At 45.4% G+C, this 55000-nt stretch overlaps 3 protein-coding genes and 1 long non-coding RNA gene across 5 annotated transcripts in view; 3 read left to right on the top strand and 1 right to left on the bottom strand.

Moving 5' to 3' along the window:
• Positions 1-4671: 4671 nt before the first annotated feature.
• LOC143483209 (uncharacterized) lies at positions 4672-24656 on the top strand. 2 transcript variants are annotated; one of them, XM_076982022.1, is made up of 33 exons: positions 4672-4844; positions 4937-5216; positions 5896-6451; positions 7110-7306; positions 7615-7995; positions 8802-9088; positions 9197-9462; positions 9673-9729; positions 9837-9974; positions 10138-10391; positions 12382-12499; positions 12790-12927; positions 13130-13386; positions 14498-14582; positions 15048-15338; positions 15541-15797; positions 16050-16134; positions 16600-16890; positions 17093-17349; positions 17602-17686; positions 18152-18442; positions 18645-18901; positions 19154-19238; positions 19704-19994; positions 20197-20453; positions 20829-20913; positions 21065-21570; positions 21679-21775; positions 22158-22366; positions 22473-22626; positions 23029-23384; positions 23835-23964; positions 24061-24656. In XM_076982022.1, exons 1-33 carry the CDS (start codon positions 4768-4770, stop codon positions 24201-24203), a joined length of 7218 nt encoding a protein of 2405 aa, XP_076838137.1. In that variant the 5' UTR covers positions 4672-4767; the 3' UTR covers positions 24204-24656. The 2 variants fall into 2 exon arrangements, with proteins under 2 accessions (XP_076838137.1, XP_076838136.1); XM_076982021.1 differs by having other exon boundaries at positions 21065-21775.
• Positions 24657-30824: 6168 nt separating this feature from the next.
• LOC143483321 (uncharacterized) lies at positions 30825-36336 on the top strand. Its single transcript, XM_076982164.1, has 6 exons — positions 30825-31157; positions 32502-32633; positions 33743-34273; positions 34844-34918; positions 35964-36234; positions 36318-36336. Exons 1-6 carry the CDS (start codon positions 31019-31021, stop codon positions 36334-36336), a joined length of 1167 nt encoding a protein of 388 aa, XP_076838279.1. The 5' UTR covers positions 30825-31018.
• Positions 36337-37438: 1102 nt separating this feature from the next.
• LOC143483252 (uncharacterized) lies at positions 37439-39193 on the top strand. Its single transcript, XR_013122451.1, has 4 exons — positions 37439-37549; positions 37999-38160; positions 38243-38325; positions 38625-39193. It is a non-coding gene; the product is annotated as an uncharacterized LOC143483252 (long non-coding RNA).
• A 6182-nt stretch (positions 39194-45375) lies between these two features.
• The window catches only part of LOC143483320 (paired box protein Pax-3-like), a 27682-nt gene continuing 18057 nt past the window's right edge, over positions 45376-55000 (bottom strand). The window contains exons 6-9 of the mRNA XM_076982163.1: positions 54699-54849; positions 53686-53909; positions 48559-48822; positions 45376-46863 (exon numbers count right to left, since the gene is read on the bottom strand). Coding sequence (XP_076838278.1) covers positions 46846-46863; positions 48559-48822; positions 53686-53909; positions 54699-54849 — 657 coding nt within the window. The 3' untranslated portion in view covers positions 45376-46845. The remainder of the gene's footprint in view (positions 46864-48558; positions 48823-53685; positions 53910-54698; positions 54850-55000) is intronic.

The raw sequence follows: 55000 nt of genomic DNA, 5'->3' as shown, positions 1-55000 counted from the left end.
ACACACACACACACACACACACACTGCCTTGTCTCTCTTTTTTCCTCCATCTTCCTCTCATTGTAAATTCTCTTCCATCCTCTTCTATTCATCATGTAGTCTAGTCAGTGGTGCATCGAGCTAATGTATTCAATTAATCACATAACTGCACTCAGAAGCATTTATACGCACCACCTTCCCAAATATTCTGTGTGTGTGTGTGTGTGTTTGTTTGTTTAAGAGTTCCTGAACATCTTCAACATCTCTTTCTCTAACTTTGGACTGAACCTCGGTCACACCTCACCTTTGTCCTTTGTGATGTCTGCACTCTGTGTGTGTGTGTGTGTGTGTGAGAAAGAGAGAGGGGGAGGGAGAGAGAAAAAGAGGAGCGTGAGAGAAAATGAATAAGAGAATGTGTGTGATTGACTTGAGGCAGAAAGTTTTTGAAACTGTGCAAAAGAGATGATGTGTGTGTGTGTTTGTGTCAGTGTGTGTGTGTGTGTGTGTGTGTGTGTGTGTGTGTGTGTGTGTGTGCATGTGTGTGTGTGTGTGTGTGTGTGTGTGTGTGTGTGTGTGTGTGTATGTGTGTGTGTGTGTGTGTGTGTGTGTGTGTGTGTGTGTGTGTGTGTGTGTGAGAGAGAGGTTAGCACAGCAGGGTGCCGTTCTTCTTTCAGATCTCCTAAATCCAGCCCGGGTCTTCCCTCCTTTCAAGAGCTGATCTCCTTCTCCTTCCCACCGTCACCTTCGTCATCTCCTCCTCTCCGAGGGGGAGGAGCAGGGGGAGGGGCCTGGGGGGGAGTGGGGGGGGGGGGGGGGGGGGCAGGGGTAGGAGCCCTGCTTTGATCTGAACCCACCCCCTCCTGCTTTGGCCATCCACAAAGATCCCACCACGAGATCATCAGCCCTCTGAAGTTTGGCAGCTTGATGAGGACCAGAGGAGGAAGAGGAGGATGAGGAGGAAGAGGCACTTCACCCCCTCGCTCCTTCTCTCTTTCCCTTTTCTCTCTGTTCTTGAGTTCAGATAGGGGGGAGGGGCGCTTGCTCAGGTGGTGTGGCACAGATCAGCAGTGTGTGTTATCATCTAGGCCAGGGATGTACACACACAAGGGCGTCTTCACGGTAATCATCTATCTTATGGCTTTATCAGAAAAACTACATGGTGTGCTTTTATGCAGTTTAACATTAACCTTATTAATGCCTTTGTGGAGGTCTTTTTTTTTTATTTGCCCGTCCCTCAGTGAACAAACAAGAAATGAACCACGATGAACCTCCCTCTGCTGGACAAATCTGGAATTACACATAAATCCTTCTGACCTTATTAAACATGAACTGTACGTGAGTTGTGATACGTCAGCCTGGATACTGAGATATTTATCAAAGTCTTTCAGAACTTCAAATAACAAATGCGTTTTTGTTCGTAACAAAAGGCACCTACTGTCTACCGTCACCGACGGGATTCATCCATTGTGAGGCATTAGCAGTATGAGAGAGCCTCGGTTTGGGTCGGCCCACCCTGACCTCCCATTTAGTCTCTCTCTTCATGACTGGCAGAAACTCCTCAGTCACCACATGAGGGTCAGAGCGACTGGACAAATCTACAATCAGTCCAGAGGGTCAGTCTGATGCTGCCCCATACGTGTACTGCCCGGGTAATCAAGACCTCGGGGTTTTTCCGAATTCAGTCTGGAAAATCATGAGAAAATCACTTCTATGTTGTCAATGACACACACACACACACACACGTCGGGATAGAAAACAGCTCAGTGCTGTATTATTTTTCTACGTTGGTTTTTATCCTTTCGGACTTGCTGCAAATGAAGACGATGAAAATGTGGTGAAATCAGCGTGCCAAGGAATCTCTGAAAAACAAATCTGATTATAGTTCCTGATTGTGATCCACTTTCTTAACCTGCTGACTACTCTGCCAAACACCACTGTGTTTTACTACAGTTGCCTCTATCAAAACATTTTTAACAAGATCTTAAAGCCGTGCTTTTAGCCTAGCCACAACACAACCCAACACTTACCGTAAGTCTTAAAGGCGCTTGTATAACAAATGTTACAGGCTTTGCCATTTTATGACTTCATTCTTCTTATCAGACCAAGTCAGAATGCCTCAAACGGACACTTCTGATAATCTGGGGTGAACGACACTGTTGTACAGTAATGATAACACACACTGCAGGTCACCTCCGCTCACACGCACCACCATGGGAAGAGAGACAGTGAGGAGGGTGGAGGGGTGGGGGTGAAAGAGTGCAGGGATCCCCCACTCACACCCCACCCACACCCACACCTGTCCCTGACACTCCCTCCCCAAAAGCAAAATAAATATAGCAACAAAATCAATATCTGTAGTCGTCTGTGTTACATTGACACTTACACCAGTCAGCTTACACTATAACATTAATATGTTAATATATTGCTGTATATTGATACGTTATTGATCTAAGCACAGACATCTAATCTTAGCAGTAGTTAGGCACATTCCAAAACACTTTGTGTGAAAAGCCCACGTGTGTATACAGGCGAGTCTTACATGTCGATGTACAGAGATGTGTCTCAGCTACGGCGCGAGATGCAGGGAGTAGGTTGGTTTAAAGGGACATAAGTTGAGTAACTTAGTGAACAGAAGATACCATAACAATACCCCAGTGCAGAGTATCAAAAAGCGATCATTTTATTTGTAACCAGTGCAGCATCGTTCAGGGGAGATCGGTTCTGACATACAGGGACCCAGAGTTAACAAAGACCCACGGCACATGGTACACGGCCGTGAGTCCAGGAGGTCACGAGCTTCCTTGACTCGGTAAGGCTGGCATGACTTCAGAGGTTGTGTGCGTCTCAGTGAGCGGAAGATTATAGTTTATCATGAACAACATTAACCCAGAGTTCTAAAAATAACACACTTAAATGTGCTGATTACAACACCAATAACACGTCTGCTGCCCTAAACAATATCACAGCAAATATGGCACATCGCTTAGCATATATGCAAATTATTTATGCATCTGATGAATATATTTGATATTAAGCTGCCAGTTTGACAAACAGAATTGCACATTGTTTTTTCACATATTAAATATAACTCGTTTCTTTTTCCTACTACCACACCAAAACAAATTAGCGGTCATATTTTAGGACGATAGAGAGGAGTGGTAGATAAAGACGTAAAGATTTCTAATTATCGTAATTTTCTTAATCAATACTTGTCTCGGGTTCAAGAGATCGCTGGTTTCCCTGACACTGGCCACAAACAACATCACCAGAGTGTCACCTCCGAGCCTCCTGTGTGTAATGGAGTGGCAGGACTCCTCTCTGACTCCCCTGAGCTCGCCTCACCGAGGACTCCTCTCTGAATCCCTGAGCTCCCCTCACCGAGGACTCCTCTCTGACTCCCCTGAGCTCCCCTCACAGAGGACTCCTCTCTGACTCCCCTGAGCTCCCCTCACAGAGGACTCCTCTCTGACTCCCCTGAGCTCCCCTCACAGAGGACTCCTCTCTGACTCCCCTGAGCTCCCTTCACCGAGGACTCCTCTCTGAATCCCTGAGCTCCCCTCACCGAGGACTCCTCTCTGACTCCCCTGAGCTCCCCTCACAGAGGACTCCTCTCTGACTCCCCTGAGCTCCCCTCACAGAGGACTCCTCTCTGACTCCCCTCTGCCCATTCTGATTCTTTGACTTTAAACTGGTCCTGTGAAGCTCCGCACCTTTCACGTTAACAGTCACAGGAAAGGGTGTAGCACCCGCTGTCTGTCTGGAAGGGTGTAGCACCCCCTGTCTTGTGGTGTGCTGTATGTGTATTATAAACATGTGCTGTGTGCCCTGACTGTAATGCTGTATCTCTCAACCTTCTCCATGATTGATCTGCTTCTCTGCATGGTTTTCTGTACCACGTCAGTCAGACATTCACCAACGGAAACATTAATGATTCACAAAGCCAGCACTAACGGTTCTCCATCCTGCAGGGTCTGCACGTCCTGCACGGACACCTCCGCTGATCACGCTGCTTCAAGGTGAACTTCGGAGAGCATAATCAGGAACCCAAATGGAAGAACTTCTCCCTGATGTCCTTCAAAATCTGCAATCTATTAAAAAATGCTGCATGTGCTTCCGTTTAGAATAATCCAGCACATCGTAGTTCTAGATTAGGATTAATCTGTGTGCTGGACACCAGGGGAGTTAAGCATTACACATTACATTTTATTGTCTTGGTTTAAAAACCAATCTTTAGTAACTGATTTCTTTCCATGAAGAGGCTCGGCCGACATGTTTCCGGTGCTGTGTCATGAATCACCAGGAGGACTTTGGTAACATGCGCTTAGTCACTGCCAGTAAAACAAATTCATGTCAGTGAATCTCAAGAAAACACCATAATCTTTAGCATGAAAGTAAAAGCCAAGCAGGTGGAGTAATTTAATGTGGGCCAACGTCTGATAAGGACATGACAACACAATCATTACCACACATGCAATAAAGCCCCTTTCACTGCTGTAGGCATGTCTCCATGTCCAAGACAGACGCCGAATGCGCTGATAAGACATCAGTGCTAATCAATCCCTTTTACCGTAACTATGACCCAACTGGTGTTGTCAAGACCCTCCCGGTTTACTGCGGGCCGCCCCTTATAGACTCCTCCCACTGTTACTGGGCCAACCGTGATCTTTGCTACGTTACAAAAGACTCAATACATCAAACCATCTCACAATCTCCTGGAGGACAAGAGAAGAGGAAGGACAGGAGCTGAAGTTCAGGGTTGAAGGCGTCGTTCACTGATCAGGAACAACGATGGACTCACCCAGACGCTCCAGTCTGCTCCGGCTAGCAGTCTGGCTGTGTGTCTTATACGCAGAGACATATTCAAGGTGCCTGTTGTCGTACATATGGACAGAGTATTTGTGTAACCATTGGCTGTGTTCAGTCCTAACGGTTTCGGTGTTGTGGATGTTCTGTGCAGTCGTGCGGTGGAGCTCGGCGAGGTGCCGACGGTGGCCACGTGCCGGGTGAGCAGCCGGGCGCGATACACCACCTTCGACGGGGTCGGCTTCCATTTCACGGCTCCCTGCACGTACGTGCTGGCTAAAGCATGCGACGCAGCCGGGCACCTGCCGGACTTCGTGGTGGAGGTGCACAACGCCGCTGGGAGCGACTCGCTCAGCCCGCAGGTCCAGCAGGTGACCGTGGATGTGCGGGGCGTGAGGATGACCCTGCTGAGAGGAGTCAGGCACAGGGTCATGGTGAGTCTGCTCTCTTCACACGTCTCACTAGTGCACACGACAGCACTCCATCTCGTTCAGAGGGCCGCGCTGTCGTCTGTGGTGCTGGGTCTGTGGTGGCCCAGCACTTCTAAATTTAAATCCTAAATCTAAAATAGAGCTACTTTTATTCTTATGTATTCTTCATTTTATAATGAGGAAGAATGAAGATACACCATTAGGAGCTACACAAGCTGTAAGGAGTGCACATAGAGATGAGTGCCCTAGCTCTAGTGCACATAGAGATGAGTGCCCTAGCTCTAGTGCACATAGAGATGAGTGCCCTAGCTCCAGTGCACATAAAGATGAAGTGCCCTAGCTCCAGTGCACATAGAGATGGTAGAAATTGCATGACTTAGTCTGTACTGATCTGGCAACACTCACTGAACTTCAACTATCCTTTCAAAACACTACATTGCTCCAACATATTAAACAAACTGACATTTAAACAATCAATTCCTGTAATCTCGCATATGCAAACAAATATATAAACTCTAGAGTCTATTAACTTTATTTAAGAAGTATGATGTGTTAAGTTATAAATCAGTAGGTGTGCTACAACACAGGCTGCATTCCTGCCAGTCATCCTGGATCGTGGAGATTTCAGGCTAACATCGTCTCCTTATCTGTGATTGAGTCAGAGTTCTCATGTCTTTATTAGGTTAATGGGATTTGGATGGACCTCCCTCTGTCTCTGGACGGAGACTTGGTGAAGATCAGTGCCCAGAGCCCCGTGGTGCTGCTCCAAACACACTTCAACCTCTCCGTCTCCTACGCCACTTCAGGTGTGGTCCAGGTAACCGTGCCGGCGCTGTACTCCGGACATCTCTGCGGCCTGTGCGGAAACTTCAACCAGTCGCCGGGAGACGATGGCGTCGTGCCGGACCGCTCCCCGACCGCAGACCCCTGGGCACTGGGGTGGAGCTTGAGGGGCCTGACCCGGCCGTGCGAGGACCACCCTCTGCCCGTGGTCTGTTCGGAGGAGGAGGAGGTGGCGTACGGAGGCGGGGCGTTCTGTGGCCTCCTGCTAGCCCGGTCCGGCCCCTTCTCCCACTGCTCGGCCTCCCTGGGCTCCGCCCTCTTCCGGAGCTGCGTGTCCGAGATGTGCGCTACTCACGGGGACCCAGACGCATTCTGCAACGTCCTGCAGGATTTCGCCAGCACCTGCTCTGATGTCGGCCTCCCTGTGACCTCCTGGAGGAACAACACCTCCTGTAGTACGTGTGTCTTCTAGCAGCATCTAGTTAAGCGGAACAATTTTGTTCGTTTGTTGAAGTACACCCTGCAGTATTCCTGAACAGCTACTGTAGAGTTTAGTTCCCCTCAGAATCCCCCTCGTTAGAAAAGCACAGGATATTAGACAGGGAGCCCGCCAGGGCGGAGCTGGCCAATCAGGCTTCAGAACAGCCCTCTCATTTACATCCTTCTAATTTCTGTATCACTCCTTTGTGAACAGAACCACAGTGATATTATATTACCCTGGCCACTACGGATAAACACGCTTATCTCTTCCACTTACGAATAAGTTACGACCGATCATGGCCCAGCTCAGCGCTGTCAGGAGTAAATTACTGATAAACACATCACTCACGCTGCCATAATTAGCGTAGTGTATGATACTGCCAAACGAGTCATCCTGTATTACACAACCCCGTCCCTTATTAAAACACCTCCGGGTGCTGCGAGAAACAAAATCTAACAACCGAGGAGTACAAGACGTGATTCACACATGATCCTTAGCCGGTCACGTGTGCCAAAGTAGGGAGAAAACCTTGAAGGGTAGAAGGTCATGACCCCGGGGGGGCACGACCCTGTCTCTAGAGCACCGGCCCCAGACCCTCCCCCCCTCACCCACCCTCGATGTGTCTTTTACAGCTCCGGTCTGCGGTGCTCACAGCCATCTCAGCGTGTGTGCTGGCGCCTGCCCGGCCACGTGCTCCCACCTGGACGCCCCAGAGGATTGTGGGAGCTGTGAGGAGAGATGTGATTGTGACCAGGACTTCCTCCTGAGCGGAGGGAGGTGTGTGCCGGCCGAAGACTGCGGCTGCTGGGCTGACGGACGACACTACGAGGTACAGCGGGACACACGCGGGACGCCCGAGCACACGGGACACGCAAGCACACTGACATTACAGGCTGAGATGTTCTCAAAGCAGCTGGATCTACACATCTACACAGACCCCGTGTTTCTTAACACACACTATTATATCCCAATATACACCAATACATGTCATACCTACACCATTAGCAGAAAAGATCTCATTAAAAAGCAGCTAAAAATGTTGTTTATGACAGCAATAAAATGTGGAACGTCAGCAGGACTCTGCCTAAAACACTGCCTGGCTAAAACTCTTGTTTCGTCTTATTTTGACCCTCTCAGAAAGGGCAGACTTTTATGGAGACTGACTGTGGGAGAGAGTGCATGTGCGTCGGCCATGACACCCTGCGGTGCTCGGCCACGTCCTGCCCTGACGGCGAGGTCTGTGGCGTCAAGGACGGGGTCACGGGCTGCTTGCCCTCCAGCCCGGCGACCTGCAGCGTCTACGGCGACCCCCACTACATCACGTTCGATGGCAAGGCGTACTCCTTCCAGGGCACCTGCAACTACACCATCGCCAAAACGTGCGGCAGCAGCAAAACGTCGTTCACGCTGACGGCCCGCAACCAGAGGGAGGAGGCCACGGGCTCGTCGCTCCTGAACTCTGTGGCCCTGGACGTGGACGACCTTCACCTGGTCATCAGGAAGGACAAGCTGGTTTACGTGAGTGCCACGCTTACAACACACGCCCGTCTGTCGCCTGGGAGACCAGCTGGGCGGAGATTCTACTGCAACTGAGTAACATGCATAAATCGGACTGCCATGAGCTCGGATGCAGTAAAATTATATAATGTGTGTCCATTTTGGTCTTTAAGACTGACGAATTAATTAAGACTAATTAATGCCAAAATGACATTAACGAGAGTTCAGAGAATCATGTGTAACTAAGGGATGTGCTGTGGTTTGGAGGATTCAGGACATTTATAACATTGTCATACGCTGTTATGCTAGATATGCTAGTCCACACAATACCCAGAGATGTCGTAGAAGTCAGCTACAAAATGTCAAAACAAATGCTACAGTAAAAAAGACTCCACTGTACATTATTTCTGCAGACTAACCCAAACCACCCCATATTCACAACAACACAGACTGATTGATCTATGTGCAGTTCAAAGGCGTTTGATCATTAGTGTACATACGGCTACTACTGTAACAAAGTGGTAACAAACTGCTTGATGAGATCACAACCTCCACATATTGATTATGAAGAATAGATCTTGAGTAACTCATCCTGATTGAGTATTGATTGTATATTGATGTTGAACAGTAAGTGCTACCCACCACGGTACATGAGGTCAAAGGTCAGCACCCTATCAGCTTGTTTTAACAGAGGGTATTGTTTCCGCATATTTAGGCTGCTGATACTACAGAACCCTTTGCAAATATGTGATTCAGGGTCCTAAAGGTCGCCAGGTTACCGGGCAGTTGCGTAGCTCACTGAAGCATCCTGTGTTCTTATTCTGCAGGCAAACGGAGGTCAAGTTTCTCTTCCTTATTCACACAGCCCATCAGTTAACGTGTCCCAGAAGGACCCGTACGTGCAGGTGGACACGACCTTTGGCCTGCGCGTCCTGTTAGATGGGAGCGAGCGGATTTTTGTGCAGGTGGACGAGAGACACAGGGGCAGGACGTGCGGACTCTGCGGGACGTACTCCGGAAGTCAGTTTGACGATTTCCTGACTCCCAACGGCACCATAGTCCCGTACCCTCACGATTTTGCGAGCAGCTGGAACACTCATGACGAGGACTGGACGTAAGCAACCATCGACCCGAATGTCCCCTAAACATCCCGAAGGTCATAGGGCACAGGTCTTCAACTCGAGTCCGAGGCTGAATTGTGTAATCACTCCGTCCTCCACAGGTGTAGCGATGGCTCTCCTGGTGATGCCTTCTGCCCACCGGAGCTGGACAGAGAGGGCTACAGGGAGTGCAGTAGGCTGTTTGGGGAGGCCTTCATGGCCTGCCACTGGTTCGTACCGCCTCAGATCTTCGTGAACAGCTGCGTGCTGGACTACTGTTCCACGGCCGGGGACCAGGCCCGTCTCTGTGCCTCCCTGCAGAGTTATGTGAGAGCCTGTGAAGTTGCTGAGGTGTCTCTGGGTGACTGGTGGCTGGACACGGCCTGCGGTGAGTGGAGACTCGAGGGTTTATGCGTTCTAGAGTTTTAAAGGGCCACAGAGAGAACCATCGAGCATACAAACATTAAGAACCAATGCAACAGAAACATTTCAGGAAACTTTTACATTGTTTACAAGACTGGATGTTATTTACTGTCAGTTTTTTTTCTCCTTTGGACCAACACCCGAGAAGTTCTGAACTGTGTGTCCTCTCTTCCAGCCAGTGTCCCCACCCCAGCACCAACATCAGAGCCCAACACATCGGGCCCCACGGCAGGTGAGCAGGGTGTCGTCATCACCTCAGAGGTTGATTGCTCAGGCGTTGATTGCTCGGAGGTTGATTGCTCGTAGGTTGATTGCTTTCTTTGTGATTTCACCGTGCAGGCTGTTCCTGGAGCTGCAACTTTGACCAGGGCGAATGTGGTTGGGAGCAGATAATCCAGGACAGTTTTAATTGGACGAGGTGGTCCGGGCCGACGCCCACAGAATTCACCGGCCCAACCAATGACCACACAACAGGAAGTAAGAGGGCGGGAAGACATTGTTTCTGCTTAGAAGCCAAACTAAGCTGTGGGGTTTATAATGATCAGATCAAATGTTCTGCAATCATGCTGACATACGGTGTCTCCCGTCTCCTGTCTCCCGTCTCCTGTCCCCCGTCTCCTGTCTCCCGTCATTTTTTCAGGTGGATTTTACATGTATATAGAGGGAGACGCTGTCTCTCGTGGGGACTCGGCACGCATGCTGAGTCCAGAGTGCCGGCGTTCGGGCTCCCAGTGTCTTCGCTTTTGGTATCACATGTATGGAGCTCCTGCAATGGCACTCAACATCTACCAGCTGGAAAGTAACAACGCTACCAAAATCTGGTCCAGGGCCAGTAACCAGGGCAACCAGTGGCATAATGCCCAGGTGGAGATCAACTCAGGGGGAGCCTTTCAGGTGAGCAAAGATCACTTGTAAAGGATTTGGTCAGCTCATACTTTAGAAACCCTGTTGTCTCCCATTGGTTAGAACAATAGGTATGGGGTTCTGATAAGGATAGTTAGTACTATCAGCAAAAACGACGTACAGATGAAGAAACAGTGAACTTCTCCTCTGATGGTTCAGTCAGTAGGTTAGAGCAGGATACACAGGGGTTTGACGTGTAAAAGGTTGTAGATCCCCCCCGGTTATGTCACTGCTGTCATAATTTGCTTGCTTACCAACCTTGATTGTAATAATTTTCTTGTATGAAGCAAGGTTTTTTCTTAAATAAGGGCATCTGTTTAAAATAAAATTAAATGAAAACAAAGGCTTACATGGTCCTAGTCTGAGTTAACCCCATGTTCTCAGCCGTGGTCCTAGTCGGAGTTAACCCCATGTTCTCAGCCGTGGTCCTAGTCGGAGTTAACCCCATGTTCTCTGCCGTGGTCCTAGTCTGAGTTAACCCCATGCTCTCTGCCATGGTCCTAGTCTGAGTTAACCCCATGTTCTCTGCTGTGGTCCTAGTCTGAGTTAACCCCATGTTCTCTGCCATGGTCCTAGTCTGAGTTAACCCCATGTTCTCTGCTGTGGTCGTAGTCTGAGTTAACCCCATGTTCTCTTCTGTGGTCCTAGTCTGAGTTAACCCCATGTTCTCTGCTGTGGTCGTAGTCTGAGTTAACCCCATGTTCTCTGCTGTGGTCCTAGACTGAGTTAACCCCATGTTCTCTTCTGTGGTCCTAGTCATAGTTAACCCTGTGGTCCTAGTCTGAGTTAACCCCATGTTCTCTGCTGTGGTCCTAGTCTGAGTTAACCCCATGTTCTCTGCTGTGGTCCTAGTCTGAGTTAACCCCATGTTCTCTGCTGTGGTCCTAGTCTGAGTTAACCCCATGTTCTCTGCTGTGGTCCTAGTCTGAGTTAACCCCATGTTCTCTGCTGTGGTCGTAGTCTGAGTTAACCCCATGTTCTCTGCTGTGGTCCTAGTCTGAGTTAACCCCATGTTCTCTGCTGTGGTCCTAGTCTGAGTTAACCCCATGTTCTCTGCTGTGGTCCTAGACTGAGTTAACCCCATGTTCTCTGCTGTGGTCCTAGTCTGAGTTAACCCCATGTTCTCTGCCGTGGTCCTAGTCTGAGTGAACCCCATGTTCTCTGCCGTGGTCCTAGTCTGAGTTAACCCCATGTTCTCTGCCATGGTCCTAGACTGAGTTAACCCCATGTTCTCTGCTGTGGTCGTAGTCTGAGTTAACCCCATGTTCTCTGCTGTGGTCCTAGTCTGAGTTAACCCCATGTTCTCTGCTGTGGTCCTAGTCGGAGTTAACCCCATGTTCTCTGCTGTGGTCCTAGTCTGAGTTAACCCCATGTTCTCTGCTGTGGTCCTAGTCTGAGTTAACCCCATGTTCTCTGCTGTGGTCCTAGACTGAGTTAACCCCATGTTTTCTGCTGTAGTCCTAGTCTGAGTTAACCCCATGTTCTCAGCTGTGGTCGTAGTTTGAGTTAACCCCATGTTCTCTGCTGTGGTCCTAGACTGAGTTAACCCCATGTTCTCTGCTGTGGTCCTAGTTTGAGTTAATCCCATGTTCTCTGCTGTGGTCCTAGACTCAGTTAACCCCATGTTCTCTGCTGTGGTCCTAGACTGAGTTAACCCCATGTTCTCTGCTGTGGTCGTAGTTTGAGTTAACCCCATGTTCTCTGCTGTGGTCCTAGACTGAGTTAACCCCATGCTCTCTGCTGTGGTCCTAGTCTGAGTTAACCCCATGTTCTCTGCCGTGGTCCTAGTCTGAGTTAACCCCATGTTCTCTGCTGTGGTCCTAGTTTGAGTTAACCCCATGTTCTCTGCTGTGGTCCTAGTCTGAGTTAATCCCATGTTCTCTGCTGTGGTCCTAGACTGAGTTAACCCCATGTTCTCCGCACTACATATGGGTCCAGGATGCGTGGGTAGGCTGACCCAGCTGGTACTGTGTTCTTCTAGGTTATTGTGGAAGGCATTAGGGGTTCGACTCTGATGTCAGATGTGGCGCTGGATGACATTACAATAACGACAGGAGCGTGTGAAACGGGCAGCTTTAGCCTTGAACCTCAACAACCAGGTACAGCCCAGCGCAAACCCATCACTAAACACAGCCAAGCAGGCCACTCACGTGACAGCAGGCGGCTCACGTGACATGTTCATGTTATTTCAGAACACCAACAGGCTTGCAAATGTCAAATGACAACTAGAAATTCTAAACATATTTTAATTGATGCAGTTAAATTATTTTATTAACAGCTCAATAATGGTTTAATAATTTTGTCATCTGCTTGGTCATTTGCCCTGGTAAATCAGATCTGAAGTTGATGTGTTTAATTCAATTTTTTTTTCTTATTAAATATTTGACAGCGTGCACAATCAACTGCAATTTTGACAGCGACCTCTGCTCTTGGAGTCAGCAAGAAACTGATGTTTTTGATTGGACGAGACAAAGTGGCTCCACCCCTACAGCGATGACCGGCCCCTCCTCTGATCACACAACAGGAAGTTAGTATGCTGGTTAACTCTGGATGTGGAACAAGTTAAATTATAAATGAATTACAGAGATGACTGTTCCAGAATCAAATGGCACATTGATTTTTTTAAGTCAATAGTTTTGTTTGTCTACAACGTAACATGACATTAAACTCATTATCTCTCTCTCCACCCCATCTGTCCTCCACCTCTGTCTCCACCTCTCCATCTCCAGGTGGTCACTACCTGTACATCGAGGGTGACACCGCCTCCCACGGTGACACGGCCCGTCTCCTTAGCGACGAGTGCTCCAGTGTCCAGCCCCAGTGTCTCCGGTTCTGGTACCACATGTACGGGTCCAGTTGGACCATGGGCCTGACCGTCTACCTGCTGCACGGCAACGAGGCCCAGGAGATCTGGAGAAGGAGAGAAGACCAGGGGAACACCTGGCATCGGGCCCTAGTTGACTTCACCCCCCACGCCAACTTTAAGGTGAGTGACGGCTTTGCTGGAGTGACACACAGAATCTCACCATCACACACACTCCAACAATGTCACTTTTTACATTTGGTCATAATCAGTGTTGCGAATAACCTAACCTATTTAACGTTATTTTTAATGGCGTTAGGTAACGGCGTCTTTTTGTCAGTAACGGGATAATATAATTAATTACTTTTCCTGTCGTTACAGCGCCGTTGACGTTACTGGTCATTAAAAGCGGTGCGTTACTATATATTGATATACTAACAGTAATCCGAGCGGACCGCTGCCCAGGCTAGTGACGAGTAACAGATCTCGATAGGTCACAGTTCTCGGTGTAACACCTGTTTAACTTAACAAGTCAATAAGAGATTGGCTAAGGCAGCGTTATGGTAGCCAATCAGAGCCAGTGTTTTTACACGCGTGCCGAAGCACACCAGTGACACACGACACAAACGGAGAAGAGGCAGAAATGGCGAGTCAGGAGCAAGCCGAAGAAAAATTTGCATTTTTAACATTATTTACATAAACATTATTTAAGAAAATACTTGAAGTTCCTGAATGTCTACCAGACTGGGTATTTGATTTATTTAATTAAGGATAGAGGTTTTATTATTAAGTTTACTTCTGTTGTGAACAAACCAGTTGTATCAGGTTGAGAGAATTTAATTTAATTTGATAGATGTAAATGCACTTTATATAGTGTAACTGTTTACCTTTGCTTTTTTGTTTTTTTTTTTGTTTTTTTTTACAATGATGTGGGATTTTAAAGGATTTTATCCTGCACTGGTCTGTGGATGTGCAATAAATATCAAAAGTTAAACACCTTTCTGATCTACTCATTTCAACTGAAATCTTTATTCATTGGCATATAACTTTCTTTTAACTGTAATGCAAATAGTTACTTTCCCTAGTAACGAGTTACTTTTATTATAGAGTAATTCAGTTACTAACTCAGTTACTTTTTTGAATAAGTAGTGAGTAACTATAACTAATTACTTTTTTAAAGTAACGTTCCCAACACTGAAACTCTTCCAGGTACACACACTCTAGACATAATGAATCTGTGTGTGTGTGTGTGTGTGTGTGTGTGTGTGTGTGTGTGTGTGTGTGTGTGTGTTAGATCATCTTTGAAGGGCGTAGAGGTCACAGTGCCATGTCTGATGTTGCCGTGGACGACGTCTCTCTACACAGAGGACACTGTACAGGTCCGTTTGCTCCATCACAAACCACAGTACAGTTTCAGATTAGGACCAGAACCAGGACTTGGTCTAGATCACAATAACTGGGTCTGTGTGTATGGATCAGCGCCATATGAAACATATGCTGCTTAAACTTTTGAATTTAAACGAAACAAGTTATTAGGTGCATACAATCTTGTATTTAGTTTCTGAACAGATGTTAACATAATAAAATTGGAAACACTATTTATTTATATGTTTGTTTGCGTTTGCTGTTTTAACTTGCAGTGTGATTTTAATAATTGACTTTATGCCTGTTCTGTGTCTTAAACTACATGACATTGTATCCAAAGCACATAACCTGTTTATAATAATAATAATAATAATAGAATAAACTTGATAAAACACTATTGTTTTTTAAACAATATCACCAATTGTTGTAATATTTCTTGATTGTGTTTTTTTTCTCTGTTTGTTTGTTTTTCCATCTAGATTTGATAACTGACGGTACAAATGCCCCCACTCCTGAAAGGTGGTCAGGAACGACCCCAGTCAAAGCACAACCTACAGTCACACCTGTGTGGACCCACAATGCACCTGCACAAACTGCATCACCTGAGCCAGTGAACACAGCGCCCTCATCTGGGTGCAGAATCAACTGCAATTTTGACAGCAACCTCTGCTATTGGTCTCAGCTAGAGACTGATGTTTTTGATTGGACGAGACAAAGTGGCTCCACCCCTACAGCGATGACCGGCCCGTCCTCTGATCACACAACAGGAAGTTAGTATGCTGGTTAACTCTGGATGTGGAACAAGTTAATTTATAAATGAATTACAGAGATGAACTGTTCCAGAATCAAATGGCACATTGATTTTTTAGGTCAATAGTTTGGTTTGTCTACAACGTAACATGACATTAAACTCGTTATCTCTCTCTCCACCCCATCTGTCCTCCACCTCTGTCTCCACCTCTCCATCTCCAGGTGGTCACTACCTGTACATCGAGGGTGACACCGCCTCCCACGGTGACACGGCCCGTCTCCTTAGCGACGAGTGCTCCAGTGTCCAGCCCCAGTGTCTCCGGTTCTGGTACCACATGTACGGGTCCAGTTGGACCATGGGCCTGACCGTCTACCTGCTGCACGGCAACGAGGCCCAGGAGATCTGGAGAAGGAGAGAAGACCAGGGGAACACCTGGCATCGGGCCCTAGTTGACTTCACCCCCCACGCCAACTTCAAGGTGAGTGACGGCTTTGCTGGAGTGACACAAAGAATCTCTCACCATCACACACACTCCAACAATGTCACTTTCTACATCTGGTCATAATAAATATAAATTTATGTGTTTCTCTGAGTTTTTAACTTTAGAAAAGGGATATTTTGAAATGGATGTTTCCTGAGAAACTCTACCAGGTACACACACTCTAGACATAATGAATTTGTGCGTGTGTGTGTGTGTGTGTGTGTGTGTGTGTGTGTGTATGTGTATTAGATCATCTTTGAAGGGCGTAGAGGTCACAGTGCCATGTCTGATGTTGCCGTGGACGACGTCTCTCTACACAGAGGACACTGTACAGGTCCGTTTGCTCCATCACAAACCACAGTACAGTTTCAGATTAGGACCAGAACCAGGACTTGGTCTAGATCACAATAACTGGGTCTGTGTGTATGGATCAGCGCCATATGAAACATATGCTGCTTAAACTTTTGAATTCAAATGAAACAAGTTATTAGGTGCATAAAATCTTGTATTTAGTTTCTGAACAGATGTTAACATAATAAAATTGCAAACACTGTTTATTTATTTATTTGTTTGTTTGCATTTGCTGTTTTAACTTGCAGTGTGATTTTAATAATTGACTTTACGCCTGTTCTGTGTCTTAAACTACATGACATTGTATCCAAAGCACATAACCTGTCTATAATAATAATAAAAATAGAATAAACTTGATAAAACACTATTGTTTTTAAACAATATCACCAATTGTTGTAATATTTCTTGATTGTGTTTTTTTTCTCTGTTTGTTTGTTTTTCCATCTAGATTTGATAACTGACGGTACAAATGCCCCCACCCCTGACTGGTGGTCAGGAACGACCCCAGTCAAAGCACGACCTACAGTCACACCTGTGTGGACCCACAATGCACCTGCACAAACTGCATCACCTGAGCCAGTGAACACAGCGCCCCCATCTGGGTGCAGAATCAACTGCGATTTTGACAGCAACCTCTGCTATTGGTCTCAGCTAGAGACTGATGTTTTTGATTGGACGAGACAAAGTGGCTCCACCCCTACAGCGATGACCGGCCCCTCCTCTGATCACACAACAGGAAGTTAGTATGCTGGTTAACTCTGGATATGAAACAAGTTAAATTATAAATGAATTACAGAGATGACTGTTCCAGAATCAAATGTCACATTGATTTTTTTAAGTCAATAGTTTGGTTTGTCTACAACGTAACATGACATTAAACTCGTTATCTCTCTCTCCACCCCATCTGTCCTCCACCTCTGTCTCCACCTCTCCATCTCCAGGTGGTCACTACCTGTACATCGAGGGTGACACCGCCTCCCACGGTGACACGGCCCGTCTCCTTAGCGACGAGTGCTCCAGTGTCCAGCCCCAGTGTCTCCGGTTCTGGTACCACATGTACGGGTCCAGTTGGACCATGGGCCTGACCGTCTACCTGCTGCACGGCAACGAGGTCCAGGAGATCTGGAGAAGGAGAGAAGACCAGGGGAACACCTGGCATCGGGCCCTAGTTGACTTCACCCCCCACGCCAACTTCAAGGTGAGTGACGGCTTTGCTGGAGTGACACAAAGAATCTCTCACCATCACACACACTCCAACAATGTCACTTTCTACATCTGGTCATAATAAATATAAATTTATGTGTTTCTCTGAGTTTTTAACTTTAGAAAAGGGATATTTTGAAATGGATGTTTCCTGAGAAACTCTACCAGGTACACACACTCTAGACATAATGAATTTGTGCGTGTGTGTGTGTGTGTGTGTGTGTGTGTGTGTGTGTATGTGTATTAGATCATCTTTGAAGGGCGTAGAGGTCACAGTGCCATGTCTGATGTTGCCGTGGACGACGTCTCTCTACACAGAGGACACTGTACAGGTCCGTTTGCTCCATCACAAACCACAGTACAGTTTCAGATTAGGACCAGAACCAGGACTTGGTCTAGATCACAATAACTGGGTCTGTGTGTATGGATCAGCGCCATATGAAACATATGCTGCTTAAACTTTTGAATTCAAATGAAACAAGTTATTAGGTGCATAAAATCTTGTATTTAGTTTCTGAACAGATGTTAACATAATAAAATTGCAAACACTGTTTATTTATTTATTTGTTTGTTTGCATTTGCTGTTTTAACTTGCAGTGTGATTTTAATAATTGACTTTACGCCTGTTCTGTGTCTTAAACTACATGACATTGTATCCAAAGCACATAACCTGTCTATAATAATAATAAAAATAGAATAAACTTGATAAAACACTATTGTTTTTAAACAATATCACCAATTGTTGTAATATTTCTTGATTGTGTTTTTTTTCTCTGTTTGTTTGTTTTTCCATCTAGATTTGATAACTGACGGTACAAATGCCCCCACCCCTGACTGGTGGTCAGGAACGACCCCAGTCAAAGCACGACCTACAGTCACACCTGTGTGGACCCACAATGCACCTGCACAAACTGCATCACCTGAGCCAGTGAACACAGCGCCCCCATCTGGGTGCAGAATCAACTGCGATTTTGACAGCAACCTCTGCTATTGGTCTCAGCTAGAGACTGATGTTTTTGATTGGACGAGACAAAGTGGCTCCACCCCTACAGCGATGACCGGCCCGTCCTCTGATCACACAACAGGAAGTTAGTATGCTGGTTAACTCTGGATGTGGAACAAGTTAAATTATAAATGAATTACAGAGATGAACTGTTCCAGAATCAAATGGCACATTGATTTTTTAGGTCAATAGTTTGGTTTGTCTACAACGTAACATGACATTAAACTCGTTATCTCTCTCTCCACCCCATCTGTCCTCCACCTCTGTCTCCACCTCTCCATCTCCAGGTGGTCACTACCTGTACATCGAGGGTGACACCGCCTCCCACGGTGACACGGCCCGTCTCCTTAGCGACGAGTGCTCCAGTGTCCAGCCCCAGTGTCTCCGGTTCTGGTACCACATGTACGGGTCCAGTTGGACCATGGGCCTGACCGTCTACCTGCTGCACGGCAACGAGGTCCAGGAGATCTGGAGAAGGAGAGAAGACCAGGGGAACACCTGGCATCGGGCCCTAGTTGACTTCACCCCCCACGCCAACTTCAAGGTGAGTGACGGCTTTGCTGGAGTGACACAAAGAATCTCTCACCATCACACACACTCCAACAATGTCACTTTCTACATCTGGTCATAATAAATATAAATTTATGTGTTTCTCTGAGTTTTTAACTTTAGAAAAGGGATATTTTGAAATGGATGTTTCCTGAGAAACTCTACCAGGTACACACACTCTAGACATAATGAATTTGTGCGTGTGTGTGTGTGTGTGTGTGTGTGTGTGTGTGTGTATGTGTATTAGATCATCTTTGAAGGGCGTAGAGGTCACAGTGCCATGTCTGATGTTGCCGTGGACGACGTCTCTCTACACAGAGGACACTGTACAGGTCCGTTTGCTCCATCACAAACCACAGTACAGTTTCAGATTAGGACCAGAACCAGGACTTGGTCTAGATCACAATAACTGGGTCTGTGTGTATGGATCAGCGCCATATGAAACATATGCTGCTTAAACTTTTGAATTCAAATGAAACAAGTTATTAGGTGCATAAAATCTTGTATTTAGTTTCTGAACAGATGTTAACATAATAAAATTGCAAACACTGTTTATTTATTTATTTGTTTGTTTGCATTTGCTGTTTTAACTTGCAGTGTGATTTTAATAATTGACTTTACGCCTGTTCTGTGTCTTAAACTACATGACATTGTATCCAAAGCACATAACCTGTCTATAATAATAATAAAAATAGAATAAACTTGATAAAACACTATTGTTTTTAAACAATATCACCAATTGTTGTAATATTTCTTGATTGTGTTTTTTTTCTCTGTTTGTTTGTTTTTCCATCTAGATTTGATAACTGACAGTACAAATGCCCCCACCCCTGACTGGTGGTCAGGAACGACCCCAGTCAAAGCACGACCTACAGTCACACCTGTGTGGACCCACAATGCACCTGCACAAACTGCATCACCTGAGCCAGTGAACACAGCGCCCCCATCTGGGTGCAGAATCAACTGCGATTTTGACAGCAACCTCTGCTATTGGTCTCAGCTAGAGACTGATGTTTTTGATTGGACGAGACAAAGTGGCTCCACCCCTACAGCGATGACCGGCCCCTCCTCTGATCACACAACAGGAAGTTAGTATGCTGGTTAACTCTGGATATGAAACAAGTTAAATTATAAATGAATTACAGAGATGACTGTTCCAGAATCAAATGTCACATTGATTTTTTTAAGTCAATAGTTTGGTTTGTCTACAACGTAACATGACATTAAACTCGTTATCTCTCTCTCCACCCCATCTGTCCTCCACCTCTGTCTCCACCTCTCCATCTCCAGGTGGTCACTACCTGTACATCGAGGGTGACACCGCCTCCCACGGTGACACGGCCCGTCTCCTTAGCGACGAGTGCTCCAGTGTCCAGCCCCAGTGTCTCCGGTTCTGGTACCACATGTACGGGTCCAGTTGGACCATGGGCCTGACCGTCTACCTGCTGCACGGCAACGAGGCCCAGGAGATCTGGAGAAGGAGAGAAGACCAGGGGAACACCTGGCATCGGGCCCTAGTTGACTTCACCCCCCACGCCAACTTCAAGGTGAGTGCACAGGGTTAACAATGGAGTGAATTATTAATTACTGCTCACACACCCAATCACACACAACCCCAATCACAGACCCACACCCAATCACACAAACCCTTTGAAATCTGTGGGAAAATATGACAGCAATTTTACAATTGGTCATTAATAGTTAATTTTACTTCTTTCCCCCCCAATTCTATTAAACTATAAATTGAGATGTTTTTATTCTAGAGTGTATACTGATCTAGATTAGGATAGTACTGTATACTTCAAGATTTCCAGTGAGCTCATTTAAGATGAACATCAATGCTGATCTGAAAAACACAAGATAATGGGTGTGTTACATGTTTTATATGATGTGTTAAATCTTCTATTTGATGTTGTGTATAGATCATCTTTGAAGGGCGTAGAGGACACAGTGCTAAATCTGATGTCGCCATAGATGATATCTCTCTCCACAGAGGACCATGCAGAGGTACTTAAACAACTAATATGAATGATGCTAAAACCACGGGGTTATACCTTGAAGCAAGCATGAAATTTCATTATTATCATAGTTTATTATGAAGACATTGTTGAGATTACTGTTGGTGATAATGATATGGTCATTTTGGCTCATTTTCTAGATCTAATCAACCAAGTGACGGCTTTACCTACACGTGAGGGGTTAACGGACACCAACACACAGACATCAGCTGCACCTATCCAAACTACAGTCACCCCTGTTGACACTACAGCAGCACCTGTTGAAACTACAGTCACCCCTGATGACACTACAACTACACCTATCCAAACTACAGTTGCCCCTGTGGACACTACAACTACATCTATCCAAACTACAGTTGCCCCTGTGGACACTACAGCTGCACCTGTTGAAACTACAACTTTCCAAACTACAGTCGTATTTTGTGACAGTACAGGAGCACCTGTTGAAACTACAGTCACCCCTGTTGACACTACAACAGCACCTGTTGAAACTACAGTCACCCCTGTTGAAACTACAGCAGCACCTGTTGAAACTACAGTTGCCCCTGTTGACACTACAACAGCACCTATTGAAACTACAGTTGCCCCTGTTGACACTACAACAGCACCTATTGAAACTACAGTTGCCCCTGTTGACACTACAACAGCACCTATTGAAACTACAGTGGCCCCTGTTGACACTACAACAGCACCTGTTGAAACTACAGTCACCCCTGTGGACACTACAGCAGCACCTGTTGAAACTACAACAGCACCTGTTGAAACTACAGTCGCCCCTGTTGACACTACAACAGCACCTGTTGAAACTACAGTCGCCCCTGTTCAAACGTCAGCAGCACCAGAAAGAACAGGTATGCTGAACTATTATTTAGAATTATTAGAATTAGAATTTAATTATTTAAAATCTTTCCCCTTTAATTATGCATTCTTATTCTTATTTAGAGAATATAAATGAATTTAAATATCCCAGTCCAGAACAGCCACACCTCACCACACCCAGTGCAGTGTTCACTGGGTGTGTTTTTTTTTTGGGGGGGGGGGGGGGGGGGGGGGGGGGAGCACCTGTATAGTTTAGTGCAGATGTTTGTTATGCTATGAAGGGCTTTTTGAAGACGACGATGAACAACTCTTCACTAGTATATCAATTCAAGAAACATTTTTTCAGCCTACTCCACCATCTCCATTTCCGTTCATCAATGGTCACTCTCTCCATCTCTCCCCCTCTCTCCGCAGTATTCTCTTGCCCCATGAACAGCCATCACACTGACTGTTTGCCCCAGTGCCAGCCCACTTGTGAAGAACCTCACGGAGCTCCAGACTGTGGTGCCTCTGAGCTGTGTGTGCCAGGCTGTGTGTGTGAAGACGGGTTCATCCTCAAACTGCACGAGTGTGTGCCGGTCCACGAGTGCGGCTGCCAAGACGATCGTGGGGATATTCATTCAGTGAGTGATGGAAGCTCAAACCCCAGTGTATGAATTACAAACACGACATACGCGTGGTGTTCTGTTCTGATCTTAACTGTTCTGAACTCTGCTGTGGTGCCTTCAGTTTGGAGAGACGTGGTACGGTGCACACTGCCGTCAGAAGTGCGAGTGTTTGGAGGAGAACGGTGCAGGTCAACTCCTCTGCAGGACACACGCGTGTGAGGATGAACAGGTGTGTCTGGCCGACCAGCAGGGCGACTACAGCTGTGTCTCCGCAGGTGAGTCCACCGGCCGCACCATGAAAACGCTGAACCAGTTTCCAGTTCATTAAGAAAAACGACTCCATTTACAAAAGGAATCAGACAAAATCTCTGACTGCACTGGGCCACTTTCCAGAAAAATTGAGAATTTTGTAATGAATGTAATTTTTATGGATGTACAGAAATAGGTCTCTCGGGCACACATTTCTAAATATATCCAAGGCACCGATATATAAAACCCTAACCCATTATTAAACTTTAATTCAGAGACTCGGTGTAAGACACTTCTAGATTAAAAATGTATTTTTAGTGCTTGTAGATGGATTGCGTTTATTAATGATGTGAGGAATAAGGGTTGAGAGGAACTCAACTGAACTGACGGAGGTCTTCTCTCTCTCTCTGACCTCTGACCTGATGTAGATTTCAGTGAGTGCTCTATTGAAGACGACCCTGAGTACAGAACCTTCGATGACATGAAGCACAGGTTTAAAGGCACGCACTCGTACGTCCTGATCCAGACCTCCGGTCTGCCGAAGAACATTCCGGAGGTCTACGTGGTGGGCATCAACAAGAAAATTAAAAACCAGGAAGTCATGGAGGAAGAGAGTGATGATGAAGACATAAACAGCAGAGAAAGGCATCACGACGATGATGATGATGATGATGATGATGATGATGACGATAGCAGTGAAGAGGATGGTGACGGTCGTCTCCGTGCTCTCAGGATCCAAGTGTACAACCACACCGTGGAACTCTGGGATAGCAGAGGTGTTCTGGTGAGGTTCTATTATGCTACAAAAACAGACCTTACATACATCTGTTTATGTGCTGAATTATGTTTGTGAAGTTGGTCTACATTGTTATGAACATGCAGACGTACATACACAGGTGTGTGTCTGTGAATCGCCATGTTTGAACTCAATACACATGTCATAAGAGATGGTTACGGGGCTGATGGGAATAGGGCCAGGGTTGAGACAGGCTTAGGACATTTGACCAGAACTGTGTCTTCCACCTCTCCAAGCAGGAAACGTCACTGCCAACCTCAAATGTGAAATCTTGCTGTTGTGTTCAAGGAGATCCAGTGACAGTACAAACTGCTATAGAGCTGCTATGATGTCAGACACAGACAGTCAGACACACGCAGCCAGTCAAATCAGACATGACACTGAACACCACCACCACACTGAGTGAACACCACCACACTCTGTTTCTTCTTCTCACAGGTTGATGGGGTGAGGGTCAACACTCCTGTCTTCCCGGCCACAGGTTTAAAGATTCTGGAACGTTTTTCTCGGGTTTATCTGAAGACCGACTTTGGCCTGTCTGTGGAGTTCAACAGCAGAGGCAAAGCAGGTACACCGTAGCAGGTCAAGATAACGTCTGAATGAACGTTATTTGTGACCCGTTTGGTCTTCTCTAAAGCTCCCATGTATTTGTTCTTTGGTGCAGGTCTCACTCTGCCAGACGTCTATAAGAGGAAGGTCGCTGGGCTCTGTGGGAACTTTGACGGCCTGAAGAAAAATGACATGATGAAGCCGGACGGGACGCAGGCGAAGAACGTAAAAGAGTTCGGAGAGAGCTGGAGAGTCTAGACTCAAGTGTTCACTCAGAACCGCTGCTAGACAGGAGGGAAGAAATTAATGAATCCCTCTAACAAAATCATTTAGTGGAGTGTCTGCTCACACAAAGCACTATGAAACAGAGATATGATTTTACACTATAGCAAATAATATAATATGATTATTATTTCATGGCACTAAAATGCTTTGGAAATGCTCACAACCTTACTAGAGACTAAATCCTCCCTAAAAGTGCTGATTAAACCTCTTTTCTCTGTTCTTTGGTAGTTTTATAACAGTTGTAAAGTTTTTTTACTGTATACAAACGTTTGTGATCACACTGTTCTATTCAAACATCTGTTTATGCATTTGTAGAATACACTAAGCAGAAACTGCATAATTTACACAATTCCAAAAGATGCCTCTGTACACTAAAAAAAATGTAGAATACATATGTGGAAGTCATAAATATAATCGCTGTTTTGATACGATTGCATTTCTTTGTACCCAAGTTCTGTTTGGAGAACACAGAACGAACAACTCCATTACTGGACAATACACGGTCTGTTACCGCCCGGTCTAGGTCAGACGGTAACAGCGAATGAATGATGGAGTGATTGAAGGAGCGAAATAATAAAGAGGAACCAACTACTACTTAACTGAGTCATATAAATGTATTTGGACAACATGAAAATGCAAGATGTTACAAGCATGAGCTTAGCGCCGACTGACTTCAGGTAGGCCACGCTGAAAACGGGAAAAGAAAACCAAACAACAAAACAAACAGCGGCCTACCCTACCTGGTGCTAAGCGACTTCTTTTACCTTACAACAACAACAAAGAAAATAAAAGAGAACACTACATAATAAACACAACTACGCAAAAACAGAGACACAGTCCACCACACACACACAAGAAGAACAAGGGCCAGTATCACAACTCTCAATTACGGTTAGCAGATGTATATATATATCAAAAACAACCCCAAAACAGTGAGATCAAACGAGGAGAGCCTGCCACTCTCTCCTCCTGTCTTCACTTCCAGGAAGCCTTTTGTAGCTGTGGACCGGCTTGTCAGGCACCACCCAGAACCATGTGACCCCATCATCCCGGGTGCACCTGAAAGAGATTACAACACAACACATACCACAGCACATCACGCTCCCTCGGGAGAACAGCACAATCATACAGCAACAACCTAACACCTACACCTAACACGGTCCATTAAACATATCAAAGAATAAAGACATACAGCCTGTGTGTATAGGCGTTTTGCTAAACTACCCCCCTGATATCATTCAACACTCATCACTGCCATGGCAGCCTCTCCTCCCCTCCACTAGGTGGCGTCCTTCATTTTGACCCACGAATTCGCCAAACTCAACAGAACCCTACCAAAACAGATTACAAATAACCAACAAATTAAGCCAATGGAAGTGTTCACCTGGGCCAGGAAATATAATTAAACGGTGAGAAATGCCTCCTGAAAATCTCGAACATGAGGGAAACGTCAAGAAAAGAACGTTAAGCATCTTAACAAGGAAAATGAGGAGACCCATGTTGCTAACGAGTTAGCTTTTTAACGTGTAAGCTAGTAGCCAGTTAACCGCAACCCACTTTTCCAGGACTGTAAAAATGCTCTTAACCACTTACTGTATGTCAGGACAGATTACCTTACATTTATTACATATATCAAATAATCTTGGTTAACAGAGCAATTACTGAGAGGTCAGAGGAATACATACTCAGTGAGAAATCCTCCCATTAGCCATAGATACCATATAAAGTATGATTTCCCATGTAATTAATAAAATATGAACAGGATTTAAAGAGAAACCATATATTTTCATACATCTGTCACATGAACACGAGTGCAGGGTGTTTGGGCTTCTTGGGGAAAGTTGGAGTGGATTTCTAGAAAGAGTTCAGGCACTGACTCCACTGTTTTACTGGGAACTTCGATACTCATACGTGGGCACCAACTGGGAAGCCTGGAGAATAATGACTGGGAGAAGTGGGCTGTGACACCCATGGATGGTCCACACCAAACGCCGAATGAACGTCTGAATGTAGATCAGGAGGAATCTGTACAGCTCAGGAGGATGAGGAGGGAAATGGCACAAGCAAGGGTGATGAAGAATGAGAATATGGCTGAGAAAATGACCAGGTGCTGGCAGGAAGACTTTGAGCAACTCCTGGGAAACATGACACTGGGGCAGCTGGGGCAGCAGAGGGCAGAGGGCACTATAATAATAATAATAATAATCTTTATTTGTATAGCACCTTTCATACATACATGCAACTCAAAGTGCTTTACAGTATAAATAAAAGTGTCACGGTGACAGCTCCGGACCCTTCCCTGTGGGCGTGTCATGACGTCGTCTGCGTGCTGTTATGTCCATGTTTGTACTTCCGTGGGTGTGGGCTGTTTGTGAGCGTGTTCGTTTGTTACACCTGTGCCTTGTCTCGAGGTCACGTGGGTCTGTGTAACTCACTTATTTAATGTGCGTTCACGCAGTGTCGTGTGCTCGTCTTTGTCTAAGTTTCATGCCAGTGTGAGTGTCACAGTGATGTGCTTGCGCCACCGCATTGAAGCTACGTGTTCTATGTGAAGTAAAGTTCGTGTTTGCACCCAATCTGCTACGTGTCGTGTCCGTTCCTCCGCACGTCACAAAAAGAAACATAAAAAGGAGAAGACAAAAAGAAAATGTTAGAAGAAATTAAAGTAAAATAACATAAAATGTAAAAAAGTAAAGTAAACAATATAATAAAAAAGTAAAGTAAATAAAACTAATTAAGATAAGTAAATATAAGAAGATAAAAATAAAATATTAAAATTAAAGATAAAAAGAAATAATTAAATAAAGTGACAAATTATAAAATAATAGACTAGAGTTTCTTAACTAAAAGCAGATCTAAACAGGAAAGTTTTGAGACTATTCTTGAAACTATTCACGGATGAAATGCCTCTGAGCTCTTCAGGAAGAGAATTCCAGAGCTTTGGGCCATAGTGGCTAAAAGCACCCTCGCCAATCTTTAATCGGCATCTAGGAATCACCAGTAGATTACTGTTTGAAGACCTCAGAGACCTGACTGGAACATATCTAACCATCATTTCACTGAGGTAAAGAGGGGCAAGACCATGAAGACATTTAAAAACCATGACTAGAACCTTAAAATCTATCCTAAAGCTGACAGGTAACCAGTGCAGTGAGTGGAGTGCAGGTGTAATATGATCTCTCTTTCTCCTGCGGGTCAGAACCCTTGCAGCCGCGTTCTGAACTCGCTGTAGGTGCGAAATAGAGCTCTTTGGAAGAGCAGATAGAACAGCGTTACAATAATCTAGCCTTGATGTGATAAATGCATGGACAAGTTTTTCACTGTCAGCAGGAGTGAGCATATCTCGGACCTTAGCAATGTTTCGAAGGTGAAAATAAGCTGTCTTGCATGTAGTCATGATGTGTGATTTGAAGCTGAGCTCATTATCAAAGGTGACGCCCAGGTTCTTAACACATTGTCTGGCATTCAGATTCATATGATTTAAATTAGTCTGGACATCATTCCTTTGTGAATCACTGCCAAGAACAAGAACCTCTGTCTTCTGTTTATTTAATTGCAGAAAATTGTCAGACATCCATGTCTGTATATCATCTATGCAGTCAAACAGTGAGCAAATTGATTTTAGGGCCTTAGGTTCTAGAGAAATGTAAAGTTGAGTGTCATCTGCATATTGATGATAACTAATACCATGTTTATTAATTAATGATATGTGGTAACGGAAGCATATATAGGTTGAATAGTAACGGCCCAAGAATTGATCCTTGGGGGACGCCACAAGTTATTTTTTGACGTGTGGAGGAGGAGGTACCTAATTGCTACATAGTAATCACGCCCAGTTAGGTACGATCTAAACCAGTCTAAGACTAAGCCACTAAGGCCTACCCAACTCTGTAGTCGATCAAGAAGAATTATGATCAACCGTGTCAAAAGCGGCACTTAAATCCAGCAGAAAAAGGACTGAGAGTTTGCCTGCATCCTTATTCAATCTCAAGTCATTTACTACCTTAACTAGGGCTGTTTCAGTGCTGTGGAGAGCTCTGAAACCAGATTGAAAAGTGTCATTTATTTGATTTACTTTTACATAATCATTCAACTGGATTGACACAACTTTTTCAATGATTTTGCTAAGAAAGGAAAGGTTAGATATAGGTTGATAATTATTGAGAATTGTGGGATCAAGATTTCTGTTCTTTAATAGTGGTTTAACCATTGCTGTTTTAAAAAAAGTTAGGGAATTCACCCAATTGCAGAGACTGCAGAGAATTCACCCAATTGCAGAGACTTCATTTGCTAATGAGCTCAGAACCTGCTTGAAAAAGCATGTAGGTAAAGGGTCCAGTTCACAAGTAGAGGATTTTAGTGATGAAATCACATCAAGTAGTGTTACCATGTCAACTTCTTGGAAATAAGACATATTAAAGTTAGGCTGAGTAACTGATATAAGGTTTGATAGTCAGGACCACTAGCAGCTCCGTCTCCACTGAGAGACTCTGGGGTGGAGGAGATTCACTTAGATGTGCCCACTTTCTAAGAACAGGGACAGGAGAGTGTGTGCAAACTATAGTAAAAAAAAAAGTAAAAAAGTAAAATACATTTATATAGCACTTTTCACAGGCACAAGCCACAAAGTGCTTTACAACGGAAAATAAAATAAAATAAATCAAAGACACAAAAACACACACTATAAAACAGAAATAAAATACAGTGTACAAGGTCAACGGCTGCAACCTCCACCACTAACTAAACGCCTGCGTAAAAAGGAAAGTCTTTAGCTGTTTTTTAAAAGTATCTACAGTGTTAGCTGATCTTAAATGTGGAGGAAGTGTGTTCCACAGTTTTGGAGCAACCACCTTAAATGCTCGGTCTCCACGAGTCTTTAGACATGAGCGTGGCACAGACAGTAAACTCAGGTTGTTTGACCTGAGTAATCGTGATGAAGTGTAGGGGTGGAGCAGGTCAGCGACATACACAGGAGCTGTGTTGTGTAGTGCTCTGTATGTTAAAGTTAAAATCTTGAACTGGATCCTGAATTCTACAGGAAGCCAGTGTAAGGATTTTAAAATGGGTGTTATGTGAGACCGTCTGCTTGACTTGGTCAGTAACCTCGCTGCAGCGTTTTGAATTATCTGTAAACGTCCACGAGCTGATACACTGAGAGATGAAAACAAGGCATTACAGTAGTCTATGCGAGATGAAATAAACGCATGGATCAGCATCTCTAGATCTGCTGTTGAAACCATAGATCTCAGTTTACTGATATTTCTCAAGTGGAAGAAACAGGATCTTGACAGCTGTTTAACATGAGAATCAAATGCTAAAGACTGATCGAAGATAACTCCCAGATTTCGGAGGCTAGTGTGGACAGCAGAGGAAAGAAGCCCAAGATTTTGCTTAATCGTTTGACTAAGCCTATCAGGAGCAATGATCAATACCTCAGTCTTGTTGTCATTTAGCTGTAGGAAGTTATTTGAGGTCCATTCTCTGATTGATTGAAGACAATCTAATAGCCTGGACAAACTATGAACCTCACTTGGTTTAAAAGAGAAATAAAGCTGAATATCATCAGCAAATAAATGATAGGAAATATTAAAACTATTTAAAATCTGCCCCAAAGGTAACATATACAAATAGGAGGTAGAGTACTGTACGAAATCCAATCTCCTTATTAAGATGCAAACAGAAAATAAAGAAAATATGAAAAAAACAATACATAAATAAATGTAATACAAAAATAAACAAAAAGCAAAGGCCTTCCTAGCTTCTACTGACCTTTGAACTGCCATGGTGTATGAAAAGTACACTAACTGCAAACCTAAAACTAACCCTAATCCCCTAATCCCATATCCTTAGCCTCACCCTAACTGCCCCTGTGACAGGGTTCTAGAGTAATAAGTCTGGTACACAGTCTGGTCTCTTGCACCACCACAAGGGCTTTTTTCCCCCCCAGACAGACAACAAAGCACTTTTATTATGAACAAGAGCATCTGTGTCATGTGGCGGAGAAACTCAGACACTCGCCGAGATCAGATTACTGATAAAAGGACACAAAAATGTGAACTGTAGACAAGCAAGAGTCCAAGCTGCTAAATAACAGGTAGAGATGGATCAGAACCAGCACAAAGCAGCCAGAACACCTCAGGTTCCAAAGATAAAACAAGACCAGGTAAACAGGCCCAGGTAAACAGGCCCAGGTAAACAGGGACAGGTACGGTTCAAAACCAAGCAGACAACTGTCCTAGTATTACAAAGTCAATAATACGAGTCCAGAAACAGCAGTCAGTGTGCATACAGAAATACAGGCGATACGCCCCAAAGAGGAAGTGGCCATCAACAGGTTGTTGATATCTGGTCATTGTGGGAAGGGAATAGAAGAACGAGGGAACATTTATGTGGACTTGTGAACGCAAGACAGGCAAAGAAAATGGCCACCGCTGTGGACCGCCAGAGCAACAGGGCAACGTATAAAACACAGAACACAATCTCCTGTCCTGTATTGGGGAATATAGAGGTCCTCATTTAAAAAGTCTTTTCTGTTCAACTTTACAACATTTATCTACACTCGTTGCTACTTGACTGAAGGAAATAACTGCTATTTTTTCACTGTGTAATGGTGCCTGTGGGGAAGTTCATTGCGAGTCATTTCCTCAACCAAGTTTCCTCCTGGTGCTTCAATCATCAGACGTCTTCCCAGGTCCTCCATCAGAACCAGCACAGCGAGAACAGGACCCGCCCCGTAAACACAACACGCCTTCTGGTGACGGGACGTCAGGACACGTGACGTAGGACTCATGAGGCTCTATGAAGTGGACAGCCGTGGTCTCACACGCACACTCACACACCGGGCTGCATTCCTGCTCAGAAGGATGAAGCTTGTTCAGTTTTGGATTCTCCTGCTGCTCCTGTTGGGACAAGAGGAGCAGGTGACAGGTACACACACACACACACACACACACACACACACACACCACAGGACCAGGTGACAGGTACACACACACACCACTCTAGTGCTGCCGTCATCGGAAGACTACGATAGAAATAGAGATTGATGCTTTTTTTTAATCCAGTGTAGGTTTTCATTGATTGCTTTTCACTAATCTGTGTGTGTATAGCAGTAAATAGAGTTTAAATAGAGATTAAACAGAGATTAAAGACAGATTATTAATATATAATTAGATATACTTTGAATATAATAGAGATTGCTTGCAGACAGTGCATTGTATCTTGATGGATGTAATGTCTTATGGCAAAACAGCTCAATTCATCTTCACAGGTGTACAAAGACTTTAGCACATTTCTGAAAACTAAGAATACTAGAATACAAAGTGTGTGATACTAATGATCTTAACTGTGTACACACACACACTCTTTCTCACACACTCACTCACACACACACACACACACACACACACACACACACACAAACTCACAGTGGGACTCACACACACAGTGGGACTTACACACACACACACACACACACACACACACACACACACATTTATTTCTCCATGTCCAGTGGTCCAAAACTCCATCACATACGTTGTTAATTGTGATGTAGTGCCTCCCACCATCACGGGTTTGACCTGTTTGAATTTCCTTCTGCACTGATCTGGCAATCAGATAAAGGTCTGCCATGTGACCATCACCCCACTGGAGAGAAATAAACCAGCACAAATGAGACACCTGATACCCAGCGTCCAGACACCCAGCCTCCAGACACCCAGCCTCCAGACACCCAGCGTCCAGACACCCAGCCTCCAGACACCCAGCGTCCAGACACCCAGCGTCCAGACACCCAGCCTCCAGACCCCGCCATTTGTGGAAAGATCTCCTGTCTGCATCTGTATAAAAAAAATGCTGTTTGTCAGAAATACGAGCTCTTCCTTGGTGGTCAGAGAGCCACTGTGTTCGTTAGTGACATCACGGGGAAGTGCTAGCCTATGAGGTCACTGGGCTAATCTCCTTTATTCTTAATGTCTCACTTTCCTAAATTAAAACGAATCCCATGACATCACAACAGGAAAGCACAAAAAGAGAAAAATAAGAAGCCTGAGGTTCTCCGTGACGCTGTCTGGCCTCCCCAGACCGGTTCAGTGGCAACCACACGACATCAGGGGGTTTAATGGGAATCGTGGGGTGTGTCCCACACACACCTATTAGACAAGGTTACCCGGCAACTCAAGTCCCCAGGTCTGCTCAGGTAACCTGGGCCATGTGCTAGCCTGGGTTCTGGGGTTCTGTGGTGTTAAAGGTCTTGTCTGTGCTGTCTTGCAGGAGAGTGTGCAAGACCCTCGGTGCTGTGCTGTAGAGGGTTGAACAGCTCCTGCTATAGGGGCTGCTACTGTGACCAGGCCTGTGTGGGTCTGGGAGACTGCTGCGCAGACTACAGGAAGACCTGCCAAAAGGGTAAGGCTGTGAACCTCACCTCAACCTTATAAACGCTTCCATCAACCAAACTAGATGTCTTAACTAAAGTGCTTTTTTTTAGGAATTTTGTTTCACACACAAATAATGACTGAAGTGATATCTTTCCTAACACTGTTACCCAACACTGAGGTGTTTCACATCCATCTGTATGTATGAATGAATTAGAATTCAGAGGCTCACGGATTACGTGATCATAGCGTGATCATAGTGAAATCATAAGACAGGCAAATGTCAGACTCCTTCCAGCTCATCCCAGACGGGGGTTTCCAACTCCGAGTCAGAAATCAGGCTTAGATCAAAATCAGAAGAACAAACAACACAATGCCCTTCAAGGCCAAGCCCAAAATAATGTAACCCAAACCACAGGTGTCCTCAAAAATACCAGAAACGCAATACAGAAAAGAGAAGAGGATTAATATCAGTCAGGTGGCATCCCAAGTCAGGTGGCTTCCTGTGACATCATGGGAGTTGGAGTTCTGATGGTTCTGATGTTCTGATGGAACAACAGTGCACCCTGACTTCAGTGAGACTAAAACACAAATATATCATACTTTGAGTGTAAACAACATTATGTCTGTATGGCCTTGAAATATTTATATTTACCTGATCTGAACTCAGCTGAGCTGTTTATCTGTATACTATATGTTATGTTATGTTATGTATAACAGTTCAGTGCTAAGCTGTGTATCAGTATTTGAATAAATAGTGAATGTATGTGATGCATTCGATGAAAAAATTGTTTAGTCATTTAAGACTTAAGACTCAACTAACGTGCAGTGTGGTGGATGTTCTTGTTAGAGACTACGCCCACTATTTCTTTATCTCCAACATCTACAACCACCAACCTTAGTAAGATCAAATGAAAACAAATATAATAATCACAAGAGAATATTCTGTTCCAGAATAAGAAGTAATGACATTAATGTATAAAGGCCAAACAACGACAGCTTCGATCAGCTTGGTCTGTTTCGGGCTTGCTTCTAAACGTTCTGATAAACAAGACAAGAAATTAAAATATGTGCAAATATGAGCACATATATAGATTAGTGATGTTGAACTATCCAATAAGAAATGTGTTTATGTCTCAGATACAACCACTACTGCTGACGTGGAGTTCAGCACAACTACAACCACTACTGCTGACGTGGAGTTCAACACAACTACAACCACTACTGATGACGTGGAGTTCAACACAACTACAACCACTACTGATGACGTGGAGTTCAACACAACTACAACCACTACTGATGACGTGGTGTTCAACACAACTACAACCACTACTGATGACGTGGTGTTCAACACAACTACAACCACTACTGATGACGTGGAGTTCAACACAACTACAACCACTACTGATGACGTGGAGTTCAACACAACTACAACCACTACTGATGACGTGGAGTTCAACACAACTACAACCACTACTGATGACGTGGTGTTCAACACAACTACAACCACTACTGATGACGTGGAGTTCAACACAACTACAACCACTACTGATGACATGGAGTTCAACACAACTACAACCACTACTGCTGACGTGGAGTTCAACACAACTACAACCACTACTGATGACATGGAGTTCAGTACAGATACAACCACTACAATGTCCGCCTATGGTAAAGATAAAAAAAGAAAGTAAAATACTAAAATACTCCATTTAAGATCTAATTCTCTGACTAATTAATATGTTAATTCATTGCCTGTCCTAATTCAGAATTAATTAACCGATTAAAACTAAATCTGTTGTGATATTGAATTATAATGAACTGAATCTAAACTATGTTAAAAGGCACAATGTGATTATGAAAGAATACAATGCAAGAGCTGCCTCACCTGCCAGCCTGACTAATTAAAACGTTAATTAATTTACTGTCATCAATCAGCCTTTTCATGAAGTGAATCAATTGTTTTACTGATTAGCTGGAACTGGATCTTAGATCAAAATTAAAAGATAACTGAAATTCATCTCACAACACATTTCTAAATCAAACATAGTTTTCATTCAAAATAAACGTCCTATAAGTCTGTTCTTTTTGCAGTCTCTTATGTATGATCGAAGTGGTCTATGTATATGTATCATTTAAAAATAATGAGTAGATGGTGAAACAGGATACATTATATACGTTGTGAATTTTAATATGGAAAGTGGGTTAATAAGAAACAGAAAATATGTTTCTTTTTTACAGATTGTTCTGTTACAACATGCAAGAGCGCAATATCGCCACTAGGGGGCAGCAGCACACAGACTCAAACCCCTCGAGGTAAAAGTTAAACAACGCGACGCACTTGCGACGGTTATTGCCATACGGTACCCCAATACTGAACATGTTACAGTGATAACTGTTCTAAACGTCTTCCCCGGACTCTCTGAAGAGTTTATTAGCTGTTAAGCTGAATCAACCGTGTTGTTGAGACTATGTCTTCTAAAAACTAGGAAACAAAGCCACTCTGATTTATGGGAGTGATGACCTCACAGCAGCGCGTGCACCCGCAGTGATATTATGGGTGGGTAGTGAAGGGCGGGGTGTCCAAATGTTGCCCACGGCATCTTACATCTCATCACAAGATGGCAGTAGACTAAAATAAGCTATTTTATATTTCACCACAAGATGGCAGTAGACTAAAATAAGCTATTTTATATTTCACCACAAGATGGCAGTAGACTAAAATAAGCTATTTTATATTTCACCACAAGATGGCAGTAGACTAAATTAAGCTATTTTATATTTTACCAGAAGATGGCAGTAGACTAAATTAAGCTATTTTATATTTTACCAGAAGATGGCAGTAGACTAAAATAGGCTATTTCATATTTCATCAGAAGACGGCAGTAGACTACAAAAACCGATTTTATATTTCACCAGAAGATGGCAGTATACACCGCACTAAATCTGGCCCTCAATGCAAAAAGTTATCTTGAAGCTTACAGCCATTACGATCCTTTGAACCACATATTAACATAATTCCCAAATAATAACCACATGTTTGTTGTCCCATAATTGCAGGTGTAATAATAGAAGTTGTTTTCTCCTTATGACAAGCACATAGTTCACTTCATACATCACTGACCCAACAGAACAAACAACAGTAGACACACAATAATCACATTGAAGCACAAACACAAACACTCATTTATATTACATGGGCACTTCTGCAGTTATTACAGATGGTGTAAATTTAGGGTGATATTTCATGACAGTTGATTTCTCAGAGATCCAAAAATATATTTGAGTGCAAATTTAAATAAGTGAAGTTTGAGTTGTTCCCATATACTTCAGGAAAGAAACATTTTAATTTCTCATGTAGAAACTACACCAGTTAGTCTGGCCAGCACAACTACAACCACTACTCCTGACATGGTGTTCAACACAGCTACAACCACTACTGATGACATGGTGTTTAACAAGGCTTCAACCACTACTCCTGACACGGTGTTCAACACAGCTACAACCACTACTCCTGACATGGTGTTCAACACAGCTACAACCACTACTGATGACATGGTGTTTAACAAGGCTTCAACCACTACTCCTGACATGGTGTTCAACACAGCTACAACCACTACTCCTGACATGGTGTTCAACACAGCTACAACCACTACTGATGACATGGTGTTTAACAAGGCTTCAACCACTACTCCTGACATGGTGTTCAACACAGCTACAACCACTACTCCTGACATGGTGTTCAACACAGCTACAACCACTACTGATGACATGATGTTCAACACAACTACAACCACTACTCCTGACATAGTGTTCAACAAAACTACAACCACTACTCCTGACATGGTGTTCAACACAGCTACAACCACTACTGATGACATGGTGTTCAACACAACTACAACCACTACTCCTGACATAGTGTTCAACAAAACTACAACCACTACTCCTGACATGGTGTTCAACACAACTACAACCACTACTCCTGACATGGTGTTCAACACAACTATAACCACTACTGATGACATGGTGTTCAACACAGCTACAACCACTACTGATGACATGGTGTTCAACACAGCTACAACCACTACTGATGACATGGTGTTCAACACAGCTACAACCACTACTGATGACGTGGAGTTCGGCAAAACACCACCAACTCCTTCTATGAATACTTCTAGCCACAACACTACAGCTACAATGTCCAGCTATGGTAAAGTGAAATGTGCTTATAAGTAAAAAAAAAATACTAATTCCCTGACTAGTTAATTATTAGTTAATTATTAATGTCCCAATTTAAAGTTTCATTAGCCAAATCTGTTTTATTATTGAATTAGAAAGAACAGAATAGTATCAAAAATGAATGGCGTGTCAAACAGGGTGAATATGATTCTTAATTTTAAAACATCACTTTTGTAAAACGAAAAAACAGATTTTTGTTTAATTTTATCTTCTTCTATTACCACGCACAGGATCGCTTTATAGCCACTAGGGGGCAGCAGCACACAGACTCTGAGGTATTGTCCTGTAATTCATATCATTTGACTAATGAAAGATGTTCTGACCTTAGAGCAAACTTCAGCCCTGAGTTCACCTCCTCCGTCCCTGAAGACACCACAGCGCCCCCTGGGGAGATCAGAAGCAGCTGTAATAGTGAACATAACCACTTCACCAAGCTCTACAGCTACAGCAGAAAAGCGTGTGACAGCCTACGCAGGAAAATAGATTTTCTTTTTCACATACAAGTTTGAGAAAATTAAACAATGTTCATGTATCGGCCACCTGCACCATCTAACAGAAGACGATGTTTGTGGGGTGTGTGCTTGTTTATGTAAACAACAGGAGTCGGTAGTGTGAGTCTGACAGGGAGAACCACACACACACCTACCGCAGCAACAAGTGCGAACACCTCACGCCAAACATCTTCTACGGTGCCTCCTGGTGTCCTTGGTGAGTATGAACCTCAGCCTGCGTGATAAAATTTAAATATGGAAACAGTTACCTCACAAAGCCACAAGGAGCACTACACCAACACTCCCACACACTACACCATTGTGTGTTGCTGCTGTCAGTTGTATTTACGGTGTTGTGCTGTAAGTGTCAGTTGTTGTACAGCTGTATGGACGCTGGTGGTCTGTATGTTCCTCGGTCAGGTGCCTGTGGCTCAGATATTTATTCAGTTAATTCCAGTGTAATTATGTGAAAATAAACCCATCACGGCCGTGGCCACCAGACTAACGCACTGGGACAGCCTCGAGTGGCAGGAACACTATGATAAAGTTCACCAGTGCTCAATAAATGATTTAATTTATTATTAGCCAACAGTGTTCTCTTCCTCCACAAGGCAACGTTGTCCGCTAATATAATAAAAGTCAATAAGTTAATTTCATTGCTCACAGCTGAAAACATCTCTAGCTCAAACTCAGTCCAGGATCCCATGACGTCTGGATCAGACCTCACGCCTAACAGGAAACATCAGACACCACCACTCACTGTTCACACGGCCTCCCCCAGGCCAGAGAACACGGATCAGACACCCACGTCAGACTCAAAGACACCTGGTACGCCTAACCTGTCTGTTAACACATCAGTGTGATGCTGTCATATGGCACTGGGACGATCTGATGAGCCACTTATTTCTAGAGAGCAGTACGATTATATCAAAGCTGAGGGTGTGTGTCCACTCCAGACCCAGAGAGGAAGTCACACTGGAGAGCCTGCAGGAGGTACGTGAGAGGAGTGGTCAGGCCAGGGGGCGTGGTCAGACCAGGGGGCGTGGTCATAAGCCTACCAAGTAGTTGTATCTACTATACATACATAAATAATTTATGAATACTGTTAAAAACGAAGTATTCCTGACAGCAAATTGGTTTTGTTCTGGAGAGTTTGTGGGTGATTCTCTGTAGTTTTAAGTTTATAACTCTTTTACGGTCATCTTGATTGAGTCGATTCTGCTGACCCAGGTCCACATGGTTCATGCATGATAAAAACATAAATGACCGAGTGGCTTCCCTTCTGATTTCAGTTCGCTGTGCACGTGCAGGAGATGCTACGGAAGGAATTGTGTAAAGACTGCACGCTGAGGATCACGGACATAGACACACACCGACACACCTCTAGTTACCCCCTCTTCAAAGCACACCGACCTTCAAGCCTTCAGTCGTTATTGCACCGACAACTTAACCACGGAGAAACGTGTATATAAAACAGCAACGTCAGTGTATGAAGTTCCTTCGCTAGGGGGCAGAGAAGTGTGTGTTCACCACAATCTGGAAGTGTTGAATCTTATTTGCAAGGTGTTATGTACTTTTTATGTGGTTAAGGAAGTGACTTACCTTAAAGTTATAGCCCTGTCATTCATATAGTTAATTGCGTAGCCCGGGCAATGTCCTAATACATTAGAATAGAGTGTGTAGTTTGAGGATTTTCCTTAAGTTCGTAGCAGAAGGCCGCGTGCTCCGTCTCGTCGTCACGAGACTTTCATTCGAATAAATGATGTTCTTTCCCTTCATACGCGCTTCTTCAGATCGTTGGTCTTCCTGCAAACATCGCTTGTTTACTGACTAAAAACATTCTGCCTCCTTTGTTTTCTATGACCTGTCTGCTAATTTAATTATTTGTACATTTTTGCCAGATTGTACTGTTTTAAAATTAAATTGAAATGGCCTAACTTACTAAACTCCTTCCTCTTATTTTAAGAAAGGCAGTCGACGTAATTAATATTGGCTTTTCCTTTTTCTGTAAATTGAATTTAAAGACATGAAAGAGAAAAGACCGAGCAGCACAGAGAGCTCGCGGGCCTTCGACGTGTCTTTCAAGGCGCGCGGACGGATAGATTGAATTAGGACGGGTCAGGATCCTGGCCTCTTGACCCGGGACCTTCACCGAACCTGCTGGAGCTCGTGGGGAGATTCCTGCCTGCTTTAATTGCCTAAATCACAACACGTGGTCATTGTGTACTGCCGTTAACGCGCCTCCACTGTTTCATTAATAATAACGTTTATATGAAATATTTAATATCATTAAGTGTGTCGATGTTTTAATGCAGCTCTTACTAATATAGTTTTGGTATCTATTAATGTATATTTTAAAAAATGTCATAAGAAATCTTTCCTCAAATTGTCTTTTGTGTAATAAACTCTGTGCAGCTATGCGGTCATTACGCACAAATCTGCGCGCACTGCGCTGGAGGCGCGCGCGCTGGGCCCGTTCGGTGTGACGTAGCGGGCCCTGGGGAGCTCGAGCCCGGCTTCGTGCCGTCGCCACCACCAAGCACCGGGCGCGAGCGCGCTTGATTCGCTACGACGCTATGAAAGGCGATATGGCACGCGGCCACTCTGGGGAAGGCGGGTCCACTGCGCGAGCGCGGCTGTACGTTACCTCGCGCCGTCGCGTTTCCTCTTCGCTCCGCTTTCACGAGCTCGCCGGCGGAATGTGGGTCCAAATGCAAACCGTATGTTCTCATTAGACGCGTCCCGAGATCCTGCTAGATGCAATTGACGTTAATTCACAAGAGCGATAAAGTCTAAGGTTCACTCTCCCCCGCAATCTCGATCACGCGGGGTCAACGTCAGGCCAAAATCAGAAAACCCTCCTTTCATTTTTCTCTTTTTCTCTCCATATTGCACTGGTTGCGTCCCGTGGTCGTCTGATTGACCCAGTCTGATTAAATCACGTCCTTACATCAAAGACGGACACCGACATATTTACTTACTCCACGAGTCTGACTTTGTCAAAACAAACGTGACTGCTTTTGTTAATTTGTAAATTCGCCTTGCAATTGCCTGTATGAGCATCACGTGAAGGTCGTGAGGAGCAGAAGTGATCCCACGTTTACACAAACCCACCGGTCACGCACGCGGAACCGTAAAAACAACAGTAGCGCACGTGCGTAAAGATGCATTGTGTAATACAACAGTCAATTTAAAGTCATGTTTCCATAGCAACATTTATCCATATAAAAAAGATAAAAAAGACCTGAATGTTTTAATCCAGTTATATTATTTATATATTCTAGCTAAACAGTGGTCGCTATATAAATATATATATTATATAAATATAGTTTGCCTTCACTTATATGTGAGATCATATAAGACATCTATAAACGCTTGAGCTGAAACTCCAGTGTTTAAGGGTGCAAATGTGTTTAATGGTGTTAAAATTATCCAGAATAGTAATCTCAGTGTTGGTAATACAGGGTGGGTTGGATACTGTAATGAAATTGAATAATTAAATTATTTTAAATTGTATTAGTAAGTAATTCTATATTTGCTGTTTTCGTTGTTTAGTTTGACTGTTTTGTCTTGCAGTGATCTCAGAGCACCATATCAGTACCAGATCACTGTGTCATAGGACAGTCAGACCATTTCTCTAGAGATTTGGTCGTAATTTGTTTACACGACTATTGTTATCTAAACACAACCATGTTGAAATCGTGAACCTCTGCTGGCTTCGCTCGAAGGTTTCGGTCTCTTTACTGTACACTGTCATTTCCTTCATAAACGCTTAAAAAATGAATTCAAAGTACTTCAAAGTGTATTTTAATGTTTTGCAAGCGTGATTCAGTTAATAATGTCAGTGAGAGAACAAACTAAAGTGCTGGGAAACGCAAACACCTGCAACGCGTCTGAGTTCCCTGATACAGCCGAGATGAGTAGAAGGTAGAGCTGAACACAGCGCAGGGTTGATGTTCCTGCAGGAACCTTCCATGAGAACGGAGGATTACACACTTAACCTGCTACAAGGGAGAAGTACTTCCCAGTCTAACGTGTTTTGTCATCAGTACAGCACAAATCCAGACAATAATTACAGCTATTTTTCCACTCAGTTTTTCCTCTGTGCCACAGATATATCTGCCCTGGGCCTTCGTGTTGACATGTTTGCATCTGGTTTCATTTTTAGACAACAATAGTCGGGATAAGAACCCAGCATGTGTTTCTGCAGTAGGAGGAGCTGTGATAACCTGCTGGCTCAGTGTTTTCTGGAGGTTTCTGGAGGTTTTCTGGAAGTTTCCCGACAGCTCTGACGCCTCCATCACCCCTCAGATGATGTTCTCCTCCTCAAACTGGAGTTTCTCCGGAGCAGGGCCCTCGCCGCGTGTAGCGCAGTCGGGATCCATGAACTCCTCGTACGGGTCCTTCTGGGTTTTGTCGTGCTGAATGAAACTTCGGAAAAGGGCGAGAGCCAGGAAGGAGTAGACGAACATCACGAAGAGGACGTAGAAGTAGGCGTTGTCGTACGAGCGCCTCGCCCACCCGCCGTCAGTCGCCCGGGTCGGCGCCACCGTCGTCGTGTTGCCATGGGGATCCTGCGGGTTCTCTTCCAGCTCTTTCAAGATGGCTTCCCTGCACCTGGTCAGCAAAGAGAGCAGGAGAGTCTTATTCATGGCTGGGCTCAGGCCTGAAGTAAGAAGGAAGATCCCTTTGATAAGACTCCAGAAGCTACTCAAGAAGCAGTCCGTGTCCAAGCAGGGTCAAAGGTCATCGGAAAGTCCTGCTGCAGAATCACAGAGCTGCACAGTGAAGGGCAGAAGGAGCATGCATAAGAAAACCGTCCCCAGAACACCGTCCCCAGAACCTTGTCCACCGGAAGACTGTCCCCAGCTCAGCAGAGAAGCTGGCCACCGTGTTGAAGTCTGCTCCGTCAGGCTCGGGACGCGGCCGCCTGGTGTCTCCTCTCTCTGTCCTGCCTTTGCGGGACTTTTGATTGTCGAGATATTTATGGAAAGGAATGCTGTCCCAGGCTGTGGCCTGTACCACACACTCCAGATAACAGACGTTTGTGAGACAGGCAACACCCCCCCAACTCCCAGAATGCTTTGCTCTGCTGTTCCGCCCGGCCCTCCCTGTCAGTGTTATATTCATCATTTGAGCAGAAATAGGATTTAAGCTTCATTTCCACTCTGGTCAAGCTCATTTTGGACCAGTTTGGCCTTTGTCACGGCCGCAATTACCGGGGCAACTGATAAATCTGTACATCCTAACTAGCTGAGCGTCGTGTTAGCAGGTCAGAGCCAATTTGGTGCTACATGACGAATGCAAGTGAGAGTAATGCAGACGTTTAACCTGAAGCCAGTTGTCCATCATCACTCCCAGGCTCCGCCCCTCACAGAGTAGGCAGGGCCAGGACAGTAAACCGAAGTGTTACACTCAGTTCCAGCCTTGAACAGATCAAAACCAAGAGATCTAGACCAGGCCCTGAAACATAGTGCTAAGCTAACATTTCAGCGGTGTGTGTGTGTGTGTGTGTGTGTGTGTGTGTTTCCTACACATTCAGTGTTATGCATGACTACATATATAAGGCTGTCGTGGTGACTGGAGCCTCTTTCTCTTCCTCCAGGACTCCAGCTCAGGTTTGTGCAAGTTCTCATGAAACATCCTGAACCATCCTGAACCATCCTGAAACAACCTGAAACCTCCTGAAACAACCTGAAACATCCTGAAACATCCCGAAACAACCTGAAACATCCTGAAAGATCCTGAAACAACCTGAAAGATCCTGAAACAACCTGAAAGATCCTGAAACATCCTGAACCATCCTGAAACAACCTGAAACATCCTGAAACAACCTGAAACATCCTGAAACAACACGCTCCCCTCCACTCTGTTCCTTCAGACTCTCTCTCCAGGGCTGGGCTGATCTCAGAGGTAGAGGAGACCACATGATGTCTCCTGACTCGCTGGCTCCTGTCACATCCTTTTACTGAGCTCCCTCCCTCTCTTTCTCTCTCTCTCTCTCTCTCTCTCTCCACCCCCTCCCCTCCAGGCGAGAGACCCCTGCTTTCCCGCTCTGTTGGAGTGGTCTACTGATTTCAAAGAGTGCAGGGGTCAAAGGTTAAGTTGTCTCCAATGTGTGTTAATCTAGCTGCTACCCACAGGCCGGTGGTAGCAGGCGGGGTGTGTGTGTGTGTGTGTGTCTAGGCTGTGATAGATGTGCCACTGTGTGCTGGCATGACAGAAATATGACTACACGGACATGATTACTGTGTTCCTTTGTTTGAAGGAGGCTGTAACCATGGATATTCTGGGAAAAACTAATTTACAAACATTTCTGAGTGCGCGCGCACACACACACACAAACACACACACACGCACGCACGCGCACACACACACACACACACACACACGCACATACACACACACTCTCTCTCTCTCTCTTTCTCTCTCTCACACACACACACACACACACACACACACACACACACACACACACACACACACACACACACACTATATTAAAACACATAAGAATGACAGTGCCAGCTGTGGGTACCTGATCTTATTGGGGAGAAAGAAAACATGTAAAAAGAGACCAAAGAGAACAGACCAAGCCCATATGTGTGTGTGTGTGAGAGAGAGAGTGTGAGAGAGAGAGTGTGTGTGTGAGTGAGTGTGAGAGAGAGTGTGCGTGTGAGTGTGTGTGTGTGTGTGTGTGTGTGTGTGTGAGAGAGAGGGAGAGAGAGAGAGTGTGTGTATATGTGTGTGTGTGTGTGTGTGTGTGTGTGTGTGTGAGAGAGGGAGTGTGCATGCGTGTGTGTGAGAGAAGGAGAGTGTGCGTGTGAGTGTGAGAGTGTGTGTGTGTGTGTGTGAGAGAGAGGGAGAGAGAGAGTGTGTGTGTGTGTGTGTGAGAGAGGGAGAGAGAGAGTGTGTGTGTATGTGTGTGTGAGAGAGGGAAAGAGAGAGAGTGTGTGTGTGTGTGTGTGTGAGAGAGGGAGAGAGAGAGTGTGTGTGTATGTGTGTGTGAGAGAGGGAAAGAGAGAGAGTGTGTATGTGTGTGTGTGTGTGTGTGTGTGTGTGAGTGTGAGATAGAGAGACAGGAGCAATGTCACCTCATGAAACGCGGGCTGCACCACAGTCCTCAGTGGGGAGTCTCTCTGTGTCTTCTCTCTGTTCTTGGACGTTTACGACTCTCTGTAGCTCTCATTAACCACATTAAACACTCCCCTCAGAGCAGGAATGTGTCACAGAAGAGCGTTTATGAAACACGATGTATTTATATGCTCTCCCAGAAGCACAAGAGGTCGTTGGGCTTGGTTGGAATAAGCCTGATAACTATTCTATTGTTCTTCATGATGCCACTTCACTGCAAATGCCAGTTTATACACAACTGACCTGCTCGTGTTTTCATCAACGTTCACCCAAAATTTAACCCAAAAATACATTAAATATTCAAACATTTTCTGGTGTATTTTGACAATCAGAGAAAGATGCACAGCAGAGAGACAGAGAGTGACAGACGGAGAGAGCGAACACAGACACAGACATGATCACAGACAACAGACATCTGTCACCAGCTCCATTACACAGACACAGACATGATCACAGACAACAGACATCTGTCACCAGCTCTATTACACAGACATGATCACAGACAACACAAGTCTGTCAACAGCTATGTTACAAAAATCAAGCTTGAATGCTTTTTATTTTGTTTTTCTTATAAATAGTAAATAGTGTTGCATTTGACACAAGACATTTTACACCAACAGTCATTGTATACAGTCATAAAGAAAAAAAAAACAGGTATAAAAACAAAAGGGGTAAAAAATAATGTTCATTTTGTTTCAGGATGTTTTTAAGACTTCAGAAAGCTGCGTACTGTGTTACAGGCAAACAGAACGCAAAATGATTCATTGACAGTTGCGTGAAGAAAGAAAATATTTAAAACATTCATATCATATTTAATTTCCTTTTCATGGTAAGACACTTAAATGGTGAAACTGTTCCGTCATCTGGGTCATATATATATATATATATATACACGTCATATATATATATATATATATATATATATATATATATATATATATAGACGCACACACAAACAGTTTGCTGTTAGTTAAAGGGCATCATGATCTGTATGTCACTAGTTCAGTGGGTCACATGAGCACATGGCTGGTCACATGACTTTTTCAGACAACATCTCATTTATACTACAGAATTTCTGCCCCCCCCCCACTTTCAGTGGTCCGTCTGTCCTAAGGGCTTATGGACTTCCTGGGGTCAATGGAACAGCGAGCACTCTGGGATTTACAAGCACTGTGTCAGGAGGATTTCACTCTGGTACAGAGCTACACATACGTGGAAGATGGATGTCCCCTGTCCCAGTCAGAGCTCACACTGCACACCCACCACCACGGAGGGCCGCCGTGTCTCACGTCCTCACGTGCGTCCTGCCCCTCCACGACGTGTGTGTGTGAATCCTGTGATGGAGAGGCGTGAGTGTATGAGGTATAGGTGTGTATATTGCACTCTCTCTTTGGGCTGCTATGCTCTTCCTGGCTCCGCCCTCTCTCCTGCACATATTTGTCTTCCCTCCAATAGCGAAAGGTTGATCTTTTAGTATATTTTATTTAGATGTTTTTTTTAAACTGATGTTATTTTTCTGTGTGGTTTACTGTATGGAGTTTCACACCCTCATAATCGTTCTCCTCTGTTACACAGACTGTTTATATACACCTGAAACTCAATCACACACACAAATACACACCAGAGAAGTCTCTCTTACTCTATTTCACTCTCTCTTTCTCTCTCTCTCTCTCCCCCCGGTGCTCTATCTCTCTGATTCTGGTTCTCTCCCCTAAAGCATAATAAGTAGCTTTGCTAGAGATCCTGTTTGGATGAAGACTGTGTTACACGTTCGTGCCAAACGTGTGAATCCCAGGTGTTCCCCACGGCAGTGACATCACACGCTCTTGACGAGGACGTCTGCTGATGTCACAAGCGTCTCCAAGGAAACCGGACGTAAAAGAGTGGCCTTAAAGCGAAACCGTTGCCACACGTGGTCTGCTCACTCTGCTCTAAACGCAGTCTGAGATCAGTTCTCGTCTCTAAACGCAGTCTGAGATCAGTTCTCGTCTTTTACAGTCTGTCTCTTCGGCCGCCCACAAGCTCGTCCTGTTCTCGCTCCCCCTTCCGCTGGGTTCTTTGGGAATGAGTGAGTGAGGTCTATGAGCTCCAGACCGGGGCACAGTGCCGTGAAGCTGGAGGCCTGGTGGATCTCATTATCCACGCTGAACCAGAAGAACCTACAACACTCCGCCACCCCTATAGCCCTGATGAGGAGCTCAGGACCCAGGACAGGTGGAGGCTCGGCCGGGTCAGGAGGGTCCCGCGGTGCCTGGGGGGAGGGGGGTGGGTGTAGGTTATCGTGAAGATGGAGGCTGTTGCAGGAATCAGTGGGAGGGGCCTGAGGGGCAGACAGATTCCTGCAGAACTCCTCCACTCCAGCAGGGGCAGTGTTGAGCTTCAGATAATGAAAGGCACCTGCAAAAGAGAAGGTGGAGGAAAGAGTGTATGAGAGAGAGAGAGAGAGAGAGAGAGAGAGAGAGAGAGAGAGAGAGAGAGAGAGAGCAAAAGAAGAAGAGAGGGTGAGTGAAGATTCTAGTAATATAGCAGATTAAATATAGATGGAGGCATCTTCAGAGGGGTTCTCTCCACCCACCCTGTATGGTTTACTCCACCCACCCTGTGTTGTTTACTCCACCCACCCGGTGTGGTTTACTCCACCCTCCCTGTATGGTTCTCTCTACCCACCCTGTGTGGTAAACTACACCCTCCCTGTGTGGTTAACTCCACCCTCCTTGTGTGGTTTACTCCACCCTCTCTGTGTAGTTCTCTCCACCCTCCCTGTGTGGTTTACTCCACCCTCCCTGTGTGGTTTACTCCACTCTCCCTGTGTGGTTTACTCCACCCTCCCTGTGTGGTTTACTCCACCCTCTCTGTGTAGTTCTCTCCACCCTCCCTGTGTGGTTTACTCCACCCTCCCTGTGTGGTTTACTCCACCCTCCCTGTGTGGTTCTCTCCACCCTCCCTGTATGGTTTACTCCACCCTCCCTGTGTGGTTTACTCCACCCTCCCTGTGTGGTTTACTCCACCCTCCCTGTGTGGTTTCATCCACCCTCCCTGTATGGTTCTTTTCACCCTCCCTGTGTGGTTTACTCCACCCTCCCTGTGTGGTTTACTCCACCCACCCTGTGTGGTTTACTCCACCCTCCCTGTGTGGTTTACTCCACCCTCCCTGTATGGTTTACTCCACCCTCCCTGTGTGGGTCTCTGCCAGTAAGGGCAGATCTGACCTATGACTGAAACACATGGTTCCAATATTGTGCTGCCACAGGCTATTTTATTCCTGCTACCCATAAGACACACACACACACACACACACACACACACACACACACGTATATACACAGACCCCTTCACAAACCCCAACAACACCCCCAACATATACACTGACAATACCCTGCAAACACATACAAATCAACGCCTCCATCCAATACACGTTTACATACACACACACACACACACACACACACACACACACACACACACACACATATACACACACACACACACACACACACACACACACACACACACACACACACACACACACACACACACTCCTGGATCACAGCGTATGCGGCAGGGACTATGGTAAATTAATGATTTCAAGATGTCATGTATCAGATGGTTCATTCAACATGTGGTGGGAGCCCCCCCCCCCACTCAGGGGATCTGTCAAACATACTTCTTTTATTTCTGCTTTCATGCGTGTGCGTGTGTGTGTGTGTGTGTGCGTGTGTGCAACAAGCAGCCAGTCGCTTCTGTTATATCTGCAGTGCGCAGTGTGTGTGTGTGTGTGTGTTTAAAGAGCAATATCTTTGTTACCCACGAGGTCATTTCATGGCTAGCTTACGGACCCCTGAGCTTGACAGGCAGGCTCATCACATGGGGTCACGGAAGGTCATGCATGCAAGGTCGTGACCCCTTGATGGCGTCTACCTGTTTGGTGGGAGTATGAAGACGTGCTATCATCATCCTCATCAGTGCCCAGGATCAAGTGCAGGATGAACACCACACACACACACACACACACACACACGCACACCCACACACACACACACACACACGCACACACACACACACACACACACACACACACACACGCACACCCACCTTGCTCTGGCCGTACTGGCTGTACTGGTAGGGGCCCACGTGGTCGACAGTGTAGGCGGGTGAGCTGTAGCTGGAGGGGCAGAAGGACTGTGAGCTGGGCAGAGAGGGCATGGTGCCCAGCCCAGACAGGGGCTCCAGGCGCTGGGCAGAGTGGCACCCGGCAGCCATGCCCGCCCCGGCCTCCAGGGGGCCCGCCAGGGGGGAGAGGGCAAAGTCTCCCTGGGGCTGGTGGGGTACGGCACCGGGGTTCAGCAGACCCATCACCTGAAGAGAGGGGAGAAGAGAAGAGGAGAGAGGAGGAGAGGAGAGGAGGGGAGAAGAGAGGAGAGGAGAGGAGGGGAGAGGAGGGGAGGAGAGAGAAGAGGAGAGAGGAGGAGAGGAGAGAGAAGAGGAGAGAGGAGGAGAGCAGAGAAGAGGAGAGGAGAGGAGAGAAGAGGAGAGGAGAGGGGAGGGGAGGAGAGAGAAGAGGAGAGAGGAGGAGAGAAGAGGAGAGGAGAGGAGAGGAGAGGGGAGGGGAGGAGAGAGAAGAGGAGAGAGGAGGAGAGCAGAGAAGAGGAGAGGAGAGAAGAGGAGAGGAGAGGAGAGGAGAGGGGAGGAGAGAGAAGAGGAGAGGAGAGGAGAGGGGAGGGGAGGAGAGAGAAGAGGAGAGGAGAGAGAAGAGGAGAGAATTTAATTCTAATGAATTCCATACATACAAAATGTTTTTTTTTCAACCAAGCACTGGCACACAGAGGCAAAGCATTCTTTGTTGTTTTAGCCATGAAAGCGCTACGCTAAACTGGCTCATGGGTTTAATTTAATTCACTGGAACTTCCCTTTGGTCAATCAGCACCGAGCCCTGCAGACTCAGAGCCCAGGTCCACGTGTCCCTGTGTGAATACTGCTGTGCACTGCACACCTCCACCCCTTTACACCACCTCTTCTTCCCATTACTAATGGAAGTTCAGTCACCAGACACAAAGCTGTACACCGTTAAACTTCCACTATGTAATCGTCCCCCGACCAGGACAGAGATCACAAAAACACAGTCACAACTACAGCCAGAAGCCCAACACGTCCCCACCGTGTCCACATCGTGTCCACATCTCCTGGACTGCTTGTGTGTTTCTAGAACGGCGGTGAGACAGGCGTAGCTGTATGGAGGAGTGTGTCTGTGGTGTAGGCCGTCGGGCAGGCCTGAGCGGCCCGTCGCTCCACCCGCACTGACGGAGGCTCCCACCCTTGGTGTGACTTTGCTGATCATTAATGGGAATCTGTCGGAGCAGAGCGGACATCTCTAGCGCTCGCACGCGCACACACACACGCACACACACGAGCTCGCACGCGCACACGCGCTCACACGAGCTCGCACGCGCACACGCGCTCACACGAGCTCGCACGCGCACACGCCATAAGAGTCCGATTATCCACCGACCTCTCTCACACATGGTGCTGCTTAAATCATTTCCCATATGGGGGGGTTGAAGAGAAGGAGAGAGAGAGGGAGAAAGAGAGAGGGAGAAAAAGAGAGAGAGAAAGAGAGAGGGAGAAAGAGAGAGGGAGAAAGAGAGAGAGAAAAAAAAGAGAGAGAGGGAAATTTGGTGTAGTTGTGTTCCCCGACTCAACAAAGATTCGCCCTAATTATTCTTTGTATGTTTATGTGCATGTGTCTGTATAAATGCATGAGTGTGTGTGTGTGTGTGTGTGTGTGTGTGTGCGCAGAGCAAAAATGTGGGAAAAGAGGAGGGAGGAAAGAGGATGATGAAGAGGAGGAAGAGGAAGGTTGGATGGATTCATAGCCTCCTTCCCAGCTCTGACACTGAGCAATACCGAAGATTCAGTGAAACTCAGCAGGTGTGTGTGTGTGTGTGTGTGTGTGTGTGTGTGTGTGTGTGTGTGTGTGTGTGTGCGTGTTTGTGTGTGTGTGTGTGTGTGTGTGTGTGTTGTCTACTTGTCTTACATGTCTGCTTGAATGAGTGTATGTGGTTAACAGTTTTACAACTTCTGTGAAGTGACATGTAATCTCTCTAGTGATTCATCTTCAGCAGCTGGGGCGAAGTGTAGAGAGAGAGAGAGAGAGAGGAAGGAAGAGAGAGAGAGAGAGACAGACAGACAGACTACGGAGAAGACTACACAAGGCCTCCAACACCTGCTAAAACTGATACTTTAATTTAGAATCTATATGTTTAATTTAATATGTTATTGTGCACAGTGAACTTAAGAATACCAGGTCACTTGTATAGAACTGAAAAAAATATACACTTAAAAATTGTGGAACAATTATTTGTGTGAAATTGTATTTATCATTGAATAAACTTAAATTTAACTGAGCTGAAAACAAGCAAAGTGTTAGAGAAAAAAAAGCAAAGGACTTTTATGATGCTTCCCACAGACACACACACACACACACACACACACAGACAGACAGTAGGTAATTTACAGGTTTCTGGTCAGAGGGATCTGGTGGTCTAAGAGGAGCACGCTGATGTGTTATGCTTTACAAATGGAAAGCACATGTAGGTTAAAGAGGCTCGTTCAGCCAGCCACAGGGGGCTGCACTGTCTACTGGAGAAGTGAACACACTCCTCGCCAAACTCCACAGAGGACGTCCTACCGACTAAACCCCACAGAACATATGATTAAACATCACTAAATACACACACACAGACACATGTGTGTGCGCGTGTGTATCTGTGTGTGTATGAGAGAGAGTGAGAGAGAAAGAGAGAGATTCCCTCATCCTGCCCCCAGGTAGCGGGTGTGTGTGGTTTGAACTGGTCTTGGGGCCCGTGGCCTCTGGGGTGTAGAGGTTCCAGGATGATGGTGGGTGTGGTTTTGCAGGGGTAGGGTGTGAACAGACCCCTGGTATGCACCCGATTACACACCAGACCCGTGAGATTTTTACACACATCCCAAGAATGCTGAGCTCAGGCACACATCTATTCCACATTCTAACACACACATGCACGTGCACACACTCGTATACAGATAAAACAAACGTATTTCAACACATAACAACCTCACACTCAACAGCAAGACCCGAAAGTCATGTCATGTATTTTAAGAAAATGTCAGTATTAAATTTTATACTTGAGAAAATAATACACTCAATTTTAATCATACATTATTTATCATGTCGGTAAATATATTTATAAATTTTGGGTATTATCTGTAGTCAGGGCAGTCATGGCCTGGTGGTTAGGGAACTGGTCTTGTGACCGGAGGGTCGCAGGTTCGATTCCCAGACCTGAGGCCATGACTGAGGTGCCCCTGAGCAAGGCACCTAACCCTCAATTGCTCACTTGTATAAAAATGAGATAAAATGTAAGTCGCTCTGGATAAGGGCGTCTGCCAAATGCCATAAATGTAAATGTTGTATAACCGACTAGCTGAAAATACTTGAAGGTTGTCAATCACCAGATACTGTTTAAAGTGTTGAACAGATGCAGTGTTTTGCTGGATTGACCGACATGAAGCTGTTTAGAATTCATGCTATATAATTAAACTCATTTTTAGCAAATAAAGTTAGTTAAAAAAAAAGATACAAAACTTCTATAATTTAAAGAAAATGTCGAGCACGTTTCATCATACATTAAACCACTCAATACACACAGAAATGAAACAATTAAGCAACAAAGTGATTCATTTGCATAAATTACACAGCACATTACAAAGGATAAATTCTCTCATTCCAATCAATTAAGAGTCTGGAACATCCCATAATTAGAATGGCAGATACCTAGTTCTGCCATCACCATGACGACTGGCACCCTTGCTCCTCCGTGACAACAGAAGGCAACTAATCGACCCTGGCCTAGGTCACACACACACACACACACACACACACACACACACACACACACACACACACACACACACACACCCTGATGGAATTACCATACTCCGTGGGACTGTGAGACATGCCTGGAAACCCAGAGTGTGTGAGCGGAGGTCCAGACCTTCATTGGGATTCTGGACCTCACACCACGAGGTCTGTGCTGGGACACATTCAGACTTCCTCACGGAAAATCAGGCAGTGTGTGTGTGTGTGTGTGTGTGTGTGTGTGTGTGTGTGTGTGTGTGTGTGTGTGTGTGTGTGTGTGTGTGTGTGTGTGTGGGGGACGGAAGGTTCCCACAAACCTTCAACAACCTGCCAGCGGTGTGTTGACGTGAAATCGGACGAACACTGTTTCTCCACTGAACAGAATTCTGCTTCATCCGTGATGGCTGCTATTTCTGGGCTGCTATGTTTAGCCAGTGATGCCCTGGGCCGCCCCATCTTACGCCCCATCTTACGCCCCACCACGGCCCCACAGACACCTTGTTTGTTCCGCATAAACAGAGTCACCCCCCCCCCCCCACTAACAGACGTCTACTGTCTTTTTCTTCTCAAACCATCAGGGTCATTCATGCTGCTTCCCCCACGCCATGCTCGAGAGGCTACCCATAATGCAACGCGTGTGATCCGAGGCCCCGTTAGCAGCTCATTTTCCGCTTGTTACCACGGACGCGCACAGCGGTCGCCACGGGAGATAGTGGCCGATGAGTGTGTAATCACGCATAATTATCTTTTCACTTCTCATCTTCGTCATCGACGCCGTCCGCGGAACCTTCGCCCGTCCTCTCCCCCGCTAGTCCCCGCCTTCAAAGCAGTCGCCGCGACAACCTGCGTCGCATCCCCCTACTGCCATGGCAACACGACACAAGCCCAGGAGGGACACAGCACCAAACGGGCTTACACACGTTCTTCTCAAAAACACACCTAGTTGGTCAGATGACCATCACGCCTTCCGCGGAGCTGAATCAGGGGCCCCACTGTGCAGACGCCTACAGGGCTCAGACGTGAGGACCAGAACCATCCACTATGGGCTGGAGATGTTAAGGATACCCAGAGATGCTGGCCTGACCGTCTCTGTTCTCCACAACGCTGAAGGACACGTCTACCTGGACATGCATCTCAACTAGGACACCACCGACATCCCGAAGCGCCTCTCTGCTGTCAGCGGTCCTGAGATTCATCTCTGGATTCTTCTCTTCAGACTTAACTCTGCCCTCTGTAGGCAGTAAGGGGTAATGCAGACTCTTTTGCTGACTCCCTTTGGATGAAAAGAGGGGCTTGTTCAGGTGCGGAGAAGTCATGTGACTGACCTGTGACGACAGGCCATTCGTGACGCTGGGGTTGACCGGACTGGAGTGGGTGGGCGGGGCCACGAAGCCGTCTGAGTAGCCCGAGAAACCACAGCGACTGGAGGACAGGCAGTAGGCCCCACCGGCATCCTGGGCCCCCGGTGCTGTGGAAAGCCCACTCTGGTGCACCGAGGTCGGGGGAAGAGGCTGCGGCCGGTGCACCGTGTTGGGCTGCTCGGACACTGCTGAGGGAGAAAGACAAGAGGAGAGGGGGAGAGAAAGAGAGAGAAAGAGAAAGAGAGGGAGAGAAAGAGAGAAAGAGTGGCCGTTATTTAGGCATCAAAACCAGATGTGTTCACCATTTGAGAGAACTGGAACAGAGTTAACAACATTAGCTCTGATCACTGAATCATCACCATCTGTCCTGTGTCACTTACTCACTCAAACCACAAATCTACACGTCATTAACGTCAAAAACAGTTATGACATGTGAAGTAGGAGAAGACAAATTCAACCTGTGTGTGTGTATGTGTGTGTGTGTGTGCGAGTGTATGTGTGTGTGTGTGTGAGTGTATATATGTGTGTGAGTGTATATATATATGTGTGTGTGTATGTGTGTGTGTGTGAGTGTGTGTGTGAGTGTATGTGTGTGTGTATGTGTGAGTGTATATATGTGTGTGTGTATGTGTGTGTATGTGTGTGTGTGTGAGTGTATATATGTGTGTGTGTGTGTGTATATATGTGTGTGTGTGTGAGTGTATATATGTGTGTGAGTGTATATATATGTGTGTGTGTGTGTGTGTGTGTGTGTGTGTGTGTGTGTGTGTGTGTGTGTGTGTGTGTGTGAGTGTATATATGTGTGTGTGTGTGTGTGTATATATGTGTGTGTGTGTGTGTGAGTGTATATATGTGTGTGAGTGTATATATATGTGTGTGTGTATGTGTGTGTATGTGTGTGTGTGTGAGTGTATATATGTGTGTGTGTGTGAGTGTATATATGTGTGTGTGTGTGTGTGTGTGTGTGTATTCCTAACCTTGTGGGTATGGGCTCTCTGGAAGCTGGTACGGTTGCAGACTGGACATGGCTGATGGCGGGAAACCTCCCGGGATCAGGTGATTAAATGCCATCAGCTGATTGGCTCCTGCCTGCTTCCTCCATCGGGCCCGTCTATTACTGAACCAGACCTGCAGGCAAAAACATCCCAGTACTTAATAAATAAACTGTTTTAAATAGACATTCATATGCAGACTGTTGCAGTTGTGTGTGTGTGTGTGTGTGTGTGTTTTAACAGTAGACAGCATAGTTCTAAACATATTGTGCTCTCTTTGTTAAGCA

Source organism: Brachyhypopomus gauderio, chromosome 19 (assembly GCF_052324685.1).
Source record: "Brachyhypopomus gauderio isolate BG-103 chromosome 19, BGAUD_0.2, whole genome shotgun sequence".
Lineage (NCBI taxonomy): Eukaryota > Metazoa > Chordata > Actinopteri > Gymnotiformes > Hypopomidae > Brachyhypopomus > Brachyhypopomus gauderio.
Note: the sequence above shows the minus strand (reverse complement) of the source record. Positions and strands in the feature narration are given on the sequence as shown.

Coding starts and splice junctions, on each gene's coding strand:
- LOC143483209 (XM_076982021.1), top strand. CDS start 4,768: ATGGACTCACCCAGACGCTCCAGTCTGCTCCGGCTAGCAGTCTGGCTG. Junction 13,387..14,497: donor CCCCCCACGCCAACTTTAAG/GTGAGTGACGGC, acceptor TGTGTGTGTTAG/ATCATCTTTGAAGGGCGTAG. Junction 16,891..17,092: donor CTCTGATCACACAACAGGAA/GTTAGTATGCTG, acceptor CTCCATCTCCAG/GTGGTCACTACCTGTACATC.
- LOC143483321 (XM_076982164.1), top strand. CDS start 31,019: ATGAGGCTCTATGAAGTGGACAGCCGTGGTCTCACACGCACACTCACA. Junction 31,158..32,501: donor ACAAGAGGAGCAGGTGACAG/GTACACACACAC, acceptor GCTGTCTTGCAG/GAGAGTGTGCAAGACCCTCG. Junction 34,919..35,963: donor ACAGACTCAAACCCCTCGAG/GTAAAAGTTAAA, acceptor TTTCTCATGTAG/AAACTACACCAGTTAGTCTG.